Here is a 72,089-nt window from a genome sequence, read left to right on the forward strand (position 1 = left end):
AGATGTATTAGTTGCTGTGTGATAAAATGAAATAATGAGAGGCCTCGTTATAGATGTTATTGATGATCCAGTCATCTAGCGGAGTATAGATGACGACCACAGACTATTCTAGACAGTCCAGTGGAACACTAGCAGGCTCGCAACCTGTAGGTGTTTATTTGAACTGTGTGTTTATTTGAATTGTGTGCTCACCAGATGTACTCCATCCCCTACATGGTTGCCTTAAGGACATTTATTTGTTGAGGAATCCCCTTAGCAGTAGTGTCCATCCCGATGATAGTCCTTAGACTAGGTCCCTTGTGTTAGTTGTTTCAGAGACGTAAAGTGAGGATAACGGGAACGGGTAATCGGGTTTGTTTGGTTTGATAAAGTTAATAAACTTATTTATTGTGGGTTGAAAACCCTATGTGATCACCAGGTTTCCCAACCTGACCCACTCAGTTTCTTGTATTACAGGTAGTGGCGCATGAGCATAGATGTGATGTCTTGGGATGAGAGATTAATGGATTTTAGGCCTGTAAATACGGAATAATGTAGTAAGGCCTATGCTGTATTGTTTATGCTTATGATCTGTATCGAACATGACATCCCGAGTCTTTTTAAATGAAATACATTTCTACGGAAATGCTTTTGATAAATCTTTATCATATTTTGTTTTGGGACAAATTCCGCAACACTTTTATTTAAAATATTACTCTGATTTTTAAACAAAGCATAAACAAAGTCGGTCTTTTCTGGCCGTGATTTTTGGGGATGTCACAATTGGTATCAGAGCATTAGTTTAAGCGAACTAGGAATTTGTAGGATTTCTAGACTTAAACTTAGAACGCTAAGCGATGATTGTGAGGTGTGAGCACTAGCTTATTTTAGGAATTATGCCTAAAATGCTTTTATGTGCTAAATGCTTTGTGCCTGACATGCTATTATTTGTTCGGATCTATGGTCTGTTGCCGACCGGATCTGGAAACCTTATGTGTTTAGGATTCTAAGCGTTTAACTACGATATTAGAACTAGCATATAAACGTTTCGGATTGATAAGGATGATTTAAACGTCAATCCTAAATAAAGATCTAGATTCACCTTATTCGGTGTATAGATCAAGATGGCAAGGACCCGTAGCGGAAACATGAATGCAAATGGGAACCGAGATCAGCCCCCAGTGATACAACAAATACCAGTCGTAGTAGAAGTTGCACCCGAGCCAATCACGATAGCCGGAGTGCAAGCATTGATCCAGATGATGTTGGATCGTCAAATGGAGGAAACAAGGCGTTTACTTCAACAAGCTCGAGAGGAAATTACGATGCCTATTGAACAGCCCGAGCTGAATGATGGGCAGTCTGAGGAAGGGAACGACAGTAGGACTGTTGGTCAAGCTGATCCCCTGGTCATTAGGAGGAACAATCATGATGAAGGAGTCGAGAGGAATGGATGCAAGTACAAAGATTTTCTAACTTGCAAGCCATCGACTTTCACTGGGAAGGAAGATCCGATCGGGGTCATGGATTGGATCTCAGAGATGGAATTGGCCTTCATGACAAGTGGTTGCAAAGGCAAGCTACAAACCACGTTTGCAGTACGTCAATTCAGAGGAGGCACTGTTCGCTGGTGGAATACCCTAGGGAAGACTTTGAGCCCCTGCAACTGGCATGGGCAGAGTTTCTGGTGCAATTTAAACGAAAGTACTGCTCAGCTCAAAACTTACTCGAGCTAGAGAACCAGTTCCTGACCTTGAAGAAAGGAAGCATGTCAATTGATGAATACACCAACAACTTCACAGAGAAGATGGAGTTCGCCTTGCGCCTTGTTCCGGATGAGCTGACGAAAATCGACAAGTACGCAAAGGGACGTCCATGGGAGTACGCAGTGCCAGTGCGTCAGGCACCTACTCTGGAGGCAGCTATTTGGGCTGCCAAGTATGTGGAAGATATGATTAAGGGAAGAGCTACCAACAAGATTGAGGTTGGCGAAAAGAGGAAGTTTGAGGGGTCTACGAGGCCCAATAAGAAGATCAAGTCTGGTTCAAAGGAGTTTAGCGGAGGAGGAAACAAAGTGAAATGGTGCGAGAAGTGCAAGAAGAATCACTTTAGGAAATGTAGCGAAGAAGTGACTTGCTACAAGTGTGGGAAGACCGGACATTACGCCAACGAGTACACCGCCAGCAAAAGGGTGTGTTATGAATGCCGTGAAGAAGGGCATGTTGCTAAGGATTGCCCGAAAAAGAAAGAGGCGGCAAGACCAAACATTCCGCCAAAACCAAAGGCAAGAGCATTCCATATGATCCTAGACGAAGCATCTGACAATGCAAGGAATCAGGAGTGAGGATGGATACATGGAGATCAAGTTATGAAGAAGCCATGTAGATAGTGTCATATGGTGTAGCCTATTAGAGGAATAATCTAAGGTGAACTTGAACACCCATGTAATCGTTTCAAGGAATAATATAAAACCTTCGTTTTGATATTTTATGTGTTAAGTTTCTATGTGATTTTCTTGTATGGTGACTTGGAAAAGTATAGGACTCACACTTGGATCAGGGAAAGTCACAAGGTTACCAAGAAACTAGTAATTGATTTTTTTTTATTCAAGTATGTCGTTACCATTGTTTCGGTAATGACTAAGAAGATTGTTGTTATCCCGACCCTAGTGGTCATATCACATTGAGTCCGACTACGATGAGTAGGTTACGTGGTTCAGAGAACCAAGTTTGATGTAGCGTCCGACTTAAACCAAACGATTAAAATCAAAGAAATCAATAGAAGTATCATGTTCGTTGTTAAAGAAGTTGGTAGCTAGAAATTCTACATGTTAAAATGTGATTATATCACATTAGACGATGAAGGAAGACATATTCCATTCCGGAATTTGACTCTAAGAGACCTGAGTCTAAGCATTGCTACATACGATGATAGGTCATTAGAATATGACACATCGGTCAATTGTAGTAATCAAATTAACTTATCCTAAGTTTGTTAAGAAGAAGAAGGAGTCTCTGATAAAGAATGAGGTTGTGACACGAAGGTCATGATTGAAAGTCTAACGAGCAGGTGCAAGACCGAGCACCGCCTGCAGTCAAGGAGTCTAAGAGTTAGATACTCGTCGAAGCAACATAGAAGTTACAGTTATTACCTAGGATGAAGAGATAATGTATGGAGTCATTATACAATCCTATTTCGTTGATGATTCCGGGACGTAATCATCCTAAGGGGGAGATAATTGTAACGCCCGTAGATCCGGGCTAGTCAATTTAGAGGCAATAGGGGTCGAAAACGACTTTTCGACAAAATATTATTCAGAATAAATAATCTCAACCAAGTTTTAGTATATGTTACAAGGTTTCCGTACATATAAAGAGCGTCAAAATCCGAGTTATAATGAAGAAGTTATGACCCGTCGAAGTTTTACGGCAAAACCGACACGGCACCGGGAGACGTAAATAGTGAATTTACGATGGAGGATGTTTTAGCCTTAGTGATCTAAACTAAAGTTGCCGTATATGTTAAATCGAGAACATCCATAAAAAAACGCCCAAATCCGACTTCGTATGAGGAAGTTATGATTTTTCTAAGATTCGGCTTAGCAGTGTACGACCCAAAACTCGAATTTTAGCTCGAGCGGTTTTTGACTTACGCGACCTAAATGAGAGTTGAATATCTCATTAATAGGAACTAAACGATAAAAAGACAGAAGAAAACAGAGTCCGTATGTAGAAGTTATGAATTTTACGCGGGCGTTTAACAGTATAATCTCCTTGTACTGTTAAATTGAAGATCGGTCGAGAATTAGCCGACGGAGTAAAAATCAAAGTTGTAGATATTATTTTTACCTACGTGTGCATATAAATAACGTCAAAAACGGAGGTCGTATGTGAAAGTTATGGATTTTAGAAGTCGGAAGTGTGCTGTGCGAAAATGGGTGATGTGGCACAATCTTGGTCATTGCTTTCTCCCCAAGTCTTGCCACTAGATGGTGACATGTGGCACCAAGTTCAGCCAATTTTCACCTTATAAATAGAACCTCTCCCATCCTCATTTTCTTCACACCTTTCTTATTCTTTCTTCTCTTTACTCTCTCTCTAGAACCTCTCTCTAGCCCCGAAACCCCCCCCCCCCCCCCGGAAAAGCCTAGGGAACCTCCCTAGCACGAGGCGGAAGCCCTGGGTGCTCGAAGGCTCCGAGAAGAAGAGCTTTTCGGCTCGGGAACGCTGCTCCAAGAAAAGCCCGGTTTTCTATAAAACCCGCTGTAAGTGAGCTACGCCTACACTATTTTTAATATATCGTTTATTTAATTATAGTAACGTTATTAGGAACTTATAATAAGTACTTGGGCTATTATTATGGGCTATATAAGTATTGTTTGACGCTTATGTAATAGTAATAATAGCTAGACTATTAATTAGTCTCGGCGAATAATAGACTAAACTCTAGTGGTAATAATACTAGGTTTCGTCGAAGGAAATTATTTTTAAGAAGCGAAGCGCTGTCCGAGTTCGGATTCACCACCTTTTCAAGTGAGTGCGTAGTTACTTTCAACTTACACATAGTGTAACACTCGTGTTTCTATCCTAGGCATTTATATTGAGTTGATAGTCTAGGTTAACCTTTGTAACTCATTTTGAAGAAATGAAAAGGGATTATGTGAATATTTATGTGAATTATGTGTTTTATGCTTAATTATTAGGGCTTAATTAATTAAGAATAAAAAATAAGCGTCAAAATTAAAGTGTGAGATAAGCCCGATATCTTTACATAAAGTTGTAGTGGTCGAAACAAGGATTTCTAGGATATAAAGAATACCAAAATCCGAGTTATAACGAAGAAGTTATGACCTGTCGAAGTTTCGCGACAAAACCGGCACGGTGCCGAATGTCGTAAAAAGTGAGTTTTCGATAAACTACTTTTTAGCCTTAGTAATCTAAACAAAATTCGTAGTATTCGTTAAACCGAGAAGTTCGATAAAAAGAACGCCCAAATCTGACTTCGTATGAGGAAGTTATGATTTTTCGAAGTTTCAGCTTAGCAGTAGACAACTAAAAACTCAAATTTTAGATCGAGCGATTTTTAGCCGACACAACCTAAACGAGAATTGAAGGTCTCGTCATTAGGAGCACAACGGTAAAAAGTCTGACGAAAACGGACGTCGGATGAAGAAGTTATGAATTTTTAATAGATTTCCTGTCCCGGTCTGTTAAAAATAATAATATAAAATTTATAGTCAAAATTAGCCGACGAAGTCGAAACGGAAGTTGTAGAGCGTAATTTTAGCTACGCGTGCACATAAAGAACGTAAAAAACGGAGCTCGTATGCGAAAGTTGTGGATTTTAGAAGTTTTGGCGCGAAAACCGAGAAATTTCACATAGTCACACTTTGCCACGTCACCCTCGCTTAGAATGTGACACGTGTCCTGCTGAGTCACCAGGCTGCTGAGTCACTGAAGCTGCTGAGTCATCCGAGCACATGGCCTTATCCGAAGCGGTCCAATAGCGGTGCGACGCGTACCCTTTTAGCACATGTCCGAACCCTCGCAGCATGCCACGAAGCCCCCTACTTCGGACCCTAGACCTCGGTCCAATCACAAGCCGCCAGCGAGCCCCTCACATGTGTAGACCATGTGCGAGCCATGCGCAGCCACGTGCGAGCCTTCCCTACGAGCCCTTGGATCTGCGAGGCGTGGCTTCTTCCTGACCGTCCGATCAGAAGCTTCCCTCTATAAATAGAAGGGTGCGAACCCTCCCGGCTAGAATTTAGAAATTGGCAATTTTGGCCCCTTTTTCACTATTTTGGCTATTTTCACATCCCCCAAAGCCCCGGTATCGATTGTAAAGCCCGGAATACCCTACGAAGCGCCCGAGAAGCCCGGAAAATTTATCTTTTCGGTTTCGAAGCCCGACTTTTGCAAAGCCCGGTTTCTCAATAAAACTCTCGGTTTTATTAGAAACGATCGTTTTAGGAAACGAATTACTGCCCGATTATCATCAAATCATGTGAGTGTATAGTCACTTTCATTTTACACATAGATATGAAGTATTTACCTTATAATACGTGCTATGTGTAAATATATTAATTGTTTATTTGAGGTAACTGTTAAGTTGATGTTTTATACAAGTTTTAAACTGTATAAGTATTTTTATCTACAAATATGTTGGGTAGAACATGGGTAGATACTGATGTGTGATAAAATAAAATTGATGAGAGGCCTCGATGTGTTTTGAGATCCAGTCATCTAGCGGAGTTTGGATGACGACCACGGACTTTCTTGATAGTCCAGTGGGAAACATTAGCAGGTCCGCAACCTGTAGGTGTTAATGAACTGAGAGTGTTCATTCTCTGTACTCCATCCCCCTCATGGTTTCCTTTAGGACATGTATGGCTGAGGAAACCCCTTAGCAGTAGTGTCCATCCTGATGATATTCTTTAAGCTAGGTCCCTTGTGACAAGTGTTTAGGGACGTAAAGTGAGGATAACGGGAACGGGTAATCAGGGTTATTGTTAATTGATGAACTTAGTAAGTTTATTATTATTGTGGGTTGAAAACCCTATATGCTCACCAGGCTCCCAAGCCTGACCCACTCAGCTTTTTATGTTACAGGTAGTGGACCCCGAGCATAGTCGGAGGACAACGAGAGATTTTTGGATTATAGGCCAGTAGTTGTAAATAACTGTTGAAAGGCTTATAATGTCTTGTTTATGCTTTTGATCTGTATCGGAACATGACATCCCGAGGTTTTGATATATATATGGAAAACATATACCTTCTTAATGAAGGGTTTTGATAAACTTTTATCATATTTTGTTTGGGGACCAATTCCGCAACATCTTTTAAAAAGATTTCTCTGATTTTATTTTAAAAAGCATAAATTAAATCGGTCTTTTCTGGCTGAGAAATTAGGGGATGTCACACATAGATATGAAGTATTTTATATAAATTACGTGCTATGTGTGCATATTACCTGAATACTTGCTATCTATGCTGGATGAACATTTTTATACATGTTTTCAATTATTTAAACTGTATATTTATTTTATATCTACGAAAATGTTGGGGTAAAACGTGGGTAGATGTATTAGTTGCTGTGTGATAAAATGAAATAATGAGAGGCCTCGTTATAGATGTTATTGATGATCCAGTCATCTAGCGGAGTATAGATGACGACCACGGACTATTCTAGACAGTCCAGTGGAACACTAGCAGGCTCGCAACCTGTAGGTGTTTATTTGAACTGTGTGTTTATTTGAACTGTGTGCTCACCAGATGTACTCCATCCCCCACATGGTTGCCTTAAGGACATTTATTTGCTGAGGAATCCCCTTAGCATTAGTGTACATCCCGATGATAGTCCTTAGACTAGGTCCCTTGTGTTAGTTGTTTCAGAGACGTAAAGTGAGGATAACGGGAACGGGTAATCGGGTTTGTTTGGTTTGATAAAGTTAATAAACTTATTTATTGTGGGTTGAAAACCCTATGTGCTCACCAGGTTTCCCAACCTGACCCACTCAGTTTCTTGTATTACAGGTAGTGGCGCATGAGCATAGATGTGATGTCTTGGGATGAGAGATTAATGGATTTTAGGCCTGTAAATACGGAATAATGTAGTAAGGCCTATGCTGTATTGTTTATGCTTATGATCTGTATCGAACATGACATCCCGAGTCTTTTTAAATGAAATACATTTCTACGGAAATGCTTTTGATAAATCTTTATCATATTTTGTTTTGGGACAAATTCCGCAACACTTTTATTTAAAATATTACTCTGATTTTTAAACAAAGCATAAACAAAGTCGGTCTTTTCTGGCCGTGATTTTTGAGGATGTCACAATTGGTATCAGAGCATTAGTTTAAGCGAACTAGGAATTTGTAGGATTTCTAGACTTAAACTTAGAACGCTAAGCGATGATTGTGAGGTGTGAGCACTAGCTTATTTTAGGAATTATGCCTAAAATGCTTTTATGTGCTAAATGCTTTGTGCCTGACATGCTATTATTTGTTCGGATCTATGGTCTGTTGCCGACCGGATCTGGAAACCTTATGTGTTTAGGATTCTAAGCGTTTAACTACGATATTAGAACTAGCATATAAACGTTTCGGATTGATAAGGATGATTTAAACGTCAATCCTAAATAAAGATCTAGATTCACCTTATTCGGTGTATAGATCAAGATGGCAAGGACCCGTAGCGGAAACATGAATGCAAATGGGAACCGAGATCAGCCCCCAGTGATACAACAAATACCAGTCGTAGTAGAAGTTGCACCCGAGCCAATCACGATGGCCGGAGTGCAAGCATTGATCCAGATGATGTTGGATCGTCAAATGGAGGAAACAAGGCGTTTACTTCAACAAGCTCGAGAGGAAATTACAGTTACAAAGCTTTAATCCAAAATTACACACACACACACTAACTAACACACACACACACATTCGCACCGCGCCGGCCAGCGGTGGCTTGTGGCGGTAGCCACCATGGCTGGCGGCCATGGTGGGCATCTATTCCGTTTTCCGGCCATTAGCATGTCACACCCCAAAACCAAGAACGGCGGAAACGTTTCGGGGTGGGGGACGTCATGTACAGTATCACAACAGTGTAAAGTAGTAAACAAGCAACAACATCATCCATTGCATTAAAAGTAAAGTTTTAATACATGTGTGTTCTTTCAATGTAATAAGACACCAAAATATACAATCAAAATAAAAGATGAGTCTTGTATGTGCTCCGTCTTCTCAAAACCTGGTCATCGTACCTGTCTACTGGTGATCTGAGAATACAAGTTATTTTGAAAACGAGTATCAGCCTAAAGCTGGTGAATTCATAAGTATGTAAGTGTCATTGTCTTGTTTTGGAAAGTTGTTATGAATTCCATGTAACTCTTTGAATGAAACAGTTGATATAAGTATGAAAACCCTAGAAAATCCCTTATTTCCTACTAGTATGAAATGTAGTCTTCTACCAAGACCTGAATGATTTGCTATAAAAATGATAGTTTTTCCTTTCTTTTGACTATTACTAACAGTACTTAGTCTAACTCATCGTTTATGTGAATGTATCACAAAATAAAGTAATAGGAAAATGTACTCATGTAAGTGTTATCCTTTTGTATTAGGATTAACACGACATCGCGATTAGCGAAATGTATAACCTTTGAACATCCGTAGATTGTTCAATTTTCCTCTATAGCGACAGCAGGTTTAAGGAAGGGTTAGTCCCGTAAAGGTACACCTAGTATAAGTATTAACCGTAGGCATTCGTAGATGGTCATTTACCTCTGTAGCGAACAGTAGGCTAAAGGAATGGTTAGTTCCGTAAAGGTACCCCTAGTATAAGTAATAACCGTAGGCATCCGTAGATGTTCATCTACCACTGTTGCTAACAGGTGGGTTTCGGAATGGTTAGTCCCGTCTAGATATCCCGTTGAACTGGGATAGGCAGGACAATTTACACAGAAGGTACTAATAAATCATCCTCGTGAATCTAGATACAAGTATTCATGTAAGTGTATACAGGTAAATGTATCTACGTAAAGGTATTCATGTAAGGTATTCAAGTAAGCGTATTCATGTAAGCGTATTCATGTAACATGTAATGTATAGTATAGACTCATGAATGAACTGACTCTAATGTAATTCCTTGTAATAGGAATAATGTTTTGTATCTTCTAACTATCCCTATAATAGTTAACTGGAAGGTAATTGGTTGTCCAAGCAGGTTTATACACCCTTGCTACACAAGAGTGTGGGAAACTGAATGAAGGATGAAAACTATAACATCAATACATATATAAGAACATAAGTGTATAGATATAGTTTTGTTCAAGAAGGTAAAAATGGTTTTGTAAGACATCTAAGAGTTTTGAGCAATAATAAACAATGACTTAATGTCATTTTAATAAACATTTCAAAACTAATACTTTTGTTACCAAGATATTTTAAGATAGGAAACCATTTCATGCATCACATTTTGAAGTATGTGAAATCTGCTGGATGAAAAGACAGTTATAAAATACATATGAGTGATTTAATAACATACTGTTTTCTACTTGTATCCCCCCCCCCCCCCCCATTAAAGCATTTAAAATCATTTAAAACATTGATTAAGGGGTATGAACTCACATGTAGATGGTGGTTTGGATGAACTGAATGATGTAGGATAACTAGGTGACAAGTGAAGACTTGTTCACACTCAATGATCCTAGTTAACATATAATCACAAATACATGTATCCAATTAGACTTTAAACCACTAATTGACAAAGTTAAGACATCCTAAGGCATGTAAAACACCTTATATAAGTGCTACAAGTCATAAGGATTGCACCTAGGTGCTAAAGGACCTTGCTATTGTGTTTGGGGTTCAAGGGTAAGCTCCCTTGGAGTTTACGGTTTTCATGACCTTGACCTAATGAGTTTACGGTCGTAAACTCCTCACTTTTTGACCATAAGTTGTTTTGAGGTTTTGCAAGTCCTTTGAAGCATTTTTATTTGATGGTTAGGCCTTTGGAAGAGATTAGGGCATCATTACACTCCTTTGAGGAGTTTACGGCTTCATGGTCATTTCCCTTTGGGTTTACTACCTTAAACTCAGGAGTTTACTACCTTAAACTCATGAGTTTACTACTTTAAACCCATAAGTTTGGTATTTGGGGGTTTTCAAGTCCTTAGCTCAATCATGGCAATAGTCTAGGTTAGATTTAGACATAAGGAATAACCATTGGACTTTTATGGGACTTTTATGCACTTTTTGGGGTTTTTACGGTTTTGGGAGATCCCCAAACCGTAAACACATAAAAATGTAAGTATTTCGTGCTTTTTGTGTGATAAACTCATCAAGGATGAAGCTAGACAAGTCCCTAAGGCATGGTGAAGCATCTAGGCACCTTAAGGCACCACTTTGCACCATATTTGGTGTTTACGGTTTTGGGAGCCTCCCAAAACCGTGAACACCTTGATCTTGGTGTTCTTGGGACTTTTCTTTGATGTTAATATGTAATACAAGCTTAATAAGACTCAAGGATGGAAGTACTTACTATAAGGAAGCTTGGATTTAGCTAAAAGTCCAAGAACACTTAGTGTGTGTTCTTGGTGTTCTTGGTGTTTTTGGAAATCTAATCAAAACACAAAAATGAATGGATGAATAGATGCACAAACACTAGATTAAGTGTTATATCAACTTGGAATGGCTAGAACACTTACAAGTTTGAAGATCTTGATTTAATTCTAGGATGATACTTGAGAGGTTTTTGAGTTTACTCTTTTGGTGTTTAGGGAGTAAACATAAAATGACTAGATTTTGGGGAGTAAACTCATGCATATGCATGAGTTCACGGTTTTTGAGTGATTTTTCAACCCAAACTTAAAAGTTTGGCCATGAACTTCTAAGACACGAGGTGTTTGCGGTTTAGAAATTTCGAGTCACGAGACGGCCCATCCGTTCACCCGTTCGTTTAAAGATTAATTATTAAAATAATCAAATGAACTTATTTTTCCCAAAAACAAGTAAAAGTGAACTTGACTTATAATATGAAGTGATTGACTTTTAGGGTTTGACCGAATGAAAATTTCGGGTTGTCAGATAGAACCTTCTACAACAAAACACATATACACCTACAAGATTTCTATTTGCACAAAGGTCCAGCCACCCTCCCTTGGTGGCTCATGGTGACGGCAGTAGCACTAAAAGGCAGAAGCAGCGGCGGTTGCGATGCTAGCCACCACCCAATGGTGGTGGTGGTGGTCTTTCTTGTCCCTCAGCCGAGCAAACGAACAGCAACCACAGCCCACCCCCCATGCTTGCAACCCACGAGCTGAAACACACCAAAACTGTCTCTTCGGATTAGCAAAGGACGACGAGAACGGGGCAGGGAAAAAGAACTAAGCAACAGCGGCGCTTTGATGGTCACGAAAATGGACGCAGCAGCGGCAACAACGTAAAAGGTGGGATGGTCGCGGTCGACTCGGACTCGCCAAATCGAAAAACGCACGAAGAAAGGGAGTGGCGGCAATGTAACAGTGGGACAGTGGTGCTCAGATCCCGACTTCTCTTCTCATCGGAATGATAGCAGCGACAACAGCAAAGCGGTACGGTTGTGGTGGCGGATGATGGCGTTTGTCGGCGAGGCAGTAGGCGGGACCGGGTTGTCGGGCTTGGTAACGCAAATGGTGGCTGAGGAGGCTCCAATAGTAGCAGCGGCTACCAGAATGAAAGAGGAGATGGCGTCTGTAGTTTCTTGCGCTAGGTTTAGGGTTTGAACCCTTAAATACCCGCCTCCATACATAAGTTTGCCATAATGGCAAGATAGGCCCCTCCGCCCTCCTTTTCTTTCAACACAAACCCCTAATTTACCTTTTTAACCCTCAGCCTTAAAATCCTTTACAAATCGAGTATAATACTTACCATTTAGCCCCTGCCTTCTTAAATACTTACAAAACTAATCTGGAACTTACACTTTTAACCCCCAATCTCTTAAAGTGTGACAATTAGCTCCTCAAGATCAACCTTTGAAATATAATTATTTATTTTAGGGCTACTATTCATTCATTAATTTATTTATTTATCTAATAAATAAACGGGGTGTTACATGCAAAATAAGAGAAAATCACCATGAGAGAGCTCCTTAGCTTCGTCTCCACGTTTTTGATGAATGAGGGGAAATAGATGCATATTATTTCCCCAATATATTCACATTTAATCCCTCAAGTTTACTAGTTTTGGCCAAAACTCACAAAACTTCAATATTTGTGATTTTAACCTTAGGTTTTGACATAATAAGTCATTCTCCATCCATTATATAACTTTTGTAGCCCCTTCTATTAATTCAGTCAATCCTTTGGTCAACTTACTTTTCTAACTTGATACTTTTGGCCCTTTAACTTTAAATGTTGTTATTTTCACTTCTAATGTTCTAAACTTCATATCAACTAATGATATGCTTATCCTTTGATGATTTATTTATACAAATCATTTTTTTAGTTTATTTACTTTATTAATTTAAGAACCCAATCTTAAATTTTTAGGATGTTATAGTTTTGATATGATAATTTGTTTAAACTAGGCAATATGATATTGTTTTTATGTAAAGCATGTCATTGTATGTGATTAGTCATGAAAAGAAATGTGGTTATCATGCATCAATTAAGTAAAGTATATAGTAATGGAAAGAGTAATGTATAAGCCCGCAAGCCTAGGGGTTTGCAAAGGGACTAATGAGACTCTATTAGGAGGAGGGTACCTCCCATCGTGAAGTAAGAATCCTAAATAATGGGGTCATACCATGTTCTCCTGTGGTGGTCATACCTGAGATCATGTAAACTTAGGTCCATATCAGACTATAAAAGCAAATATAATGAAAAGGGAATATGGAAACAGAACGGAGCCCATAAATTCTATTGCGTGGGGACATACATTGCATAGTTATGAAATTGTATTAAAGTTCATGAAAATGATATTTTATCAAATATTTTAAAATGATTTTGTGTCTAACCATGTAGCTCACTAGACAATTTATACTATGTATGAATATTCGCCGACTTACTATGGTTTAGTTTGTATCAATTGTAATACTCGGTGTTGATTGTAATTGAAACAAACATAAATTTTTTTTTTTTTGGACCACATATTTTTATAAACATGACTTTATGCCATGAATGCTTTGAAAACCATAGTAATTAAATGTTTTAAAAGGTTGGGTTTTACAAGATAAGTCTCATGATCAGGTTAAACATCATTTTGTAATTACTTTTCTCATTAAAATAACCTTAAAATATTTCTTTTCAGAAAAATATCTATCATTGACCAAAACTTAAATTTTAAAATACGCTTTTAACTTGAATTATTTGATAATTAAAAACTCAATCAAACTTACTTGATTGCCACACGCATTCCAAATGATCATCGACATTCTATCTCATACAGTATAATAAATGATGAGACTTCTGGATTCAATCTTATGAACTCAACATGTTGATACTGCACAACATCAACTAGCCAGTGCATCAACTTTCTTAGAAATAAATTTGAATTTTCAAGAAAGAAAAACAATAAGTAGAATAAAAACAACTATTGCTTCATGGTTCAAGAGAGCCACAGAAATCACACTCAGCTGTTCTTGAGAAACTTCCAAGCTATGATTTATCTTTCTTAAAATCACAAGTGAATACAACGTAAAGGTCCATTTGAACACTAAACATGACAACATGAGATGAACGAGCAGATTGTTTTGTATTTGGTGTGCATTAAACTCGGACTCATGTCAACATGACCAAATTCCTATTTTTTCTTTATCCTACCAAAAAAGATGGGACCGTAACGTCATCTATAATAATAGTCATTTTACCAGAAAAAAAATTGTCATATAAGCATCATCTTAACAAACCAAAAACCTCAAATTATCTCCACTATATTAATGCTTTAAAAAAAAAAAGCTTGTTTATAGGTTCTACCAAGATGAAAAAAGCTATGTAACTGAATAAAATATTGTTATAATTATGAAAAACTCCATGTATAGAACTTGTAACCAAACAATTATAAAAAATTTGAAAAAGATATGTTGTGAAAAAACATACACAATAGTTTGTTTGACTTTTTAGTTAGAAATGTCTTATAAAAATAACAAATTTCCTTTGTTTAAAATCTAGATATTAGCAATCTGACACCTAATTGTAAATTAAGTATTGGTCCTTGTCATCCGTTTATTTTTTTCAATTGTAGAGGACAAGTAAAATATTTAAAAATAGTCAAACAATCATAATACAATTCTTTATATGTATTAGCGTAAGAGCATATGGCTGATTTAGTCAGACCCTTGGTACATGTTGACTTCCAAAATGACAGAAGTAGAGATAAGATGGCTTTTAAACTAATTAACAACCTTGCAAGAGTTTGAATGGGTAATAATGTCATTGCATTTTAAACCATTGGCCATAGCTCTTCAGATCAAGACACTTCTATTCATCGTAAAACAGTTATACAAGTATAACAATTAACATTCACAAAACGAGAAAATAAGTCTGATATTACATATGTAAGTATGACTTAAGATATTATTTTATACAACAGCACATGGGTCGACATCAATGAAAGCTTACAAGAAATTTCTTTAGTGGGAACGTTCTAACAAACCGTGTGATGGACTTTTGTGTACAAAAAGATGTATTATGTGTTGAAATGATCATATGATTTGGGGAATATGCACCAAATTTTGAGATATATATTAATATCTGTAAAGAATTATAAAGAAGAATCTAAATGATGTATAGTTCTGCAAGTTGCCTCATCAGTTTGGTTGCTTTCTCAATGTTGTGGTTTCTTCTGCAAGCATCAGTGATGAGTGCAAATTTCAGCATTGGTGTGATTCTTGATCAAGCTTCTAGGCCTGGAAAAGAGGCCAAAGTAGCCATTGAGATAGCAATTCAAGATTTCAACATCAAAACCAATCAGACTTCTGTTTTATATCTTCAAAACTCTCGAAACAAACCCCTTCATGCAGCTATTGCAGGTAAATTATTCTGTTTTTCTTGTTCAAAAGTTGTCAAATTTATGTGAAAGAAGTTTAATTTGGTGGTTTTGAATCGTACCCATATGCTAACATACTGAGAGATGATGTGGGAATGCAGCAAAACATCTTATTGATGAAGACAATGTGAAAGCCATTTTGGGAGGTCATACATGGGAAGAAGCTTCTGCCATAGCTGAAGTTATCAGTGAAGCTGATCAAAATGTTCCAGTCTTTCTCTCACTATCGACTACACCACAGGTCACTCATCAATGGCCATTTTTCTTTCAAGCAGTTCCCACACAATCAACACAGATGAATGCAGTGGCTGCCATTTTACAATCATGGGGTATACGTCAAGTTACTCTCATATATGAAGCCTCACAGCTATCCTCAACATCATCAATCATCTCTCATCTCTCGCAGGCATTTCGACAAACAGGTTCTGAGCTAAACCATATCTTACCACTCACATCTGCGTCGTGTTTGTTGGAAGAAGAGCTTGAGGTGCTCAAGAAGCAACAAGTTAAAGTCTTTGTAATTCATACATCCCTGGAACTCGGTATTCGTCTCTTTCAGGCAGCCAAGAAATTGGAAATGACTGGAGACGGGTATCTATGGATTGCAACTAATGGAATCACAGATAGTTTTCATTCCATTAATTCCTCCATGATTTCTTCAATGAAAGGCATGATCGGAGTCAAAAGCTACTTCCCGGAAAACATTCCGGAGTTTAGAGATTTCAGCAAAAGATTCCGTCGGAAGTTCAGTTCCGATTACCCAGAAGAAGAGGAGGACGAACCTGGAATTTTTGCAGTGCAAGGATACAATGCCGTGAAATTGTTAGAAGAAATATCACCTGAAAACTTTGATCACAAAATACTTCCCCCGCAGAGTATCGTCGAGATCGTGAAAGTGGTAGGAAAGGGATATCACAGTGTGTACTGGACCGAAGGATCAGGGTTTTCAGAGACAATGGACGATGACATCAACGGAGCAACCACGTACACCAATTCAATGGACAGCGTCGGACAAGCTTTGTGGCCGGTGCAACCGTGGTATGCCAATAAACGGCGCCGGAAACTCGCCGGAAATCCAGAGATTCGGATGAGGGTCGGCGTGCCTGGTCGATCGCTGTTTAAGCAATTCGTGAACGTGGAATATAATCCCAAGAAGAATGAAACTGTGATCAGTGGATTCGTAATCGCTGTGTTTGATGAAATTATGAGAGAAATGAAACTGCCATACGATTATTTTCCATTCAATGGTTCTTACGACGAACTGATGAGACAAATACCAGCAGAGGTCTCCGATCGTAATTTCCCATTCTATCTTTAACAAAAACGAACCCTAATTTATGATATATCGCTGATTTATTGTCTTCTTCTTTTCTTGATTCTAAACAGAAATTCGACGCCATAGCAGGCGACGTAACAATTGTAGCTAGAAGGCACGAGTACGTCGATTTCACGCAACCATACACTGAATCAGGTCTGGAGATGATCGTCCCCATCCGCTCCAAATTATCAAACCAGCCATGGTTGTTCATGAAGCCTTTTACTGCACAAATGTGGTGGCTAATAGCAGCAATCACCCTTTACAACGGCTTCATCATTTGGTTGATCGAGAAACCCCATTGCAAGCATCTTCAAGGCTCCATAATAACTCAAATCGGAATAGTAATTTGGCTTGCATTCACCACACTCTTCACTTTGCGAGGTACCATTTACAAACTTACAAACTTTCTCTAATCTTAGATCTCGTCGTTTCACACATACTCATTTTCAGGGGACAGGTTGCATAGCAATTTGTCAAGAATGGCAGGTGTCGTTTGGCTGTTTGTGGCGCTAATCATCACACAGAGCTACACGGCTAGCTTTGCGAGCATGCTCACGGCTCAACGACTCGAACCCACCATAACCAGTGTTGAGATGCTCAGAAACATGAACGCAACCGTGGGGTACTGCAACGGGTCCTTTATCAACTACTACTTGAAAGATGTTCTCGGTTTCAAGAGCTTCAAGGTCAACAGCTATAACTCAACTCATCGATACGCAGAAGCCCTAAACAGTGGCGAAATCGCCGCCATCTTTCTTGAAGCTCCTGTAGCCAAAGTCTTCCTAGCTCAGTACTGCAAGAGCTTCGTTAGAACCGGAGAGACATTCAAAGTTGGTGGTTTTGGATTCGTAAGTGGGTCTTTTGAGGTTGATTTTCATGAATTTCAAACCTGAAAAGTCAAATTAAATGTTGTTGTTGTACGTGCAGGCATTTCCGAAGGAATTTTCATGGCTTTCGGATGCTAATAAAGCCCTAATGAATGTATCGGAAAGTGGGAAACTGAAAGAACTAGAAGACACGTTCCTTACATCTGAGAAGTGTGTGGACGACGAATCTTTTCCTAACGAAGATGAGAGTCTTAGCCCTCTGAGCTTCTCGATACTATTTGTGTTAACGGGAGGGACATCAACGGTTGCTCTTGTCGTGTACGTTGTCATGAGCATCAAACAATTTAAAGAATCTAATCCCGGAGTCATAAGTATCTTCGAATTGATACATGTATTTATGAAAGACCAATGGTATCAATGGAGACACTCATCTAGAGTAGTTGCCGATGCAGAAAGCCCCACAGGCCTACAGATGGGACCGGTGAACACGAGTTGACGTGGATCTTGTAACAAATACGTTTGATTGTCTATTCTTAACAAGAGAATTGTAAATACTTCTTGAATTTCTATGATGGACATTTTGTCATTTCACTTGTTAGATAACAACATTCTGACTTGAGTATCTAACTCGGCATTGGGTGTGGGCAACAAGGTATAACGTCAAGTTGTGCCATGCAGCTAATGATGTTATGATACCAAGTGGAGAAATGGGCAACAAGATGCAACTAGATGCAACACCAACTTTTTGAAAATAAATATTTTTATTTTTTTATTTTTTTTACTAGTTCGTTTTTTTTTTACTTTTTTTTTTGTTTTCGTTTTTTTTTCTTTTTGTTTTTTTAATAACTAATATATTTTTATAAAACATATAATTTTAAAAACAAACAAAAAAATACATAATATTTAAAATCTAAAATTTCGATTACAATTAAAAAAACATAATTTTAAACGTAAATTAATAACTAAAATATCATTCAAATTACTACTAAAACCACACCAATCCTAATTAACTCAAATATTTTTTCCTAATTTGTTCCTTCATCGTTTGTAGCATCGCTAGATCAGCAGGCGCTAAACCCTCCTCGCTTGTCCGAAGAATTGACAACTGATGTGTCATTAGTTCCCTCTCTTTTTGTTCCTGCTTCTCTCGTGCTTGCCTTTCCAGGAACTCCAAATGACGACGTTTCAACTCATTTTTTTCTTTTATTAATAAATTGTGTTCGTCGAATTTGGCTCTCATTTCCGCCGCATCTTTTGCTCTTGTCTCCACCTCCTCCGCATGCCTTGCAGCGCGTCTCGCTTTGTCGCGTCCTAGCGGTCGTCGTGGTGGGGATATCTCTTGGATGTCATTCGGGATCTCATCGTCATCGGCGTTTAGGTCGATGTTAGTCCGTGCGTCCGACACGTCGACCGAGCTAGAATTGCGAGACCTTTTGGATTGAACCTCCGACGATGTAGGCGTTTTATTCCACTTTGGATCCGCTTGCAACAATTCCCATGATTTTTCAAAGTCGAAAACATGACCCATTTCGACCCGATATTATTCCTTAGCCGATTTGAACAAATCGAAGTCGTTGGTTCCGCTTTGTTGTTGCGCCTCAAGTCGGTTGTAAATACCGTTAAATTTGCTGCACCGCTTAGTTATCATACCCCATTTGCTGCTCAACATGTCGTTGTTGCGATACGGATTTTTCTTTAAAATAGCGTAAAACTTGTCGAGCACCGCCCCCCAATAAGCTCATTTTTTCATTCCATTTCCGCGAAGTTCGTTTTTTGAAGAAGCACACCAAGCCGCCGTCAAAGCGTATTCCTCCTCCGGTGTCCACCATTGTGGAACGTCTGCATTTTCAGATTCCACCGCTATTGATTTCCCTTTTGATTTTCCTTTCCCTTTCCCTTTCTTACTACTTCCCGCTTCCACTTGAACTGATGGTTGTGTTGTAGGCGACGGTTGATTGGTTGTTTGTTGCATCGAACCAAAAGTAGAGAAAAAATTTTGTTATAAATTTGGGTTTTGACCAAATTGATTTTGTTGAATGTAAGGTGAGTTGGGAAATTGCAGTGGCGGTGAAGCGGGATTGAAAGCGACACCTTGGTATGGTATTTGTGGTGAACCTTGAGACGACAAAAGGTTGAAATAATTTTCATACCCCGCAAATTCGAAAGGCGAGGTTGTGTTTAGGTTTGATGATGGGGGGGGGGGGGGGGGGGGGGTGTTTGGGTTTTGCTCCATTTTTTGATTAACAAAGTGTAGAAAATATAGAGAGGATTTTAAAAAGATATGTAAAGTTTAAATTAAAAAGATTATATATATATATATATATATATATATATATATATATATATATATATATATATATATATATATATATATATATAGGTAAAAAGATAAAAAAGTTTTTTTAATGAATTTCGACCGTTTTCAAACGGTAAAAAAAACAGTAAAATAATGCCCGTTTCAATTTGTCATGACGCCCACGAGAACTGCTCGACGAGATGCAACGAGTTGGGTGGGGGGGGGGGGGTGTTCCCTCATCACGGCGTTGTCGGCTGCCTCGTCACCGCGTTGAATCTCGTTTCTGGCCCATACCGACTACTCTAACAGATTAGAAAAAGGAACTCTCAATAATATACAAAACAACCCGCTCACTCCTGAACTCTCAAAATGTATGATACATTCCAAATTGAAAAAGAATTTGATTTCATTAGGAACTAAGGATTCAAAGGGGTTTAAGTACATTAGTGGTGGTGAAAGGTTTTATGCAATCCACTTTGTATGTTCTTCAAACGGTTGTGAGTTTGGTTGCAACTTGTCAATAAGCAAATTTAAAATTAACCTGATTACTATTACGTGGTTTGGTCACATTGGTGAAAAAGGAATGACCATTTTGAGCAATCAATGCTTACATGGAAATCACAAGGTGGTAAAATTGGATTTTATGAACATTTTGTAAAACAACATAGTATTAGTTTTCAAAAGCTAAACACCAAACTAGTGGGCATTGGATTAGCTACACTCGGATTGTTGGGGTTCATCTTGAATCCCCTCACTTGGAGGTGCTCAATATCTTCTTTCAATAATCGATGATTATTTGAGAATGTCATTGGTCTTTATCATAAAGCACAAAAGTAAGGCTTTATGCAAATTCAAGTATTGGAAGATTTTTATTGAGAATCAAATGTCTAGAATAGTTAAAAGGCTTCAAATGGATAATGACATGCAATTTTATTCAAGAGAAGATAGTTTTTGCAACAAAATATGTACTAAGAAAAAGGTAAGCTCTAAACATCCTACTACTCGGTAATTAGATACTCCACCAACTCCAACATTTCATAAAACTATCTCTATTTAAATAGCCCCGTATGGTTTCATCTCAACATATTTCAACCAATCATATTACAGCAACATTATGTGATCAAATAGTTAACACACATAATTACCCACATTGAGATATTGTAATTAGGTAAATTCCAACTTTTTTTTGACATTCTTCATCCTTTTAGCATGCGCCTTAACATTAACAAAAATTATTGTCGATCATAGAGTCTTGGTCACCGTAGTCAACTTCCTAATTTACCAACTTTATATCATATACTTCATTCTTTATACTAAGTTAGATCAAAACACATCGAGCTTGATTGAACACATACTCTCCGAGAAAGTGTTAAAGGTTAATGCTAGGCTGTGAACTCCAATATGTTCCTATAAAACTTCACACATCCTCACTTAAGCTCTACTTTTTGAGCATTTTAGATGGTCTAAATTCTAAACTTGATTTGTATAACATTCACACCTAAGCTCAAGTAAGTAATTCTCAGAATATCCATGCATGAATTTTTACACATGCCATTAACCAGTTCATCAACATCTCTTGTATCTCAGCAAATCCGATTGTCAAATATTTGTGTCACATGTGGCGCACATCACGAGCGTACGAATATTTTTTTTTAAATGTGCATCACAAGCACACGAATATTGTTTTTATTAAATTTGTATCTTCTTCATACGAACTCTATTTTTGTCGTTCTTTATACTTACGCGTAGCTATCATCGAGTACTACGACGTTCCTTTAGGTTTCATTGGAAAATTCGAACTTTATTTTTAGTCTCTATTTTTATAATCCTAAATGATTTTGCAAAAATCATATCTTTCTCGTATGGACCCTGTTTTTGGCATTCTTTGTCTTATCGATTTTATAATGAGGATTACTTCGATTCTCCTTTACATAGCTTTTGCTAAAACTCGACCTATTTTCCTTTTACTTTCTACCATACACATCCTTTGTGCGCGGTTGATTTTATGGTTTAGGAAAATCCATAACTTCTCTACATGAAGTCAGATCTTTATGCAATCTATATTTTTGGGATCGTGTCGACGTATACTTTTGGAATATATTACTTTCTATACAAATTAATACAACTTTTTGTGCACTTAATTTTAAGGTCTTCGTACAATTTAACTGGTTTTTCCTATATGTCGGAGCTCGAAAACTTGCATTTTGCTAACTATCGCCTTTTAAATATTTTATACTTGTTGCAATTAACGATTGGTGTCAATATTTGCAATTTTCATATTCCCCCCCTATTTAAAGAATTTTGTCCTGAAATTCTGATCTTAGTGCTTATCACTAGGATATTGGCTAATGGAGGGTGGTTCCTTAACCCGTTCTTGATTCTTTCATACTGTTTTTTCTAGCTATGTTTGTAACAAATTATGTTTCACTTGTCGCATTCCTTTTTGATGTTCGGTTTTGTTGCTTCTATTTCTAATTCTTCAACTTTATTAGAAAGTGGTATGAGTTTTTGATATTCCCTTGACTTATAGCGGTTAATTCGAACTACCAAAGTTTTCCTTTTTAGTTTATATTTTACAACAATAGGAAAACTATGCATTATTTTTTATTCTAATTTCATTTGGTGCTATTTTTCTGGAGAGATTCATATGATATTATCTCTAAATGTAAGCATAATTGTTCCAATTTTTTGGATTTTATTCATGGAAAAATTACTTGTAGTCATATTATGATAGATGAGTACAACATGCATCGTATCACATGTGTCGATACGAAGCTACATTGTACCGACAGATTAACGGAGATGTAAATCATTAGTGTAAATGAATGTAATATCAGTTTATATTTATGTTTCTGTATTGACGATGACACCCCAATGTTTTAATATAAAATACATTTATTCGAAAATGCTTTGATAATATCTTTATCATGTTTTCTTGGAACAAATTCCGCAATATTATTCTTTAAAATGGATACTCTGATTTTTAAATAAACATAAATAAAAATTTTAAAATGACTGTGAATTTAGGGATTTCATAATCGACACTACCTTCCTCAACAACTGTAGTAACTACCATATCCTCAACACATACATCTATCCCAAAACCTACCCAAGAATCTACCCCATCACCAACACGATCAACCATGAATGGATATGTTGGGGTAAATATAGAAGGTGAAAACATTTCCTCTGAAGATTGTGGACCAGAAGGACGTTTAACTGTTCATGTTTGGAAAAAAAATGTGAGTTACCAATCATGTCTTACAACTTTTTTCTATGTATAACCTTTTGGTGTACACGTACATATTAATTCAAAACTAAAACGATCTCATGATTATTTACGGGCTCATGCCACCAGGACCTTGTGCACACATTATTAGCCGGTCATTTTTACAATGAGTAGATCCAGAGGGCTACACTTGGGGAAACGTAAGCAAATAAATGTGCGAATTATATTGGGAGGAGTTCCAGGTAGTTAACTATATGTGATAAATTGTTGTTTGGTAAACATTTACATTTAAACTTATGTATATATTGTTAATGTGTAGAAAAAATGTTGTTGGGGTGAAACAATAGACTCGTTGGTGAGGCAATCTTGGGCAAGTAAAGTGACACAAAGTTATGGCCAATGTCTCTACTGCGGCGCCCACAAAGAAACCCACATGCCTTTAAACCAGCTCGTATTTCACAAGAAGTCTAGAACTCATGGAAAGCAAAATGTAATACGGATGAATACAAGATGAAATTCGACCAGAACAAGAAAAATAAGCGTAAGGGTGTGGCTGATGGAATAGCACAACTTACCCATAGTGATGGATCCACAAATCATTTGAAGATAGCTTATGATTTGGTAATTTTTTTAATGGTACATCAATGTTTATGTTTATGTGTATGTTGTAACAACGTAAATTTCCAATTAAATTTTTAATTTTTAAAACCACCAAATGTATATCATATCATAATTTCAAATCCGAAACAACAGTGTTTTCAAAACAAATTCCCAAGATCTCTCAAATGTGAACTCCATCGGTGTGAGTGTGTACGGGTCAAGCCGCCGTCTTCCCACGGTCATCGCTGGTACCTGAGACATCAAACACAACAACTGTAAGCATAATGCTTAGTAAGTTCCCCAAAATACCACATACCACAAATACGCCACTCGAGGCTAAACCCGACCCTCTAGTCAAGATGTCTTAGCGGGACCCTCTAGTCCCGCAGCTCGTCGGACCCTCTGGTCCATTCATAGCTCATTGGGCCCTCTGGCCCGTTCTGAATCGTTGGACCCTCCGGTCCGGTCCATATAGTCATACAGCATACAAATAACACATATCATACAATCTCATAAATAGCACATAAGACCCTCTGGCCAAGCCAAAATACCACTCAAGGTAACGTATAGTAAGAAGACTCACCTCGCGTGTCCTCCTACAACACAAGTGTATTTCTACTTAATACTACTTGACTTTGGCTGACTAATACCACGAAGTCAAACCAGTCAACACTGGTCAATGGTCAACGGTCAACCCAACTCGCCGAGTCTGGCGTGGACTCGCCGAGTTCCTACGGGAACCTGATCCCTCTGAATCTCTTCCGACTCACCGAGTCACTCACCCGACTCGGTTACTCAACCCCTGGTTCGAAATCGTTGAACAACCCGCACCAACTCGTCGAGTCTGGGGAATGGACACGGCGAGTGCATTCCATGCACAACCCCAAACGACCTTCTGAGGTCAAATCCGCTTCACTAACTCATAGATCCAGTCTCCTTAAGCTTATTGACCACGTAAAGTCCAAGTCTTGATGCTCATCAAGCATTGAATAGCTCATGAATGGTGTTTTAGCCTCAAATACATTGATCCCAAGCCAATACCTCCATGGATGCATATAAAGCTTTGGTAAGGAGGTGCTCTGGACCTCTATGGGTCCAGATCCAGGACCTTAACTCGCTAACGGACCATGAGGACACTAGATCTAGCCACAAATGGGTTCAAAAGCCCTAAATCTACATGAACATCACAATAACAGAGAATGATTCGAGATTGTACCTCAGTTGTGATGTTCTGGATCTCAAATCTTCAAGAATCCACCCCTCTCTTGCTTCCTCTTGGCTAGATCTCCTCTTTCCTTGCTAGACAACAACTCCAAGATCAATAATGGCTCCTTCCCTCACTTGAATCACTCAATCGCTCTAGGGTTTCACTCTGGGGACTGATGAGTGCAAATGACAGCCATAAGGCCCTTTAAATATGCCTCAAACCCGAGAAATTAGGGTTTCATTAAACAGCATGGACTCGCCGAGTCCGGACGCGAACCCGCGTCCAAATCCGCGATCATACTCGGCGAGTCTAGGCTCCAACTCGCCGAGTCTCCTCACAAATTACCAAAATAAATAAATGAATAATACCTGGGAATCCGGGCTGTTACAATTCTCCCCCACTAGAACTAGACTTCGCCCTCGAAGTCTCGCTCTGCAAATAACTCCGGATGCTGCTCACACATCTCACGCTCCGGCTCCCAAGTCATCTCAGACCCCCTCCGATGTTGCCACTGAACCACAACCAAGGGTACCTCCTTGTTCCGCAGAACCTTGATCTTTCGATCCATAATCACAACTGGTCACTCCGCGTAGTTCAGGCTCGCATCCACCTGAATGTCCTCTAACGGCACTACCGCCGACTCGTCGGCTATACACTTCCTCAACTGAGACACATGGAAGGTATTATGAATCCGCTCCAATTCTGCGGGTAGCTCCAAGCGATATGCTACCCTGCCCACCCTCGCGATCACCCGAAACGGTCCAATATACCGGGGTCCTAGCTTGCCCCTCTTCCTGAATCAGATCACTCCTTTCCAAGGAGATACCTTCAGGAGAACATAATCACCGACCTGGAACTCGATCTCGGTTCGACGTCTATCTGCATAACTCTTCTGGCGAATCTGAGCGGTCAACAACCTCTGCCTGACTTGTTGGATCTGCTCTGTCGTCTGAAGCACTATCTCCGTACTACCCATCACGCGTTGCCCTACCTCACCCCAGCAAATAGGGGTACGACATCTCCTCCCATACAACAGCTCAAAATGTGGCATACCGATGCTCGAATGATGGTTGTTGTTGTACGAAAACTCTGCCAAGGGTAGATAGGTGTCCCAACTCCCTCCAAAATCCAAAACACAAGCTCGGAGCATATCCTCAAGCGTCTGAATCGTCCGCTCGCTCTGTCCGTCCGTCTGCGGGTGGTATGCGGTACTGAAATGCAGCCTCGTACCTAACTCCTCGTGGAACTTCTTCCAAAATCTGGAAGTAAATCGCACGTCTCGATCTGAAACGATCGACAACGGAACCCCATGCCGTGATACCACCTCCCTCACATACAACTCGGTCAACCTCTCAGCAGAAGAGCTCTCACTGATAGCAAGAAAATGAGCGCTCTTCGTCAACCTGTCCACAATCACCCAAATTGCATCGACTCCTCTCGCAGTCCTTGGCAATTTGGTGATAAAATCCATGGTAATCTGTTCCCACTTCCACTCGGGAATCTCCAACGGCTGCAGCTTACCATGCGGACGCTGGTGCTCGGCCTTAACTTGGCGACAAGTTAGGCACCTCTCGACGAACCAAACAACATCCCTCTTCATACAGGGCCACCAATACTCCTTCTTTAGGTCCAAATACATCTTGGTAGCCCCGGGATGGATCGAGAACTTCGATCGATGCGCCTCCTCCATCAAAATGGTATGCGTCCCGCCCACAAACGGTACCCAAATCCGACCCTGAAACGTCATAAGCCCCCGACTATCGGTAACGAACTCCGACACCTGCCCAACGACCCGCTCCCGCTTTCGGTTCTCTGGTCTCGCAGCCTCAGCCTGGGCCCCTCGGATGGTGTCCAATACCGGAGTCATCACCGTCAACCTCATACAAATGTCTCGTATCGGGGCGCTCTCCGACCTACGGCTCAGAGCGTCGGCTACGACATTAGCCTTGCCCGGGTGGTACAGGATCTCACAATCATAATCCTTCACCACATCCAACCATCTCCTCTGGCGCATATTCAGGTTTGGCTGATCCATCAAGTACTTTAAACTCTTGTGGTCAGTGTATATCGTACACCGAACCCCATACAGATAGTGACGCCAGATCTTGAGGGCAAACACTACAGCCCCCAACTCCAAATCGTGGGTGGGATATCTCGTCTCATGAGGCTTCAACTGCCTTGATGCATACGCGATCACATGCCCTCTCTGCATCAACACCGCTCCCGTCCCCAATATCGAAGCATCACAATACACCACGAAATCCTCCATCCCTTCCGGTAGTGCGAGTACAGGAGCTTCGCACAATCTCTGGCGAAGGGTCTCAAACGAGGTTTGCTGCTTCGGACCCCATGAGAAAGTAACACTCTTCCGGGTCAACTTGGTAAGTGGCACGACGATCTTGGAGAAATCTCTGATAAATCTCCTATAGTAGTCTGCCAGCCCCAAGAAGCTCCTGATCTCCGTAGGTGACCTCGGCACCTCCCAACTCATCACAACCTCAATCTTGGCTGGGTCAACCAATATCCCTTTCTGGTTAACGAGATGCCCTAAAAACTGGACTTCCCGCAATCAGAAATCGCACTTGGAGAATTTGGCAAAGAGCCTCTCCGATCTCAAAATTCCAAGGAGCTCCCTCAAATGTTCCGCATGCTGCTCTCTGGTCCTCGAATACACCAGGATGTCATCAATGAAAACAATCACCGAACGATCCAACATCGGCCTACACACCCAGTTCATGAGATCCATGAACGCCGTTGGTGCATTGGTAAGCCCGAATGGCATCACCACGAACTCGTAATGCCCGTAACGAGTCCTAAACACCGTCTTCTAGATATCCTCATCCCGAACTCTCATCTGGTGATATCCCGATCTCAAGTCAATCTTGGAGAACCAAGACGCCCCCTGCAACTGATCGAATAGATCGTCAATCCTCGATAACGGATAACGGTTCTTGACCATCAACTTGTTCAACTCTCGGTAATCAATGCACATCCGGTGTGAACCATCCTTTTTCTTGACAAAAAGGATCGGCGCTCCCCAAGGAGAGCTACTGGGACGGATGAACCCTTTCCCCAACAGCTCTTGCAGCTGTGAGGATAACTCCTGCATCTCTGGCGGTGCTAGCCGATACGGCACCTTGGCGATAGGCGCAGCCCCGGGAACCAAATCGATACGAAACTCCACCTGCCTCTCGGGAGGCACACCCGACAACTCCTCGGGAAACACGTCCGGGAACTCACGCACTATCGGCACCTCATCCACTGAACTTGGCCTCCCAGCGGCCTCTCACACATCTGTCACATAGGCTACGAACCCCTTGCAGCCCTGCTGCAAACTCCGCCTCGCTCTAGCGGCCGAACAGAAAACCGAACCACCACGAGTCTCCTCGCCGTAAACCGTCAGCGCTCCCCCACTAGGATCTCGGATCGTCACCAATTGACGCTCGCAATCTATGACAGCCCCAAAACGGCTCAACCAATCCATTCCTACTATGACACAAACATCCCCCATAGCCATCGGAATCAAATCAATCGGGAATTCCACCCCGAAGATCTCCAGCATGCATCCACGTATCACCTCGGTAGCACATACCTCACGCTCATCTGCTATGGAAACCCGCAGAGGTCGACTCAACGCCTCCCTCGGGATACTAATGTGCCGACTAAAATCCAAAGATATGAAAGACCGACTCGCACCCGAGTCGAATAAAACCAATGCAGGTACAGAACTCACAAGAAAAGTACCTACGCATAACATATATCAATTACAATAGCATAAACTCAACATAAAATAGATAAAGATTACATACCCGCCATGACGTTAGGTGTTGCGCGGACCTCCTCCGCAGTCAGCTGGAAGGCTCTCCCCCTAGCCTTCGGTGCTTCGGCCTTCACTGGCCGGGTCTCAGCAGCTCGAACCGCAGGTGCAGATCCCTACGCTGACCTCTGAAGCTGGGGGCACTCGGCCTTCCGATGGCCGGTCTGGTTGCAATGGAAGCAAACCGAGAACCCCTTCGGACAGTCCCTCGCAAAATGTCCTTCCTTCCCGCATTTGTAGCATACCCCAGTCTTGCACGGCCCATCATGGCTCTTGCCGCACTTCCCACAAGTGCGGCCCCTCGAACTTCCCGTCCTCGAATCAGCGGGCTTTGCCCGCTTGGCGGCCGGCTACGACTGCGCCGGTCGCTGATCACCCCTCTGCAACTCAGTCTCCTCCCTCGCCTGTGTCTCGAGCTCAATCTCCCTCTTCCGAGCATTTGCCTGGAGCTCGGCAAATGTCTGGTAAGTCGAGTTCGCCACGAACTCACGGATGTCCCTCCTCAGTATACTCAGATAACGGCTCATGCGAGCCTGCTCAGTGGACACCAACTTCGGGCAAAACAGCGCCCGCTCATGAAACATCCTCGTAATCACTGTCACCGACTTTGTCCCCTGCTTGAGGGTCAGAAACTCCTGAGCTAAACGTTCCCTCTCCACCTGGGGAACATACTCGTCACGAAACATCGCAGTAAACCTCTCCCAGGTCACTGCAATCAGCTCAGCTGTAGAATAGCTCGCGGTCACGAATTTCCACCAGTCCTTCGCCCCCAAGCGAAGTTGGTTGAGTGCGAATCACACCCTCAAGTGCTCCGGACACGAGCACGTATAGAAACACCCCTCTATGTCTGAGATCCACCTCATAGCGGCGATCGGATCCTGTGTACCATCGAACTCTGGTGGTTTCGTGTTGCTGAACTCTCGGTACAGCAACGAATCACCACCTTGGGGTCTTGTAGCAGCAACAGCTGCGGTGGCTGCAGCAACAGCAACATCAGTCAAAGCAGCGTAACGCTCGTCAAACATCTCGATCAGTGTGGTCTTAATAGAACCAAACATCTCTGGAATCTCGGCTCTGATGGCAGCAGCCACCGCCTCATGGATGATCCGACAAATCTCCTCATCGCTCACCCCACTGCTCTCGGGGTTATGGCGTGTCCCGACCATGATCAACCTCTGAAATACAACATAAGAAATATCAGGTATACTCTCGAGTATACTCACACTCGATAACTCAAACATCCTCTCTCCTGGTACCCCCAAGGATTCTTACTTGGACTGCGCACCAATCCGGTGTCTTCAATAGTACGGGCCCAATACTATCGTCCACACCGAATCGATATACAACCCAAGTCCTCCTCCTAGGATCCCAAATCGCAAATACTCTACTCTCGCTATGCACTGGCTACCCTCAATAGCCCTCTCCTGAGCTCCTCACTGCTACCTACTCACTCTCAAAGTATCTCATAGCAGCAGCGATCTCCTAAGCTAAGGCATCACAAATCAGACCCACTCTAGTCCTAATAGGAATACCTAGCCTCTCTAACATGCACAACATAATATCTCATAACTCATAACATATAATGTAAGGGTATTTTGGGGATTCACCGTTCGGGCGCTGGCTGACCGTACACACCTTCCACTCTGCTCATTTCCGAAACCTCTTTTTCTTTTTTGAAAATTTTAGTTTTATTTGAAAATTTCTCAAATCCTCGGTTTGAGTTTAAATACGCCCGAAGGTGCATCCAAATCCCTCAAACCTGGCTCTGATACCAACTTGTAACAACGTAAAATTCCAATTAAATTTTTAATTTTTAAAACCACCAAATGTATATCATATCATAATTTCAAATCCGAAACAACAGTGTTTTCAAAACAAATTCCCAAGATCTCTCAAATGTGAACTCCATCGGTGTGAGTGTGTACGGGTCAAGCCGCCGCCTTCCCACGGTCCTCAGACATCAAACACAACAACTGTAAGCATAATGCTTAGTGAGTTCCCCAAAATACCACATACCACAAATACGCCACTCGAGGCTAAACCCGACCCTCTGGTCAGGATGTCTTAGCGGGACCCTCCAGTCCCACAGCTCGTCGGACCCTCAGGTCCGGTCATAGCTCATTGGGCCCTCTGGCCCGTTCTGAATCGTTGGACCCTCCGGTCCGGTCCATATAGTCATACAGCATACAAATAAAACATAGCATACAATCTCATAAATAGCACATAAGACCCTCTGGCCAAGCCAGAATACCACTCAAGGTAACGTATAGTAAGAAGACTCACCTCGCGTGTCTCGGTAACTCATAAATCTCTTAACCACTAGTGCTCGATCTCCCGAGCTATCGTCCTCCTACAGCACAAGTGTATTTCTACTTAATACTACTTGACTCTGGCTGACTAATACCAGGAATTCAAACTAGTCAACGGTCAACCCGACTCGCCGAGTCTGGCGTGGACTCGTCGAGTTCCTACGGGAACCCGATCCCTCTGAATCTCTTCCGACTCACCGAGTCACTCACCCGACTCGGTTACTCAACCCCTGGTTCGAAATCGTTGAACAACCCGCACCAACTCGTCGAGTCTGGGGAATGGACTCGGCAAGTGCATTCCATGCACAACCCCAAACGACCTTCTGAGGTCAAATCCGCTTCACTAACTCATAGATCCAGTCTCCTTAAGCTTATTGACCACGTAAAGTCCAAGTCTTGATGCTCATCAAGCATTGAATAGCTCATGAATGGTGTTTTAGCCTCAAATACATTGATCCCAAGCCAATACCTCCATGGATGCATATAAAGCTTTGGTAAGGAGGTGCTCTGGACCTCTATGGGTCCAGATCCAGGACCTTAACTCGCTAACGGACCATGAGGACACTAGATCTAGCCACAAATAGGTTCAAAAGCCCTAAATCTACATGAACATCACAATAACAGAGAATGATTCGAGATTGTACCTCAGTTGTGATGTTCTGGACCTCAAATCTTCAAGAATCCACCCCTCTCTTGCTTCCTCTTGGCTAGATCTCCTCTTTCCTTGCTAGACAACAACTCCAAGATCAATAATGGCTCCTTCCCTCACTTGAATCACTTAATCGCTCTAGGGTTTCACTCTGGGGACTGATGAGTGCAAATGACGGCCATAAGGCCCTTTAAATATGCCTCAAACCCGAGAAACTAGGGTTTCATTAAACAGCATGGACTCGCCGAGTCCGGACGCGAACCCACGTCCAAATCCGCGATCATACTCGGCGAGTCTAGGCTCCAACTTGCCGAGTCTCCTCACAAATTACCAAAATAAATAAATGAATAATACCTGGGAATCCGGGCTGTTACATATGTTTTACATTTTATGGTTTTTTATGCAGAAGCGGAAATTAGGACGTAGTCCACCCCATAGTGAATTGTTCCTATATACACTCGAAGAATCACGATGGAGTCACATTTACAAATGAAAAAGATAGGCAAATTCATGTAACATTCATTTCAGTGCCATTAAACTTTTATAATGTAGCTAGTCTTTAATATCATTCATAACTTTGATATCTTTTAATTTAAATTATTATTATTTTGTAAGCGGCCTATACTGAAAAACGGGAAGAGCTGGAAGCTGAAGGTGCTGGATTTGAGGATGACAAAATATTTTATGATGTTGGTGGGCATGACAAAAAAAGAAGACTTTATGGATTAGGATCTTTTGCAAAGGCGGTTCCCAAGATTAATGGTAAAACAAATGTATCTTACATTCCGGAAAAAAATGATGAAATGAAAGAATTGATGGAGCTTGTTGCTAAACAAAAAGAGCAAAACGAAGAGCTTAAAGAAATAATGAAGGCCCAAAAAGACCAATACAACGCAAGAGTTGAGCAACTTGATAAACAACTTAAATCAGCAATGGATCTTATTAATGTTATTAGAGAATAACAAAAACAGTAGGGTTTTTCCATGTACGTAATAAATAATGATTGTATTATTTTATTATATAATGTTATTTGGTTTTTTTGTTATTTTTGTGTTTCATATATTACTACAAAATAATTTAGATTTAATTTATAAATCGATTATCCATCCATCCCTATGGAATCTGGTATATAATATACACCACGAAATTACTAAGGATTGATGACCACGAAATTTGCTAGGGACTTATCACCATGGAAGTTGTTAGGGATTCACCACCACGGAATTTGCTAGGGATTCATCACCACAGAATTTGCTAAGGATTCACCACCACGGAATTTGTTAGGGGTTCACCTAGGGAGTCACCACCACGGAATTTGCTAGGGATTCACTACAATGGAATTTGTGATGGAATCCTACTACGGAATACACGGTAGAATACCATCTACAACGGATTTCATTTTGTTGTCACATTTGCGACAAAATGATTGTTTCCCTAGCAAACCCTCGCTACGGGATTTTGGGGACGGAAATCGGTAGTCGCAAATTTCGTCGCTATTCATCTTTTGCAACGAAATTTCAGCTTTTCACAACGGATTCCTTACCTAGTAAAATCGCGTTTTTCTTGTAGTGATATAAGTAAAAGTATTATATGGCTTTTTAATTTTAAAAATTGGAAAAACCCATAAATTGACATGTGGATATTATTTATTTAAAAAATATCACAAAATGACAAATATCAATACTCATAAGAGATTGACATTCGGCAAAATTGATCTGCATTTATTATATTAGATGTGTAGATGTAGTAAGTATTCAAATAAAAGAAGAATTTTTTTTCTAGAGTTTTTAATTGTCTTCATACATCTAGTTTAGTTCTTTGTGCACCCAATTCTTTAGAATTTTCAAGGAATGGATTCTTAAGGAAAATGGTACTCTTAGTTTTTAATGGAAGGAAAGTGTAGCATTTACTCTCTTACTTAATTTACATGAGTTTGGAGGGAAAGTTGAAAATTTTAAAATTCTACCTCGGATTTCTTCTTCAACTTCATATTCCTTCTTATAAAAGCTCTTCAAACCCAAAATTGAAAATCCGATTAATCTAAAGATATTGGTTTCTTCAAACCTAATCGTGCTCCCAAAAGATGAAGTGGGGACGGGTTGCGATAAAGATTTCACGACAAAATGGTATTGGTGATGTTTGTGGTGGAGAACAAGGAGGTGCGAGTTAGTGAGCAATGCTCTAACCATGGGTAAAAATGCTATCATTTAACCATGAACACATCATCCCCTTCCCCTCCAACTCAAGAACACTTCTGAATAAAAAAATTTCTCCTTCCATTTTTGTTCATCCCTTCCCTTAAATTTTAAAATTTCGGAATAATGTGTTGATGTTTTAGAGGATGCTTTGAAATATCTTAACTAAATATCTATTGTGTGCAAGGAAATGACTGATGATGTATCTAATATAAAAACAAAACATCAAGGTATACAAGAAAAACTGCTTATATGGTTTTTAGGTGTCATATTCTTAGTTTAGTTTTGTGTGATGTGACAAATTCTTATCATAAAGAAAATTTTTATTTTGGTACATTTCAAACATTGGATAGTGTGAATACTAATTCCGTAAAAAGATGAGAAGCTTTACTTGAATATATAGATAAATTAACACTTTAATATTTATACATTACTCGTTGGGAAAATCATATTGCGGTAAAAAATTTAAAGGGATTGGTTACTGATTTTGAGAAATAGAGGGAAATTGTGTTTCGCTCTATTATTAATTAAGCTAAAGAAATTATAGATAATATTTGAAATAAACCAAAATTTTCTATAAGCATATTTTTTGTAGGAATAGACACTTTTTCATTTATAAAATAGATTTGAGCATTTGAACTATTTATGAATCTATTTTTGTTTGATGGCTCAAAGTTAGTTTCTTTAGCTTACTATTAATTAAAAAACAAGTTTAAATCTTAAATCATTTTGAAAAATGGAGGAATATTTATAATGATGGAATATATTTATTTATGCAAACAAAATTTTGTAGGAAATGTTACAAAAAGCATGTGAATGAAATATCTTTGGACATCTATTGAAATATAGAGTTTGAAAAGGATATATATATATATATATATATATATATATATATATATATATATATATATATATATATATATATATATATATATATATATATATATGTGTGTGTGTGTGTGTATGTGTGTGTGTGTGTTCCCAAATGTGTTGCGTACATATAAGATCATGTTGACTGTACTGTTACAATATCTTCCACAAAAAGAAGTTTTTTAAATATCAAGTTATATCTAACCATGACCGAAGAAAGACTGAATGAGTTAACAATTCTTGGTATTGAAAATCAATGACTACATAGTCTTTATTTTCATAAAATTGATGTTTTGCTTCACAGAATGGACGAAGACATCAATTTAGGTGATTTTTGCAAGTTTTTGATTTTAATATGGATTTTAGTTAATTACAAAATTTATTGCACTTTTGTTTTATAAATTTTTGTTATGTAAATGTTTTGTGCATCATACAGTACAAATTACAAACATATGGGCATTCTTTTTTATGTTGTCTAACTTACATAAATTTTTGTTATTTAAGTGGATTGTGCACTGTGCATTTTACATGATTTTTGTTATGTAAGTGGTTCAAGCATCAATATAAACAAAACAAATGGATTATTACAAGCATTAGAGGTGTTATGTAAGTGTTTTGTGCATTGTATGTAATAAATATTGGACTTTGCTTCCTAATGAATTAATTACAACCAAATGGGAATTATGCCCAGTTTGTTTTGTTATGAACCAGTTTACAAAATATAACAGTAGTTGCGACATTGTTATGAGAAGTAGTATGTTTTGCATTGCACACCCGGAACAATGGTCACATTGGTTATCATGGGTCATGTATTGGCTTAATACCATGTATCATACTTTGGCTACTATAACTCCTTTCAAGATCCTTTAAGGTCGGGACCCACTACACGTGGTATATTACAAAATAGTTATTTCGGGTTATTTAAGGTGGTATGTCATTTAGGGGAGCGCGATTATGTTTTGAATGAACTCAAAGTATATTCGTTAAAGGCTCAACATCATATGAAAATACATGTTTCGGCACATAGGCGGGAGGTCAAGTTTGAGGTTAGGATAAATTTACATCAAACTTTGACTTTTATTGGCAAAAATTAATGGCATGATAGCGAAACGAGAAATTTGGATCAAGATATTTTGGGTCTTATATGATACTCAAACGCATTGGGTTGGTGTCACTCAAGTTGCATTTGCTAGGTACAGTTACAATCTATCTTGTGTTTCATGTCTCCATCTTGGAAAATATGCACAAGTTGAAGAAACCATTATAGATTGTGTGTGTTTCAACTGAGTGGTCAAATTGAGTTGGGCCAAGAAGCCGGATGGAAATATTGTCAAGAAGATTGTCATGGATGACGTTCATTTTTGGCCTAGTGTGGTGTATTCAGTTAAAACCACAAAGGGGCCCCGGTTTTACAGGTGCATGGATAGAGTTTTGAATCGAGAGACTAGTGAAAAAGTTGATTCACAACTCGATGATTTTAAGTCTCTTAGTACAAAAGAAAGTTGTTTGGATATAATGCTTCTTTGACATCATACCTTAAACGATCACATGGTATACTAAAATTATAATTATATATACCTTTTTTTCAATAATATAGTAATTTGATTTTTTGTTTATTTATATAGTTCAATGGTGGCATAACTTTGGGGAGGGTGTGCTCGGACTCATGATGATTGCAACAAAAATATTAAGTCTAATTTGTTCCGCTCCAACTTGCAAACAAAATTAAAGTGCATTTAATCAAGTACATACAAAGTGAAGGAATCGCTTGACTATATGAGTAAAATGAATATTTTGGTGTACATTATGTACTTCAAGAATTTGAAGCAAAAGTTTGTCTAAAAGAAGAAGCTAAAAGAGGGTGATGACCCCTTACTTGTTGAGGAATTATCTTGTGATAATGAATGGATAGCCGACCTAAGTGACAAAGAATATGAGAATGGTGGAGAAATTGCAATAGGTGGCTAAGTTCAAGTTCAAAAAGGAGGAAATTTGAATTAAATCTGGTTAATGAAGATGATGAGTTGGATGGTTACATGGAAGATGATGATGCCTTTCTTTTCTAGTGATTTAGCTTCATTTGAAGACTAATATGCCTTTGTTTTTATTGATTTGGCTTTGATTTGAAAACTACTATGCTTTTGTTTTTAATTACTAATTTGGCTTGATTCGAAGACTAGTATGAATTTTAATATCTTTTTTATGTTTGATTTTAACTTTAGTATGTTTTTAATGAATAATACAATATATTATTATTATTATTATTATTATTATTATTATTATTATTATTATTTTATTCCACCATGAAGCTTATGCTTCGGTTCGCCTCAAGGCTTATGCTTCGTAAAGAGGAGAGTAAATGCCTCAAGGACCGATTATGTATTTTAAAACCCTCATGTACATGGCAAAGTAACGTTGGGATGGGGGTGAGTAAGGGGAATAGAGCACTCACCCCCCGCCACTCTTTGGTTTTTAGCCTAATAGGATCATACCCAATACCTGTGTCTGGCAATACGATTTCAGCTTGCCCCTATACTCTATGAGATAGAAACTTTTGCCATTGAAGGGTCTGGTTTTACGGGGAATACCAAGCCCCGAAAGGTAAATTTCCATCTCTAACTATAGGATCCTAATGCACCTATTAGAACCCTTAAACCCTAATTCAACCCCCAAGATAAAAGCTTCAATTTTTCAACAGTATACTTATACGTGATTTCACTTTTTATACTAAAACTCGTAAAGTCGTGTGGATGATCGTACTGCCTCCTCCTCCTACATTCCCATAACAGAGACATCAAATCCACGATTTCTACTGTAAATTTTCACACCAGACGGTGGGCAACCCGGGCGACTGCCTAGGACCCACGACTTCAGGGGGCCCAAAATTTATGGGTTATATATATATATATATATATATATATATATATATATATATATATATATATATATATATATATAATTATTACCTAAATGATTTTTAGGACCTAAAGTTGGTTGAAACTCAATTTAGCTCAAAATATAAACAATTTAGTTTGCTTTTTATTTCTAATTGAAAACGTCTATATAGAAGAGTAATGATATTTTTCTGAATCTTTATTATATTTGTATTTAAGGGATCTTTTTTTTTTTCTTTTCGCTCTGGACCTTGTATATGTTTGGACCAGCCCTGAATTTTCATCAAAACATCTATAAACATGTTTTTAAAGCATAAAATTGATCCGTAATGATTCACCAACAACATGTAACATAACTATAGCATTACAAGGTCATAAACATCCTTAAATCTACCAAAAAAAATGTCTAGGAAACCTAACTTGTCTAAAACCATTAATTTCTTGATTTAACATGGTTGTAAAGGGTTAAACCCATCAAAAATGAATTTAAGAACATGATAACATTGCTCTAACCACATTAGACGGTTTACAACATAAGCGTTCCATAATTTCATCATGAATCGCTAATTGCATCATCAAAAACACAAAAACTAAAGTTGACAATAATTTAGCCATAAGAGTTGATCCAATTTGCACCAACTTCTACTATGTTGATAACATGTAAAAGCCCGACCCAAGGTGAGTCTATTCCATAAGCCCTGACAGCCCAATCCGTTTGCATACCTCTAATATAGAAGTATAAGAGAATGAATAGCAAGATGACATGCCCCCAGGGTATGATCTATTTTCATAATATGCTTACTTGCAAAAAGGTTGGTGTACTTACTCAAGTCATTTCCAAGTTGGGACTTTTAGGACTTTCTACGTTGCTGAGTTTCCTGGAGAATCGTCTCCTTCGATTCATAAAGTATTTCTTAACATCTGAAAAAATTGAACTTATACTTTTCTGTTGGATCCGGCAATAATCCCTCAAGCTAATAACAACATAAATTACAAGAGCAACAGTTGAAGTCCCACTGGTCAAAACAAGAAGTGACGAAAAACTACCAAGACCCAAACTTTCATACTCATCATCATCTGAATCCATCTCTACACATTTCTCAGAACCAATCATTTTTTTCTCTATCTCTTGTAGGGTTCCACTTTCAGACACATTCAACAATGCTTTAGTAAAATCAGCCACCATTGGAGAACCTTTCGGAAGCACCTACAAACAAATCAACAGATATTCAAATGATAAATTAAGAAAAAGTTTATATAATATAATAATCTTACAAACGCAAATCCTCCATCCCCGAATGTAGGTCCAGCAGCAATGAAGCTATTGCAGTACTTAGCAAGAAAAAGTTTAGTGAAAGGAGCCTCAAGAAAAACCGCTGATATTTCTTTGTTTTTAAGGGCACGTGCGTATCCTTCTGGAGAAGTGAAAGGCCTTATGTTTCGATTCTTGAAACCAAGAACATCCACCAAATAACTGGCAACGTGGGCCCCTTGGCCATACCCCACAACTGCATTACCATTCTTTAGGGTTTCAAAGTCTGTTACTTTAGGTATCAGCCTTTTAACAGTGAGCTGGCTGGTGAGACTAGCGGTGTAACACTGCCCGATGATTATTGCCGCCAACAACCACGCCACTGTTGTCATTCTGGTCAAATTACTATGAAGCGCATCACCTGAGTGATGATGATAACAGATTAACACTGTAACAAGAGGTTTGAAATGTGTGTGAATTGTTTAAAACTTACCATTTGTGAAGAACATTCTAGTAAACGCTAAAGAGAGAAGAGTTCCTGTGCGATTCAAAGCAGACCCTCCAAGTTCAGGGGTGTTTTTGTGCTCAATCAGCCATATCACAAAGGCGTTATATATATTGATTAAGATTGTTAGGGCCCACATGCTTAATGTAAAGGGCTTCACAAATAACCATTGTCCATGGTACGATGTGACAGGTACTCCCTACAACAATAAGCCTCTATAGAGACGAGGTCTACAGGGACGTCATATGTCGTCTCTATAGATACCCTATAGGGACGACATGTCGTCTCCATATAGTTGACAATTTTTTTTTGACTTTCGGAGCTACAGCGGTCTCACCATGTTAAAGCGGGAAGGAAACTGGATTAGGCGCGTTTTGGGGAAGGCTATAGGGACGACTTGTCATCCCCATATCTTTCTACGAATTAAATTAGAAGAACAACCTCCTTTGTTTCGATCACGCACACTCAATCATTAGTCTCTATCTGTCTCTCTTACTCTTGATCGGAGATTCTCCCTTCCCAAATTTCGACCATTATCTTCTCCACCGGCGACTTCCTCACCTCCCTCTCCCCGTGCATCTTCTTCCTCTCTCCATGGATTCTCATGCTAGTTACCACCATTAGGCTAATCAATGTCGATTAGTTTCAATGCCGCCGATTCTGAATATCGGCTTCCTTTTCACATCCAGTTACGATTAGTATTGAATACAATCCCTACACCAGCTACCAGGTTAGTAATTCTGTGTTTGAACCTATAATTGAGGTATATGTTAGCAATTATGTATTTGAAACTGGAATTGGGATAAAAGTTAACGATGATGACGAAGACAAACTCAAATTCGATAGAGATTTGGTTTTTGTGCAATTCCTATATGCATACTTGTTTATTATGCTTTTGAATTGCACAATTGTGGTGTTTGTAGGATTGGAGATGCAATGGCAAAGGCTATGTGGCTTATCGTATGAAGTTGCAGCCACCTAGCTACCTTAGTAGTCCTTGAACCAGGTGATTGCCATTTTTACTTGATGTTCACTAAATGGTTATTACTTGCTGGCTTACCTTTGTGTTCCCAAACATGATCCAGAAAAAGATGGTTGTATCATTATGGGGAGGATTGACTGCACTGAAGAAGTTGACATGTGTAGAAGGTAAGAAACCCTAAACCTTGAGCCCTAATTGTGATGAATACAATGCTTTAAAGATATATCATACAAGGTTATCAGGAACCACATACAAGGTTATCCATCTATTCAGATATTCCGAAAGGGCAGTGATGTTAAGTATGTGTAATTTCTTATATTCTACTCTCTGTTTTGAATCTAAAAAATAAATCAGGGATGAAAATGGGCACCATGAGCATGAATCATAAAACATTAAAATTGTATTTTAATGTTTTAAACAATTTTTTTTTCACTACAGTTGAAGATTCAAGGTGAAAAGGCTGGACGCAAGGGTCATTTATCTGTTTCAACAGAGGGATACTTTTGTTTTTTATTTTATTTAACTGGAACTTTTTCCTATTTTTTTTTTTGGTTATAAAAATAAGGAAGTTATATATATTAATATAAAAATGATGTATTAAAATATTGCTATTTTCAGATTTTTTTGAAGTGGCACCTTCATTGCAAATGGTTGAGGTTCGAAAAGCAAGTGGAGATACATTAGAATTTCACAAGGTATACAAATATAAATGTCATGAATTCTTTGCGTTTATTTTATAAATCTTTTTTTGGGATAAAATGTTGTTAATATGTATATATTTGTTTGTGGAGTATGCAGTTTTACAAGAATTTTTTATGCAGACAATGGAAGAATTGGTTGCACCCTATTGCAATGGATTCACATCTGGCCTTGGAGGGTAAATCTGGAAAAACTAAAGAAAATGCTATAATGCTACTTGTTTTATTACCAAATATCATAACATAATGATTATTGTTGATAATTATGATCATGTTGATTTCAGATTTTGACTTCACATTGCATCATCCTCACTGGATAAAACTATGAGAGTGTGGGATATACCAAAAGGCATTTGCATTCAAGTAATTTATGGAGTTGCCTCTCAGTTATGTATCCGATTTCATCCTGTAAGTGCACTTACACACTGACATCTATTAATAATTTTGTTTATAATATTGCATATATTATAATATTACATATATTAATAATTTTTCTTCTGTAAATGCTTATATAAATTTGTAACTTTGACTTGTCTTTTTATATAAAACTTATTATCATTTTTTTTCCAATTGCAGGTGAATAATAACTTCCTTTCGGTTAGAAATGCAAACAGAGAAATTTTGGTAATAAAAACTTCACTTGCTAATGTGGCTTTTCTAATTTTATTTTTTCTTTGTTATTAATATTTCTAAGAAAAAAATCACACAAATAAGCTAAAAGCCTAAGTGAGGGACTATATACAGTTACTGTATATGGTTACTGTTGTACATTCTAAAAATCACAAAAATAAAAGTTGTCTCATCATCAATTCTTTTCTTTTTGTCAAATTCTGTTTTATTTTGTACATTTTAAAGTTTCATTTTTTTATATAATTATTGTCTCAGGTATTCAATTTTAGCATAGGAAGATTAACAGATGAAATAGTTGTGGACAGCAAGGTCAATTTATTTTTTGTATTTGAGAAAACTGGAAAAGTAAACCAAAAATAGAAGCTGTATGGAAATTCTATACAATATCTATAGAGACGACATTTCGTTGCTACAGGTCTAGCTATGGGGACGACATGTCGTCTCTATAGGTCTAGCTATGGGGGCGACGTGTCGTCTCTATAGATCCAACAATGGGATGACAACCCCGAACCAACGAAAACGATATGTCGTCTCTAAAAGGTATCTATGGCGACGATATCTATTGCGACGGCCCAAACTATCTATTGCGACGGGGCTATAGCGACAAAGGCTATAGGGACGACTTGTCGTCACAACCACCTATTGAGACGACTTTCTATAACCTATAGAGACGACATTTGTCGTCCCTATAGGTCTCGTTTCTTGTAGTGACTATCATCACCAGTCCTGTTTCTGTGTACGGATGTGTGAACTCAGCATATTTATATCGCCTTGAAACGATTGATACATCACCAACTATCAAATCAAATTTCTGCCAGAATAAATAAAGAATTTAATAACAATAAGAAGAACAATGTAACATTGATTGAATTGATTACCTTCAAATAAACTTGCTCCACTAGAGAATCGTATGTCCCATTAAAGGGATGAAATTCATATGGCAAGTAATAAGGCAAGAGTTTGATGGTTTCTTTGAAAAGCTCAACTGAGTAGCCTCTGTAAGTGAGATTATGATTTTTATGATCATATTTCACTTCCACAAACTTTTTAAACATGGCCATTGTTGGGACACCTACTCGTAATGGATTGGCATTTGTAGGAATAGCCCATCCTATTGGAGTATGCAACGGTTTCCCAGGCCAAAAAATGTAGCCTAAACTTTTCAAAGAGGTGTCATAAGTGGTTTTATCATTTATAACCTCAGAAAAACCGAGTCCTTCTGACCAAAACCCTAGTTCTCTATAGTATTTTCCTATAACATTTATGATTGGAAATTTATGTGATGCAGGTGGTTTCTGGTCAACAGACTGCCAACTCGTGTTGTTGTTGGTCAATGCCAATGCCACAATCAATGTAGCATCATATGCCTGAACTGCAAAAACCCCAGGGATGTTGTTTTCTTCTTCAGGTTGTTCGAGTTTAAACTTTTTCTGAAACTTTGTGCTAAAATCATCAAACTGTGAGAAGAAACTCCCAATTCCCAAAACGCCCTCCAATATTGTGGAAAAAGTAGAGGAATTTACAGTATGGAGAAGATCTGTGATTAAACTTGTTGTGATCCACACATAACCCTTTTCCATCATCCCCATGTTCTTTGCATTTTGAAAAAGGCGAACACCTGTTTCCAAAGAGGAATGAAGAAGAAACACTCTGCATTGTTCTTTACTGATACTTTCGAGTTGTTTTGGCAATGAAAAGGAAGAGGATAAAGGTGAGAGCTTTACAATGCTGCTTATTTCCACACTGGAGTCTTTAATGGCTTCCATGAGATGTGGAATGACTTGAGTGGATGCTGAATTGATATCTTCGTATATGAAAGTAAAACGACTCCATCCGTAAGACTCAAGAATAGCAACAAAAGCTTTCGTTTGAGGAAACTGAGAAGGTGAAGCTTGAAATAGGTAGGGCCATCTATCTAGTGCCCGTTGAGGAACTGAATCAAAAAGAGAGAAAGTTGGAACTTGAGCTTCACTACATACCTCTGAAACTGAAAGCACTTCTTCCAAGGTCTGTAACCCTAAAATCGCCTCCACTTTATGTGTTTCAATCAGGTAGGTGGCTGCATTTCAACCAAGTCCAGAAATTGTTATCTGTCTGAAGGTAGGATAGAGGAAAAAAAAAAAAAAAAGGTAGATAACAATGCACATTAAAGGGATCTTCATAAACTAGATAAATTTTTTAATTTAGCCAACAATCCTAATTACTTTGCAGATAATAACCAAAAATTAACAAATTACACCAATTAGCCACTGAAATCGTAGGTCATTGGCCATCTATGATTTCTTTAGTTCATCAGAACATACAACCTTTAATACACACATATGCATGTCGGCTTGTACATTTAAAAACCATTTGTGAAATGGTCTAGCCCATGCTCTTTTTTCTTTTTGAAGTATAAATACCCTTTTTTTCTAGCCCTTCATTTTTGTAGTTACAAAATTAGAAAAACTCTCACATACTACAAGAAATGCGCTTAATACCGGCGACGGTATTAGCGGAAACAAAGGCATTACCGACGATATATTTGAAATGAAATGTCGCCAGTAATGCCTTTGTTGCCGCAAATACCATCGCCGATATTGATAAAAAGCATCGATCCGTGTCAAATGTTCTGGCTTCACCACAACCGTCGATCTTAATTCCAATTGAATGGTTCAATGATGCGCATCGTACAAGATTATTACCGACGATAGAAATAGCGGCGAACCCGTCGCTGCTAATACCCTAAAAATTGTTGACCGCGAAAACTTCCCTCCATTTAGCATCGAGTGTCGCCTCTATTGATCCCAGTCGACGCTATTACCGTCGCGGGTAGTAGCTTAAGTCAATTTCATCCACCTATCGACATTTTGCTTTCTCACTATCACTCCCACTTTTCTTCTCCGACAATTCCAACTCTACTCCAACCCTTTCGAAAGCTTAAGACCGTTCACCAGCCGATTACCACCTCTAACTGATAGGAACACCACCGGGGTTTTATACTGGCGATTTTGGGGCGTTTACCGGCGATTTGGTGTGTTTTCGGCGACCCTTCGACCACAAAACCGCCGACTGTAAGTAATTTCTCGTCCCTCCTGTCGGTTTTTTTCTCCTCTGAAGTATGTCCACTCTAAAATAATTTTTTGTGATCAAGAAATCCACAAATAGCCATTGTTGTTGCTGCTCCGGCGAGCGCACCGCCATTGCAAATTTTTTTTGGCGAAAATACCACCACAGGGGCTTCTGATTTCAATTTCAGGTTAGTAACTCTCTTTAGTATGCAAATAGATGGTATTTGGTACGCAAATAAATGGTATTTCAGCTAAAACAAATGGTATGCAAACTATTATGAGCTAAAATAATTATAGAATTATTTTTTTCATATTTAAGGTTATGGTAAGAAATCTAACAATTATTACATAAATTTGATGGTATACAAACATATGGTATTTGGTATGCAAATTTGTTTAATCCAACAGTTTATATGTTTATAAGTGTATTGTTTATTTTTATGTGTAGTTGGTATGCAAATCATGTATGTGTGTATAAATGTATGCATTTGTGTATATGTATGATGGATGTATGTATATTGTGTATATGTGTATTTGTATGCAATAAAAAAATTATGTGTGTATAATGTATGCATATGTGTATTTGTATATATTGTATATATTTGTGTATGTATGATAGATATATGTGTATTTGTGTGCAATAAGAATGTATGTATGTAGGATGTTTTAATTTTTTATGACTTAATTAGGCAAGCCTCAAAACTACAATGCTATAATTAAAAAAAAGTAGGATGCTATAAATTGTAATGTCATTTAATGCTATAATTAAAAAATAAAAAGTATGATGCTATAATTCATTTCGTCATGTAAAGTATAATGTATAATTGAAACTTTATTTGGATTCCTAGTTTGTGTGTTTTTTCTAATAGAAATTGTATCTATATATCTTATAAGTTTACAGGAAATGATGTCGATATGACTTTGGTTTTTGTACACCATGGTTGATGTTATGGGCCATGGACATGACGGGGATGTAGTGGAGGACCCACCTTTCCTAAGTGGTAGAGGTGCTGGTCATCATGAGCAGGATGATAAGTTTTATTATGAATTTTTTTTAATATTTTTGTTCAATTAATATAAAATACCGTTTCTAATAATTTTTAATTATATTTGTAGTTGTGCTACACAGAAGAGTATGAGGAAAAGCAAAAAAACCTTAAGCTCGAAAGAGCGCTCTTACAAAATAAGGGCAAACGGATTGACATGGAGTATGATAGGGATATGAGATATGATCTTGTAGGAGAGCTGAATGACATGTTTGCACGTGAAGTTGGGAAAATAATGTGGCGGATGGTCCCTTTTGATAAATGGACATGGAAAAAAAATTCCTCCGCGACAAAGGATAGAGTAGAACAACATTTAGGGGTAAATTATTTATATAAGAATATTTTATATGGTTAATTATGATTGGTTTTTACTTGGCTATCTTTTTTTGTTTTTGTAGACAAAGTTTGATTTGGATGGGATGTCCCGGGATCCAAACGTTGCTATGTTGTTAGAGAGTTTTAAAGCGGCTTTGTTAAAAGGTTATCGAGAGCGTCAAACTAATTCAAAAGAATATTTTTTGCAAGCCGGAGGGTATGAGGATATCCTGAGAGCATTAGCCAACCCCCCACATGATATGGAGGTTGAAAATAGGAGGAAAACAGTTGAGTATTTTCAAACGGTTGAACACATAGTTGCTTCAGAAAAGAACAAAAAAGTCTGTCAAATGCAAACGACCGTGAACCATGGGGGGTCGAGCTCGTATAGTAGTACATGTATAAGAAGGTAATGTACGATATTTGTAATTAATTTTTTTAAATATAATCTAATTTTTAATGTTAAACAGAACCTAAAGATAGTGGAAACGTTTTGCAAGGCTCATGTCGATAAGAATTGTGTATTTGTTAGTGTCGAGGCAGAACACCAATACGTAAGTATTTAATTATAATTTTATCATATAATTAAGTGTTTATATATACTTAATTCTTAATCACTTTTGGTAAACACAGAATCGGTTAGTGGATAGCTCTTACAACAAACGCAAGGGCCAGAAGGTGAAAAAGAGTTAACACTCGCTCAACAAAGAGCTACTTTCAAGAGTGTATTAGGTGAATGACATGGCCATATCAGAGGCACCGGGCGAAAACCTTCTGCTATCCCGCCGATTACACAACCACCGCAACCATCACTATAACACTTAGTTTCTAATCGCTTCATCATTCGGGATCGTTACCCGATAATCAGTTATCTTAAAGTTTCGGGCCTTGGGGGAATATATGATTATCCCTTTTTAGATGTGGTTATTATAGATTAAGTGATCCGAGTGTTCGATTGTGTTTCGGAGCCTAACGGTATAATCATAGTTTGGCAGTTCGGGCCTTTATGAAATTATGGTTTTTTTTGTTAGGAAGGTCTTTAGGCGAAGGTGAGTTGATAGAAGTGTAGGGCTTCTTTTCACCTTTCTGTGGGTATAAAGTTCCTCGAAAACGGACTTAGAACGAAGGAGTTACGGCCAAATGAAGTTCAAGTGTTTAGCAGATTGGTCGAGTACGTGGTGCGTACTCACCAAGTATGTGGGGCGTAGTGGGTAAATGGATCGCGATCTTCTTTTGATTATGCCTAGCGTACTAAGGATACGCGGGGCGTACTCCTTTCAACAAGAAACCCTAATTTCTAGGGTTTTACCTCTATTTAAGCCTCATTTATTCTTGCGCCTTGTTCTTATCAGCCTCCATGCCTCCTAAACCCTAATATTTGACCCCTAGTCACCATCTTGGAGTTCTTAAGATTTTGTGAGGAATCTTGAAGTGTTTTTGTGCATCTCAAAGAGATTGGAGCTTGTTGAAGTATCATCACTTGGAGTGGGGCTTGTAGATCCAGAAGTTTCCCATCTTTTGGAACCAATTGAAGGTAAAAAAAAACTTTAATCTTGTTATCTCTTTTAGGTGGATCTAGTTTGGGGTGGTTGTGGCACATTTTGGTCTCATTGGGTTTCCTTATGTGAATGAGTTTGCTCCAAGAGTTTGGTCCCTAGATATGGACGTTTTAGGCATCCTAAATGCATAAAAATGCAATATTGATGGATAATATCAACCCATGCATGTGTATTAGCCTCTTTGATGAAGTTGCAAAGTAATAACTTGGATTTGGGACCAATTGAGCCATGCAAAAGCTCAAATTTAACAACTTTATGGATTAAGACATGTTTTGGAACTAGATATGAGCATTAGACGTTTTGGCTTAAGGGATTAAGACATTTTCTAAGTTAGTTGTGGGCAGGGTGAGTACGCGGGGCGTACCTCCTAGTACGTGAAACGTACTTAGTCTAATGGGCGTACGCTAAGCGTACCAACTGAGTACGTGGGGCGTACTCAGTATTTTGGGTTTTCTTGATTCGTTGACTTTTTTTACCTTGGACCATTGACTACAAGTTTGACCAGAGTTGACCATGGGACATTTTGAGCCTTTTAGGATATTGTCCCTTCTCGAATTAGGCCCATGATGGGTTTAGGCCCAATTTAGATATTTGGGTCTTGTGGTGCCAATTTGGATATTTTAGGATTTGGATTTTGGCAAAATAAGGAAAAGGGTAAAGTTGTCTTTTACCCTGAAAGGTTTGGTCATTGGACTAGAATTCTTGTTTGGGTCGAGAATCAATTATTGATGGAATATTATTTAATGAAGTTGGTGTGAGGCTTCTGGTAACAGCGTTTCAAGTGTTCGGTTATCTTGGTTTGAGGTGAGTCTTCTCACCATATCCATGGGTCGACGGCACCAATGTCGGCCCATTACTTGTTATATGGAATGCTAGTTGTCTTTGTGATACTTGATTGGAAGACCCCGGGGGTATCCCGTGGCATTTGTATGGAAGACCATGGGGTAGTCCATGGCACTTGGATGTCAGACCATGGGGGCAACCCACAACATTTTAAGGAAAGACCATGGGGATAGCCCGTGGCACTTGGATGTCAAACCATGGGGGTAGCCCATGGCATTTCAGGGAAAAGACCACGGGGTAGCCCATGGAAAATGTATGTATGATATGTGGTATGTTGGAGAACTCACTAAGCTTTCTGCTTACAGTTTGCTATTCATGGTTTCAGGTACTCCCGATTCGAAAGGGTGGGCCCGGCTTGGTCGCAGCACATACACCCATGTTTTTCCGCAACTTGTGATTTTGGGATGTACTCTGTTAAATGTTTTATTATGAAATACTTCTAAATGGTTGAAAAAAAAAAAGATAAATGGGTGTTTTGATTATATTAAAAATGAAATTTTTACCTTGTGGTTTTCGGGACGTTACAACCACCACAGTGATCACAACCATCATAGGTAAAACAAGATTATTTAATTTCAATAAATGCATGTTGATTTGGTAATTTTGGTTTGTGGTGATTATTTGCTAAAAGCTTTGGTAATTGGTTTTTTGTCCCAAGTGCAAGAAATAGCAATGTACTTTCGTTTTTTGTCTTAGTTTGAAAATAGCAATGTACTTTGGCATCAATAAATGCATGTTGATTTGGTAATTGTGTTTTTGTCCCAAGTGCAAGAAATATCAGTATACTTTTGGTATTTCTTGTATTTAAGTGCAAGAAATAGCAATGTACTTTGGTATTTCTCGTATGTATGGTTCCTTAACACATAAAGAGTAGATTATTTAATTTCAAAGTCTCATGTATCTATATCATGATCAATAAATGCATGCTGATTTGGTAATTATGTGTGTAATTGTGTTTATGTTTTAAATGCAAGAAATAGCAATGTACTTTTTGTCATAGTTTAAAAATAACAATGTACTTTGGTATTTTTTTGTTTATGTTTGATAATTTAACTTATAAGTTTATATATATTATTTATTATGTAGTTGGAAAATCTCCGGGAAATGTTCAACGACCCGGCATGTAGGATGAGCTTTATATATTTTTTCAATTGGGGAAAGATCAAAGACGAAACGACGAGAACGGAAGTGATGGTTCATCAGATAATTAGTTTGTGTTTTGTATGTTAGACTTGTCGTGACACTTTGGTATTAGCTTGTTGTAATTATAAAACTTTGGTTGTTTATTTTAGTATGAAATTAATTATATATGATATCATTACACTATTTCGTAGTAATCCGATATTATGTAAAAAAATTATGTATTTAATGTCGTTATATATCGGGTTTTTTGCGCCAAAATCGTTGATTAAAAAAATTATTAAAAAATAAAAAAAAAATGAAAAATATTATTACTGGCGACACTATTAGCGGCGACGATTACTAGCGACAACAACATTAGCGGCAACAATTGTCTTACCGGCGACATTTTGATCAATAGTGACAGAGCAGTAGCGCGCGGCGAATTTTTACCTGCGACATTTCTACTCTTTAACGGCAACCTTTTTCGCCACTAATTTCCGTTTTTCTTGTAGTGACATTCTATTGATCAAGAACATGGACGAGGAAAACTTATTTGTATAGTTACAAAATTACAAAATTGAAATCTCTGCGTGTAATGAGTTTTGTTTGTTAAATAATAAATATCCTAAGAACAAAGAAACCCCAAAAATATAAACAGTTAAGATTAATGCAATTTAAATACAAAATGTGAGATTTTCATAAGAAAATGATGTGTGCAGAGAAGATAAATGGTAAACTTGTGTATAATTTTCTATTTATTTTTATTTTTATTTTTAGCATTTAAATAATGGGTTAATGATTTTTTTGGAAAATATTTCTATTTTTATTTTTCTTTCTTTGTAAGTACATACTAATACCATCTAATCCAAAACTAGAACATTCTTATTGTTTTACAATAATATAACATGAAAAAATTTTGGATTTATTGATTCTTGACATCATCCCCAAAAAAGAGTTATATGTAACTTCCGATGTCTTTAACGGTGTCTTGATATAATCAGAGAGAGCTCTTCGTCCATGTTCTTGATTAGAGGTGTCAATTTATGACACGACACAACAAAAATAGACGAAACGAAACGAAATTAGGACGAAATCAAAATTTGAATTCGCGTTCTTATCGTTTTCGTGTCAAAGATTAAAAAACACAATGTCGTGTCGTGTCGTGTCGTGTTCGTGACCATAAATCGACACGAAATTGACATGATTAAGTATGTGGCTGTCGAGTTTTTCGTGTTTGTCGTTTTTGTGGTGTTATATATCTTTAAGTATGAACGAAATACACTAATAGTTATGTAATATTATATTTGGCGTGTCATGTCGTGTTGTCGTATTTTAATTGGTTCGTTTTCGTGTTAATAAAAAAAACACGACATCGTGTCATGTCGTATCCGTGTTATATAAAACTTTGTCGTGTCGTGTTAGACAAAAACACGACACAACTGCCCGATTTGACAGCTATATTCTTGATTTATAGAATGTGACAGTTTCCCAATTTTGTAACTACAAAAATGAGGGGTTTAGAAAAAAAAATTATACTTCATAAAGCAGAAATAGTAGATTCGCTATACCATTTCACATATGGTTTATCCATTCTGTTAACGTATAAGTCGACAATGCATATCTATGCATTAAAGGGTTGTACGTTCTTAGATGAATTAAAGAAATCATAGATAGGTCCGGCAATAGAGCGGGTTTTGACATTTATCCGATCCAAACCCTTAACAGTTATACGGGTTTGGAGCATAGTTTTTTATCCATTCACCCGTTAACGACCCGTACCCGCTAACCTCTTTATTAAAATGGGTCGGGTATGGATCATCACCGATCCGCTCCATTTATAACCCGACCCATATAAATTTTAGAATTATACATTTATATTTTATATTTCCTAAGTTTTACTTTAAATTCCAATCGAAAGTCCAAAGACTAAACTGTTTTTACATAGGACTCGAGGACTCAACTTTTAGACTTTCAATCTTCTCACAAGAATCATGATGTCATTTCATTTATATTTCATCATATAATCACCAATTTCATTTATAAATCAATAAATTCATTTATCAATCGGAAGAAAGTTTGTAATTGCTATTCTCTATCAATGCAATCCAGGGTCAAAAACCGATCGGAAGTAACTACAATAATGATTTTAATTCCAATCAAAACTCTTCGAGTACATAATGTGTTTTCTAACTCAACATTTGTTCTATTTAACAAATGTGATTTTATGATTTAAGTATAATGAGTTTGATTATTCAAAAAACCTATGGGTTATGGGGCGGGTTTGGATATCTGCTGATTTGGTGGATAAAGGTATGGGTTTGATTATTTAAAACCCTACGGGTTACGGAGCAGGTTTGGATCGGGTTTTGGAATTTGTTAAAAGGGTTTGGATTAAGGTCGATTCGCTCCAAACCCGCCCCATTGCCAGGTTTAATCATAGATGGTCCTTACTTGCCTGCAATTTTAATGGCTAGTTGGTGTAATTTGTTATTTTTTAGCTATTTTTTCTACACAGTAATTAGGCTTTTTTTGGGCTAAATTAGCAAATTTCTCATAAAACTATATAAATAGGATTAATTTAACGCACCAACTAAGCATCTTAATTTGAAACACACAATGAATCCTCATAGCCCTATATAAGCCGGCTTAATTAACACACCATCTAGGCATCTTACCGACGAATAGTACGTGGATAAATAGGTTTTCTAGGGTTTTTGAAAACAGAATAAACCTGTTAAATTGTTAATACGTAGAAATCATATCGTTAAGCTTTGCTAAGACACTATTATCTCATACTCCTACTATCAGATTGTGCTAACAAATAACAATAGTAGAAAAGGTGCTTCAGAAATTTGAAAAGCTCATGAAATCGAGAAACCTCAAGAAGTAGATCAATGTGACGCTCGGAATTGGTACTTTCATAGATTAAACTAGTCGCTAGAAACCGGTATTTAAAAATCCCCATGAATAAGGCAGGAAGCTTTCTCGAAGGGGAGTCTAGTAGTCAATATTCATTTGTCTCAAAATCTCTTTTTTCAATAAAATAAAAATATAAACTTGAAAATAATTAATTTGGCATTTCAAAGTTCAAATTAGTCATATCTCAAACTTTTTATCCAATTTATTACATGAAACATATCGATTTTAGTTTTTTACCAAAAAAAAAACATATCGAACAAAAGTAAATGGCATTAGATGAGTTAAGTTACCTGCATGGATTGCTTGAACAATATTTCTTTTTGAATTTGTTGTGTAAAGCGTTAAGTTCTGATTCGTTTTTGCAGTGAAATCATCTATGGCAACTTCCATGGCAATTCTAGCCTCTTTGCCTACTCGAGATGACATATCCACAATTGCACCAATAACAAATGCATCACTAGAGTTACTTCGTATAGATTTGGCATCAGTTTTAACAATAAATGGTATCTTTAACAAACAAATGGTGAAAATAACGCTAATAGACATAAGCTTGTTTTTCATTATAGGAAAAGAAAGAATATGCCTAAAGACAATCTCACCCAACTTTCTATTGGTGCTCATTCACCATACATATAGATTAGAGTGAGATATAGGAAAAGCAGTGATCTAACTTAGTTATTACTGAAAGTATATGAGTATTATACTATAAGAAAAGTCAACAAAGACTATACAAATGATTTCAAGGTTTTAGCCATAACATAAAAAATATATCTTCAGTGTATTGAAGTCAACTAACTACATTTTCATCGATATTTTCACTAATGTTTTAATTCATCCATTTAAAAACAATGTGCTTTCACTTTTGTACCTCTTTTTTTAAATGATGGGAAAGAATGATAATGAGGGTATAAAAATCAAAATAACTTGTTTTTAAGTTATCAAAGACGCAAGTGAAAATATTGCAAACGCATAAAAAAAGCGGAAATGTTTAACATTTTATGTACAGAACATACGAGAAAGAAAATAATATATATCTATGCTTCTGGATGCTAAGACCCGGTTATTTTGGATGGTTTAGTGAAACTTTATGTAATTGTATTAATAAGTAAGATGTCAACCAGTAATAGTATAAAAGAAAAATCAAATTATAAGACTTATCTGGTATGATGGAGATATATATTGTTTGATTTTTCTTTTATAATTTATGTGTAGCAACTTCATTGCACCTTCCTCGAATCACTCTTATGTAATCTATGATTTATGGAATGCAAGTTTTTGTATACCGAAAATGAAGGTGGTTTGTTTAAAACTACGTACAAAAATAACAACTGAATGGTTTAGTTGACTTTATGATAAAAAAAAATATATTTTATGAGCTAAAAAAAAGCAAGCTATAATAAATTTCATCCGGATGAAAATATTATTTCACTACAAGAATCTTATCCTATACCGGCGACATCTGTTGTTGTCAGTGTAGCTCAACTTTTACAGACGACATGTCGTCGGAATAGAGTTGACCAAATGTCATGTTGACCATTTTTTGAGTAGACAGCATGTCATCTACGTACATAGGGCGCAGTGGCGAATCTAGAACCAAAAACCATGTGGTTCCTTATATAAGTAAAAATGAAAAACGAAGAGTAAATAATACTAGTGGTGGGCTAGCGTTTGGCGGAGGGGCGGTGTTGGGAGGGTAGTGATGGTCGGACAGTGAATGACATAGGATGGAACTGGCGGAGGGGCGGCATTGGGCCGATAGCGATGGTCAGACGGCAAACAACAAGGAGCGGAACCGGTGGCCGGGTGGGAGCAATCATTAGGGCGACATTGTATGATGCTTCAGAGATGTTGATCACGCCTCAGCCCAAGCGGCGTTTCATATTTCAAGCCTATTTTGCTATTTTTTTTTCCTTTTTTGTTTAATTTTAAATGGATGGACTATTGCCTAATTATTACATTTTAAATGGATTGAGGCATTGAACTATTTTGTAACGTCTGTGTTTCTGGGCTTGTCATTAATGTTGATGTAATAGTCTAGGTTAACCTTTGTAACCCGTTTTGAAATAATAAAAGTGTATTATTTGAATATTATGTGTTTTGCGCATAACTGTGTGACTTAATTGAATTAAGTATGAAAATAAGCGTCAAAATTAAATATTAGATAAAGCCGATATCTATGAATAATGTTGTAGTAGTTGAAACGAGGTTTCTGAATATATAAAGAATGCCGAAATCCGAGTTATAACGAAGAAGTTATGATCTGTCGAAGTTTCGCGACAGAACTGGCACGACGCTGAATGACGTAAAAAGTGAATTTACGATGGAGCGATATTTAGCCTTGGTAATCTAAACGAAGGTCGTATAGTTCGTTAAACCGAAAGCGTGCATAAAAAGAATGCCCAGATCTGACTTCGTATGAGGAAGTTATGATTTTTCTAAGTTTCAACTTAGCAGTATGCAGCCCGAAGTTCGATTACGAGATCGAGTGATTGCTAGCCAAAGCAATCTAAACGAGAATCGAAGATCTCGTTATTAGTAGTGCAACGATAAAAAGACAGACGAAAACGGACGTCAGATGAAGAAGTTATGAATTTCTAACGGAGTTTTCCTGTTCTGACCTACTAAAAATAATGTAATAAAAATAAATTTGAAATCATCCAACGGAGTCTAAACGAAAGTTGTAGAGCTTAGTCTCACCTACGCGTGGATATAAAGAACGTCGAAAACGGAGTTCGTATGAGGAAGATATGAATTTCTGAAGTTTTTAAATAATTAATATTTATTTATTGAATCTTTAACTCGGATAGATATCTGAAGGAGTCATTGATAAGATCCGAACTATGCCCAGCGTAGTTGAGTATGCCCAGTGGACCCTGGTACATGAACCGCCTTGGACTCGAGTGCTCCGATGACGTAAGCAGTGACAAATTCATGCTACGCCCCGCGTAGCTGAGCATTACGCCCAGCATAATGTGAGGGTTCAGGCCCTATATAAAGGGTGCGAGGGCAGCCGACCTTCTTGCTCATTTTCTCTTCTCTCTCTCCCGTTTTGCATCGTTTTTCGTGCAAGAAATATCCCGAAGCCCCAGTATCATCCCCGAGAAGTCCCGAAGCCCCGAGGATCCCGAGAAGTAAGATTCCCGAGCCGAAGCTCTGCCCGCGTGAAGCCCGGTTTTGGAGGAAAACATCCCGGTTTCGTCGCAAAAGATTATTTCAAGAGCCGTAGCGTTGTCTGATCATCTTCTAATCAAGTAAGTGTGTAGTTACTTTCTTCTAACACATAATTTGAAGTATTTGATACGAAATACGTGTTATGTGTATATATTGTTGTTTATATGTGGGAATATATATTCACTTTCTTCTAACTCATGGATATGATTTATTCTCCTAGTGAATACATGTTATGTGTATGTGTCTCATCTGTTATCTAGAATATGTATTGAATAAGCATGCTATACAGGTTTTAAACTATATATAAAAATATATATTTTATCTACTAATATGTTGGGTAGAACATGGGTAGATAATTGATGTGTGTTAAACAGATGAGAGGCCTCGATGTTGTTGTTGATTTAGTCATCTAGCGGAGTATGGATGATGACCACGGACTCTTTCTAGACAGTCCAGTGGAATGCTGGCAGGTTCATAACCTGTAGGTGTTGTGAACAATGTGTTCACCGGTGTACTTTATCCCCCTCATGGTTGCCTTAGGACTTTTATTGCTGAGGAAACCCCTCGCGGTAAAGTCCATCCCGATGAAATTCCTAGATTAGGTCCCTTGAGATAGATGTTGTTTTAGGGACGTAAAGTGAGGATAACGGGAATGGGTAATCGGGTTATTGTTGGTTGGTGAAATTAAATATTATTATTTATTATGGGTTGAAAACCATATATGCTCACCAGGCTCCCAAGTCTGACCCACTCAGTTTTGTTGTATTATAGGTAGTGGCGCGAGAGCATAAGTTGGATGACTTATCAAGATCTTTTGATATTAGACCAGTTGTTATATGTAACTGTTGTATGATCTATCTTTTGTTGTTTATGCTTTTTGGTCTGTATCGGAACATGACATCTCGAGTTTTGATATCTAATGAAAATGCATTCCTTTATGAAATGTTTTGGTAAATATTATTTTATCATATTTTGTTTTTGGGAACAAATTTCGCAACTCTTTTAAATCAATGGATTTACTCTAAACTATTTTAAAAGCATAAATGAAACCGGTCTTTTCTGGCCGTGATTTTGGGGATGTCACATATTTTAAGTGGATTGAAATATAAACCATAGACTTCATACATTCTGATCTATTTTCTTTTTGACAAAGTTTATAAGGTAGGTCATTGAAAAATTATAAGGTAGTTCCTATTTTTTGCATGCATAATTTATACTATTTTTTTAGAAAATAGGTGGGTCCTAGGACCCACCTTCACAATACATAAATACTCCCTTGGTAGGGCGTGAAAATAAAAGTAATTCCCGCTTTTCTGAAAATCTATTCCGGCGACACATCGTCAGTATAGATTTTATAAAATAATTTCTATATTTGAATTGTAATGTCACAGTTAAACGATAACGATGTCGTTTCTTTGACCTCTATACCGACGAGGTATAGAGGTAGGTCAATCCGTGTGACATGTGTGCCGACGACAAGTCATCAGAATAAGTATATTATTTTTATTTTTTTTAAATGAAGCAGAAAAAAGCGAAACGTCGTTGTTTTCATATGTCCTATACCGACGACATGTCGTTGGTATAGGGTTTCATCTTCATTGGTGCCCTAGTCACTCCCATTCATAGTTGCCACTTTCCCCCAAAATTCTCCCTTGACAATAAGGCGACTCCGATGTATTCCACTGGTTCGGTAATTTCTTCATTCCTTCGTGTTTATGTTGATATCTAATGCTTTATGGAGGTTTTGTGGGTTGAATTTTGTAGGGAAGTTTGGGGTTTTTTTGGACCGGCCATCACCACCATTGTTGGCAACCTCCCTCTATACAGTCCCATTTTTTTCTTTTATTTTTTTATTCTTTTTTTTCAAAATACATGCAATATTGTTGTATGAAAGTGATTTTGGTTGTATGAAACTGATTTTGGTTGTATGAAATTGATTCTAGGTATAATTTGTTTGTATGGAACTGATTTTGCTCATGTTTTATGATTAAGGTTCATAATTTTGTGGATAATTTGTTTGATTTTGTGTTTATATGTATTGTATGATTGTATAAAAATGGTATTAAAACGATTGAAGGAAAGTGGAATTGGATGCCTAAAATGTCTAATATGTAGGATTGTGTTAGTTCTTTAGATTTGTTACATCATAGTATGAAATAACAATTTAATTCTTAACCCTAAAATTAAAACAAAACATTTTCGACTAATATAGTTCAATACATATCGATTGAAGGCAAACGGGCAACAAGTTGCGCCGCTAGCCCTTTCTGGATGGAAAATTCAATTCTTTTGAAAACAACATTTGTGGATCTAGGAGATATGACATTAGAATGCATGACCTGTTGGACTCTGTTGATGAGCTCAACCGCCTCTGGTGCGAGAAAACCACATATATCGAAGGCAAAAGGTACAAACACATGTTGATTTTCTATACATGCATTCTCGTGCTTTACCACTTTGCAAGCAGCGGCTTTCAAAGCGGCATGCCCTGCTGTGAAACCCCCGCTCCACAAACCAACGAGAGGAGAGACCCCAGTAAAATCCACGCACACATGCTTCCCTCCTATCCACCCAAAGACCAAAATGTCAGCCGGTCTAAGTGTGGACCTTCCATCCCGCAGGTCCGTCAAAAACTTCATTGGCGCTTCTTTCTTCGCAGAAATACCGGCACACCGACAAGCATCAAAGAAAACATCATGAACCACATGATGTCTTTACGAAATTGAAATTGGAATTAAATGTATTGTATACATGTATGATTGTGTTAGACGTTTAGGTTTACTAGTTTGAGTGTATAAGATGAAGTGACAAAGTTGTTAATTGATAAGGTAAATTGTTTGTATGTAAATGATATTGTTTGTATTGTAAAGTGCTTAATTGATAAGTTAAAGTGTTTGTATTTACATGTATAATATTTGTTAAACAGATGACAACACATGTTGCGAGGGGGCATGGAGGAGACGGCAGGGAAAGACCTCCACACAGTGGTGCACGCAAGATAGCAGCGGGTTGTGAATCTTGTAAGTTACATGAAATTCTTAAGTATATTGGATATATTTTTAAAGTTATAAATTTATAAATTTTCAATTCTATGTGTCACTGTAGCAAACCTGAAGAAAGTGCAGGTTAAAGGAAGAAGTTTGAATATGCATAAAAAGTATGTGACCATTGGTGAAAATCCTTAACCCTATCGGTTCGTAGAGAAAAATGGCAAAATCTTAACAAGCTTTATCTCAAGTTTTGTGGCAGAACATATACCACTCCATTATAGGTCTTGGCAGCATGTTCCTCTCGAGCACAAAGAAGATATGTATCATGAGATAGAAGTAAGTACACAATATTTTTTATATGTTAAATTTTTTATAATTTTTAAATATTTTTTTACTAATTAATTTTTCTTTTTTATTGCATACATATTTTGATCTTGATATGTATCGGGGTACAAATTTATGAAAAGGCGTTCGAGCGACTGTAAATGCCAACTGTCAAAGAGCTTATAAAGAACACAAACATGTTTTGAAAATCTATTTTGATGAAGTTGGCGGATATGGTGATGTGGAAGGTACAAGAATGAATCCACCCAAAGTTATGGACGACGAAACTTGGATTGACATGACTGATCTTCTTTTTTTGAACGAGGGCTATAGGAATGGGTTGGAAAAAGGGAAAGAATGTAGAACTAAACTTCCACGTATAAGTGCTCATGGTAGTAGATCATATACAGACAGATGTTGTAAAGAGGTAATTAAATTTATTTGTATTATATAAAAAGTTTATTAACACTTATATAAATATATTAGTTGTTATTGGCTTATTATATGTTGCACACGAACTAAGCCCACAATATATTGCGGGTTGGAGACAGATGCGCTTTAAATAAGGTCATGGTTGGTGTACATCACAAGCAAAACAAAGACTGGGTAAGTAATAAACAAAGTTATATGCTCTTTGATAAATATGTTTGTTGTTATTGTTGTTGTTGTTGTTGTTATTGTTATTATTATTGTTTTTAAGGTATATTATTATTATTTAAGTTTTTAAATTTAGTTATTTGTAATTAATGTATGTTTATTGATTTCTTTATTTTAGGAAAAGATTCGAGCGGAATATAGGAAGATGCAAGAAGAGCTCAGGCCCAACAAATGCAACAAGTGTATGATAACTCATTGGCGTCTGTAATTCATAACTTCCAACCACCACCAATGCCACAATTTATGTTTCCACAAAATACCCTCCGAACCAACCAATGGGACCGAGGAGACCGGGGAGAACGAGGGAATCGATGAAGACTGTGATTAATCTCTTATGTTATTTTGAACAATGTTTGTTAAAGACTTTTTTTTTGTATGTAGATCTTGAATTTGAACATTGATGGATTTTTCTGACATTATTTTGGTATCTAGTAGATCTCTTAGTGTTTGACATTATTATGCATATATAATGTCTAGATTTGTTTTAAAAAACAAGTTTGGTATATATAATAAAAACCATGGTTGCAGAAATCGGCGATTAATCGTGGATTAATCGTTTGGCGTTCTCCAACCGTCGAGGATTAGGACATTAATCGGAAATTTATGATTAATGGGGTTTGGCGGGATTAATCGGCCTTGGCGGGATTAATCAGTCAACAAAAGTCAAAAAGGTCGAAAAAGGACAAAAAAATTTGAAAAAAATTCAAAAAACCAACTTTTTTTTACTCCAAAATTTTCAAATTTTCAAATTTTCAAATATTATACCAAAATGTTCATATTTTCGTATTTCCAGATTACAATTTTTCTTATTTTCTAATTTTGAAGTACTTGTTTTTCTTAAGATATATTAATATTTAATTAATTTTAATATTTTATTAATAATCTACGGTCTCCGATTAATCCTCGATTAATCCCTGCCAATACCGATTAATCCCTTAACACCAGTCGACCATCGAGCTATCGTCAAACGATTTTTATAACCTTGATAAAAACTATGAAACATATTAAAAAAAAGTTATATTGGCGGCATGTTTTCGATATAACTCTTAACTAAAAAGACGGTAACCAGTTTTTCCCAGCGACATGTCGTCTGAATTCCCTACACCTTTCCCGACGACAACTCATCGATATAGATGACCTCTATACCGATGATTTGTCGTAGGGAAAAGATATAATAAAGCATTTTTTCCTTGAAAAACACTTCCAACGACTATTTTCTGACAAGGCGTCGGTATTGGTTGACCTCTACCGACGACATCTATCCCAACAACATTTTTTATTTTTAACGACAGGCTATGTCGACGACCTTTTACAGACGACAAGTCGTCTGTATAGCCTATACCGACGAGTTGTCGTCGGCGTAGGAAAATGTCGTCGGTATAAGGTGCTATTGTTATAGTATTTTAATAATAATAATGATACTTAGGGTATACTCTTGTTGTTGACTCATTCCACCATGTTTACGAATTTGTGTTTACCGAATTGCAAGAAAATAGGTTGTTAGATTAAACAACTACTTAAAAAAGTTGGTTATTTAGTGTAAATATTAGAATTTATGGGCATAAAAAAAGACTCAAATTGTGATCTACTACAAGTTTGTTGGTGCCGAATGCATACTTTTATAAAATGAATTTGATCCGGAACACAGGCAAATATGAGGGTCAAGTTCCAAACACAACGAACCAGGCAGCTCGAGCTATGAGACGGTTATTTTCCAGAAACTGTTGTTAAATGTCGAAAATTGTTATTTAGTTAATTTTTTCCATTTTTCAGATAGTATGAGTATATATAGTCACAATTCGCCATTTTTTGGTTCTCCTAAGATCTTGAACATTCCTACACAACTCTACTACATTGCTTTCTAGTTTGTGTGTGAATCATAAAGTGTCCTCGGGGATTATCTCATATAAGATTTTGTGATATATTTATGAACGTATATGGGCAGTAAATTATACACCATCCTCAAGATTTCCAACAATTCTTTTGATTATCGAAGATCTTTTTGCAGTTTGACCGAACTGCCCTTGATCCTGTTGTAACATTTGGAGGGTAGGCCTTGGTAATAGTTTGATTCGGGTTCATGTTGATAGATGTATTTTTTTTCCATTTGTGAGGTGGCCCTTTCCTCACTTTCTACTCTTTCTTGCTTCTGTTCAAACAAAGCACACACACACAAAGCCACAATTTCACGTTAGCTACTTTTATCTGTATTTTTTCACCCATACAGATTCATCTTATTCAGTATTTTTTTTTTTTTTGTAAACTATTCAATTAATATCTGCATTACGGAACTTGAAAGAAATAGAGGAAAGGACAACATATCACAGTAAAATAAAGAATTAAATTCAAGAAATAACAACGTGCTTCCATTAATTTGTTTATTATAGCATGCAACTTATATTTCTTTTTACAACACTATACTTTGATATTGGTCCCCAGAATCTCTTTATATTTTACATATTTTAGAGGACAAGTAAAGTATTTAATATAGTCAAACAATCAATTTACAATTCTTTATGGGTATCATTTAAAATAGTCAAACCATCAAATTACAATTCTTTATGGGTATTAATGTAAGAGAATATGCATGATTTAGTCAGAGCCAGGTACATCTTGACTTCTGAAAATGACACAATTAAGTTGACATAAGACGCCTTGTAATCTAAGAATAACAAAATTTAATTGCATTTTAAAGTTTAAACCATTGGTAGTTCTTCGGATTAACACATTATTATTCATAGTTACTATAACAACATTCGCAAAACGAGAATAAAAGTATGATATAATGTTTGTGAGTATGATTTACAACGTTATTTTATACATACGATGTAAGTTTTTGGTCATGGATCCACGTCTTTGAAAGATGCAAGAAATTTCTTTATTGGGAAAAATATAACAAAGAGGGTGATGGAATTTTAAGCACAAAAAGATTTATTTTAGATTAAAATGACCATATGATTTGGAGAATAGGCAACAACTTTTGATATATATATATATATATATATATATATATATATATATATATATATATATATATATATATATATATATATATATATATATATATATATATATATATATATATATATATGGGCGAAGCCAGGATTTTATGATAATGGGGCTTACATCGGAATAAAATATTAAAATAATTTTTATATCCAAATAACATAATAAAGTCTATAAGATTCAAAAAGAAATTGATAAAGTAAAAATGTCCAAATATGAGCTACATTAAGCTCAATTGATAAAGTAAAAATGAATCAATCTTCAAATCTTTTCAAACGATCATAAGCATCGATTCTCATCCATTAAGCTTCTAGAGTTAAAATAATTGGTTAGAATTCAAATATAAGAAGTAGTCACTCGTTCACTTTAAGTTGGACTCGTTTTTGTTTCATAGAATAAAACTCATCTATAATTTTATCTGTGTAAAATGTATCGCCAATCTCTCTCTATGAATGTTAACTAACAAATAACCTTTAAGAAAATCATCACATATTGTATTTCGAAGCCATGTTTTCACAATTTTCATTATTGAGAATGCTCTTTCACGTTGTGAGTATGTATTGTGAACATCTTACCTAATATTATCACTAATGGATGTGATATGGGTCATTCACATCTTCTTATCATTTAAAAAAAACGATTGTTATTTTCTTATTCATGATTTACCCTAAACTTATAAAAACCCAAATTTCCAACTACAATAATATCATTAATTTAAATTACAAATTACAAAAATTAACAAAACAAAAAGAACTAAATATCTGATAAGGATTAAAAATTACTTGTTATTGAATTTAGAGGTCAACTTTCAAATTTGGAGATCCTAGCCCTAATTTGGAGATCGTACCATTGTAGTAACCAAACCAAAATTAACTGTTTGCCGTGGATGAGTATTGCAAATATTATTTAACTAAAAATATCTATTTTAAATTATTAGAGGAAAGGTTTTTAGTAATCATCCAATTTAAATAGATAGGCTAATTAAATAGATAGATGGGGACTATGCATTTGATGTGGGTTTATTTAATTGGGTCATTATATAGCATTTAAACAAATGGTATTAGGGGGGCAAAGCACCGGCCAGCCCCTCTGTTGCCTCCGCCAATATATATATATATATATATATATATATATATATATATATATATATATATATATATATATATATATATATATATATATATATGAAAGACGGATTAATTTTGTGAGACCGTGAAACGCATTTTTTTATTTTTTTTTTATTTTTTTAGTTATTTCAAGTTTCGAAAATAATATTTAAAAAAAGAATTTTTGGATTTTTCCATTTATTTTGCATTTTAAAATTATTTTTTAGAATATGTACAGTGTAATATTCTATTACAATATTTCACGTATTTTTCAAAAAAAAATGGAATTTTTTTTATTTTTTTTTATTTTTTTAGTTAATTCAAGTTCCGAAAATAATATTTAAAAAAAGAATTTTTAGATTTTTCCATTTATTTTGCATTTTAAAATTATTTTTAAATTTTGTCTCACGGTCTCACAAAATTAGAATGGTCTCAAAGGAACCTGAACCTATATATATATATATATATATATATATATATATATATATATATAAAGAGAGAGAGAGAGAGAGAGAGAGAGAGACCTTCAATCGAAAACACTTATTATTTCGAAAACAAATTTGAACCATACAATTTTTTTAATTAAAATCAAAAAATAATATTTATATAAATTCAAAATAATTAAAAACAATTAAAAAATTCACTAATCAATACCACTCACCATCCAACCAACACCACCTACCACCCACCCATCAACACCACCTATAACCCACCACCACCTCCCCTACAACCCACCACCCCCACACACTAACCCCACAACCCAGCACCAAAAACCAACAACCACCACCTACTACCCAACATCCACCATTACTGCCACCACACATTCCCACCCCAACCCACCACCCACCAACCATCATTATCTCTCATCACTACCACCACTACCCACCACCATTACCGCCACCACACATTCTTACCCCCACCCACCACCCACCATTATTACCCACCACAACTACTACCCACTATCCTAAACCACCACCCACCACCACCACCTATAACAACCACTCACTCCCACCCCCACCCGGCCACCAGTTTTCACCACTCACCACCACTACTAACCACCATTACCATCCACAACCACCATCTACTACTACCACCCACCACCCCCACTACCACCAACCATCACACCTCACCACCACACATCCACCCACCACAATCACCCATCACTACCAACCGCCACCACCACCACCCCCACTACTACCACCATCACCCGCCTCCACCATCCATCACCACCACCACCACCCTCTACCCACTACTATTAGCACCTCGACCCACTACCTGCAATCTAAGAGCAGCCATCTCCACCACCACCCACCATCCACGATCACCGATCTTCACAACCACCCAACACCAACCAATCCTACATCCATCACCACCAAATGTGATTAAATACATATAATCACATACATCATATATTATTATATGTATTTAATCGCATAAATCATATATGATTAAATACATATAATCACGTGTGATTATATGTATCTAATCACATATTATTTATAGAGATAAGATTCATTTTCAACATTTTCACTCAATAATTTATCTCATGTATTTAATCACTTGTGATTATATGTATCTAAAATGGGACAAAGTAAGTTTGAGAGTAGAGTGCCCTTACCCAGCCTTGGTTTTTAGCCTAACGAGGAACCCCCCCTCCCCTCGCGCGCCCAAATTTTACGAGGAATAATCAACCTCGTACAGGGCAGATAAACCAGGTTCCCCAATGGATTGATTTAAATTTACATCTCTAATTATTAGGACCCTAATGCACTTATAAGAACTCTTGAACCCTAATTCATCTTTTAGATAAAAACTTCAAATTTTCAGTAGTATGCATATACGGGATATCACCTTTTACACTAAAATTCGTAAATTCGCATGGATGGTTGTGTCAGCCTCCTCACACAATCCCATAATGTCGAACCAAGCCACTGAATCCACGATTTCTACTGCGAATTTCTACGAAAATACCCACAAACATGTTTTAAAGCATAAAATTGATCCAAAATTGTAACACTCAGATCCAGGTATTTTTCCTTTTAGTCCTTGAAATAAATATATAGTTGCGAATGAGGTCCTTCGTATGTTGGGCGTACGTCTATGTACGCTTAGCGTACATGGGCATGCTGAATCGGGTCTATGAGCCACGTACGTGTGGCGTACGTAGCCAGAAGTTAAAACCCTAGTTTTAGGGCATGCGCCCTATTTAAGCACACTTATGACCTTTGGACACTCACTCTTATCAGCCTCCACTGCTATTATCATCCTTAAAACCCTAGTTTGCCATTGAGAGTGATTTTTGAGCTTGGAAGTAACTTTGGTGGTGTTTTTAGTGTGTTTACAAGAAAAAGAACTTGGTCTTCAAGCTTTGCATGTGGTTAAGCTTCAAGATCTTGAATCTACATCATCTTAGGAAGCTTTTAAAGGTAAAAAGCTTGTACCTTGTTGATCCTCTTGATAGCTAGAGTTAGGGTTTGTTTATAAGCTGATTTTTGGTCCATGGGTTCTCTTTTGGAAGTTTGGGCAACTCCAGAAACTAGAAATGCTAGATCTTAGTCTCTTTGGCGTGTTAGAAGCATAAATATGTTATCTTGGTTGTTGATATGAAGTCATGCATGAATATAGGTCCTTTATGTGTGCTTTGATGAACAAAAATGTATCTTGGACTCCCATGATACATGTTAAGGCATAAAGATGCCAACTTTATACCCTAGGACCCCCTTAATGATCGAGATCTGGAAGTTAGATTAAGTGGCTACATGGATTAAGCACTAAATAGATAAAGGTGCTGAGCAACTCAGTACACTGAGTGTACCAAGGTGTACACATCGCATAATGCATAGCGGTCAAGTACACCGAGTATATTGAGATTACGTCGTGCATATGCTACCAGTGGGTTTTTGGACTTTTGTTGGGCTTTTGGGTCATTGGGCCTTAGTTGGTTTTGGGCCTTGACCTATTTAAAGCACGTGGGCCTATGACTTCTGCTAATAGACCTTAAGTGGTGTAGTTAGGCCTTTGTAGGCCTTGGAGCCTGTTATTTCATTTGGGTGAAGAATGGTTAGGCCCATTATGGGAAAGGCAATTAGGCCCTTATCTTAGGACTTCACACTTAGGGTTTAGGCCCATGATTTAGGATCATGACCTAATGTTAATTAGGGCTATTTGTTTGTGATAGTGTGGAACTTTTCTGTTCAACAGACGAGCGTATTGTGTTTCCAACAGACTGAGGTGACTTTTCTCAATATACCAATGGGTCGAAGGCACCAAGGTCATCCCATTATTTGTATTATAGGATACGGATTACTTGTGTGATATATGTATGAAAGACCAGGGTTTGGCTCCTAACACCCATATGAAAGACCATGATCTGGCCCCTATCAATTGCATGAAAGATCAGGATTTGGCTATAACGCCCGTAGATCAGGGCTAGTAAATTTAGAGACGTTAAGCGTCAAAAAAATGACTTTTTGATGGAAGATTATTTTGAAGGAATAATCTTAACTAAGTTTTAGTATATGTTACAAGGATTCTATACATATAAAGAACGCCAAAATCCGAGTTATAACGAAGAAGTTATGACATGTCGAAGTTTCGCGACAGAACCGGCACGACGTTGAATGACGTAAAATACGAAATTAAGATAGAGTGATATTTAGCCCTAGTATTCTAAACGAAAGTCGTAGACTTCATTAAATCGATAGCGTGCATAAAAATAACGCCCAAATTTGACTTCGTATGAGGAAGTTATGATTTTTCGAAATTCCGGCTTAGCAGTAGACAACCTGAATACTTGATTTGAGATCGAGCGGTTTTAGCCAAAACAATATAAATGAGAATCGAAGATCTCGTCAATGGTAGTGCAACGATAAAAAGATAGACGAAAACGGAGTTCATATGAAGGAGTTATGAATTTCGAACGGAGTTTTCCTGTCCCGGCCTACTAAAAATAATATATTTATAATATAATAAAAATAAAGTCAAAATTAGCCAACGGAGTCTAAACGAGAGTTGTATAGCATAATCTCACCTACGCGTGGATATAAAGAACGTCAAAAACGGAGCTCGTATGCAAAAGATATGAATTTCTGAAGTTCGGGGCACAATCCACCCCTGTCAGAGCTCACGAGGTGAGCAGATGATGGACGTCTTCCAGGGCAAGTGGCCATGACGAACGCAATGACGTATCAAGCTCACGAGGTGAATATTAGAAACTCACGAGGTGAGAATTAAAAACTCACGAGGTGAGTTTAGCATTTTTTTTCCCTATAAATAGAATTTAAGGGTCAGACGATTTAGGTTGCTCATCTCTTACTCTCCCACTCCCGATACTCTCTCTAAGCCTTATTTTAACCCACCGAAGCCCCTGTATCATTCCGAGACCCAAAGAGAGTCTCAAAGATCCCGAGAAGTGAAATTCCCAAGCCGAAGCTCTGCCTGCGAGAAGCCAATTTTTGTGAAGATCTTCCAGATCTACCGAAGAATACTACTTCTACAAGCCGTAGTGCTATCCGATCATCTTTTGATCAGGTGAGTGTGTGGTCACTTTCTTCTAACACATAAATATGAAGTATTTGCTTTGAAATATGTGTTATGTGTATATATATTGTTGTTTATTTGGAGTGAGTGTATAGTCCCTTTCATAAACACAATAATAATACAAGTATTGTTTGAATGTATTAATTATATTGTTGTTTATATGTGTGAGTATGTAGTTACTTTCTTCTACCGCATAGATATGAAGTATTTGCTATGAAATACGTGCTATGTGTTTATACATTGTTTGCTTATTTGAGATGAGTGTGGAATGGACGTTTTATATAGTTTTTAAATGAGTTAAAATGTATATGTATTTTATATCTACAAATATGTTGGGTAGAACATGGGTAGATGAGATAGTTGGTATGTGATAAAATGAGGAGGTATGAAAGTGTTGGATAAGGTGTCTAAGTCCATAACTATTTCTGGTAAGTACTTGACCCGACCCGGCATGGTCCATTTAGGTTGCATGGCACCATGCAATTGGATAAACTAAATGAGAGAAATAACACATATGGTTTATTAATATATTATAAGTTCTAATATATTAATAATATTATTTAGTTAGTTTTGATCAAGAATTAATTTAGAATTAATTAAGTGATCAAAAGATAACTAATTAGATATATGGGTAGATTAAGTAAATCTTCCATATCTTATATAGTGGGCTAAGAGGCTCCATGGATTATCAAGTTGGGTTCCACCCATAAGATGCTCCATGGATGCTCCATGGAGTTAACCCATGGATCAAGAAATGAAGAGTCATGGAACATTAGGGTTTACCTAATGCAACACACTATATAAGCAATGTAACTCTCCCCAAAATCGGCTACACTAAGAAACAAGAGGGCTTGGACGATTTTGCATGTGTTAGAGTATTTTCTCAAGTTTATTCTTTGCATTTGGTGTTGTGTGAAGCATTTGAGGCATCACACTTGAGGTGCTAGGCTCACAAGGTTTCAAGGAGCACTTTCAACAACAAGGTATGTAGTTCTATCTTTTATACAAAGAAAATTGTACCCCATGTATGCTAGATAGGTTCATAACCTTGGAAAACAACTTTGCATGAATATTAGACAAACATAGATCCAAGGTTATTAGGGTTGCATGTACACTTAGGAAGTGTTAGAATGCTCAAAACCCTAAAGAAAGATGATTAAGAATGATATTGGCAGATGCACCAATTAGAGAATGTCATAAAACTAGCAGATGCGCTTAAGAATAATATCGGTAGATGCACCAAGTAGTGAATGTCGTAATCCTGGCAGATGCGCTTACAGGATAATGTCGGCATATGCGCCAAATAGAGATTTTCATAATACTAGCAGATGAGCTTATAGGATAATCCTGGCAGATGCGCTTATAGGATAATGTCGGCAGATGCACCTAAAAGAGAATGTCATAAACCTAGCAGTCACGCCTCATAGTGTATGAAGGAATCCTGGCAGAGGCGCTTAAAGGAGGATGTTGGTAGATGCGCCTTATGTAGCAATAGATTTTGTGTCAATTCCTTAGGTCAATCCTTAGGAATAAATGAATGACGGGTAGTTGAATTCTTAGGGTAAAATCCTAAGAAATAAAGGAAGATAATGGGGATGGGTAATTGGTTGATTGCTTGATGGTTGAATATAATAATTATATTATTGTGGGTCGAAAACCCTATATGCTCACCAGGCTCCCAAGCCTGACTCACTCAGTTTTCTTTGCATTACAGGTAATGACACAAGAGTATAAGTCGGTGGACTTGACAAGAGATTTTGGATTAATAGATTAGTAGTTATAAATGACTGTTGTAAGGTCTATTTTTGCTGTTTATGCTTTTGGTCTGTATCGGAACTTGACATCCCGAGATTTTGTTATTTAATGGAAATACATTCTCTTTGAGAAATGTTTTGATAAGTTATTATAAAATCTTGTTTCGGGAACAAATTCCGCAACCGTTTTCTTTGAAGGATTACTCTGATTTTTAAAACAAAGAATAAACAAATCGGTCTATTTTGGCCGTGAAACTGGGGATGTCACATTGGCCCCCGGCAGTTGCATGAAAGATCAGGATTTGGCCCCTAGCAATTGCGTGGAAGACAGGGATTTGGCCATCGGCAAGAATTATACGTAAGACTATGATTTGGCACATAGCAATAAATTGTATGTTTGCATGTCTTACTTTGGGTAAAACTTACTAAGCGTTTGCTCACCAATTCTGTTTATAGTTTCAGGTACTTCTCGTACTAAGGGTAAGGGCCCGGAATGATGGCTCATCATTCTCTCCCGTTAATTTTGCATGTTGATATTGTATTCTGATGATGTGATATTTATACATTGTGATGGTTTTGGAACAATTTTATACTTGTAGTACTTGTTTTAAAAATGAAAAAAAATTATCATGTTTTGGGTGGTTACAAATGGTATCATAGCCTTGTTTGAGGGATTCAGGCACACTTTCAGGTGTTTCAGAACACAAAATGAGGAAATGATAATCTTTTTAAAAGAAAAATCACTGAAATTTTTCAGAAAAAGGGTTTTCTTAAGTAAACAAGGAGAGTGCAATGCGTACGAGCAGCCGAGCTCATGTAAGTGTTTCCCAAATTACTCATGCTCATGTATTACGATTAGTATGCTTGATATGTGAATTACATGCCAGAGTAGGTCTAAGTGTAACGTCCAAAAATATGGTACCAAAAACTTCAATTTAATAATAAATAAAATTGTACTCTTCCCATAACATCCAAACATTTGAATAAAACCAATGTATCAACTTGTCATAAATCAGAGTAAAACATCATAGCGAAATCTCAATGGTGTGTGCAATGCAGTCATCCCGAGCTCTTCCCTTTACAACTAGAAGTACCTAAAACATAAACTAAAAACTGTAAGCACAAAGCTTAGTGAGTTCTTTAAAATACCACATACCTAACATACAATAAACATATAGTGCGCCCCGCCCGGCATCTAGTTGAGCTCGGTAAAACAGGCCCCGCCCAACGTACAACAACATATATCAAATAAACAAATACACATGCAATAATCACGGAGATACATAGCATACAGATATCCATCAGGCCTGCCCGGCATCGGGCCTTAGCCCGGAAGACATAAACACAAGCACACGCAAGAGTCATAAAGACAACTAGCATACTAACAACATAATATAAACACGGGCCGGCCTTGGTGCTTTCGACCCGCTAAACCCGGTAAGGGAACTCACCTCGAATATAGAAAGGTAGTTGAACGGATCCCGACTCTGAATATCGACTCCACTCAACCCCTAAAAATAAAAGATTTCCTTAAGTACAACACAAAATGCCCAAAATCCCCTTATAGGTCAAACTTTGTCAAAGACTAAAGTCAAAGTCAAAGTCAACAATCCGAGTTGACCCAACTCACCGAGTTGTCCTTCAAATCTCCGAAGAAACCAATCTAAACTCGTCGAGTTGTCCTTCAACTCGCCGAAGAAACCAATCCGAGTTGACCCATTATTCTACAAAGTCGGGAAGAAACCAATCTAACTTGCCGATTTCATCCATAAACTCGTTGAGTTCGCCAAAAATCCAACATCTTAATCCATTAAGCCGACCTTAACGAAACTAAGAGCTTCATAACTCAAATCTTAACTGAAATGGCCTCAAGAAGGGTAAAGTTTAAAACTTTACCCCTAAGAA

General features: G+C 37.5%; 2 protein-coding genes across 2 annotated transcripts; one reads left to right on the forward strand and one right to left on the reverse strand.

Annotated features, from left to right (window-relative positions):
- The first annotated feature begins 15,133 nt into the window (after positions 1-15,133).
- On the forward strand, positions 15,134-18,422 carry LOC145054338 (glutamate receptor 2.2-like). Its single transcript, XM_079002494.1, has 5 exons — positions 15,134-15,488; positions 15,607-16,790; positions 16,892-17,204; positions 17,274-17,671; positions 17,751-18,422. The coding sequence occupies exons 1-5, from the start codon at positions 15,239-15,241 to the stop codon at positions 18,144-18,146; spliced, it is 2,541 nt and encodes an 846-aa protein (XP_078858620.1). The 5' UTR covers positions 15,134-15,238; the 3' UTR covers positions 18,147-18,422.
- Positions 18,423-38,542: 20,120 nt separating this feature from the next.
- Positions 38,543-53,223, reverse strand: LOC145051636 (glutamate receptor 2.8-like). The gene is made up of 6 exons (XM_078999506.1): positions 52,928-53,223; positions 42,662-43,842; positions 42,496-42,594; positions 39,462-39,672; positions 38,992-39,389; positions 38,543-38,923 (listed from the first exon to the last, which is right to left on the reverse strand). The coding sequence occupies exons 1-6, from the start codon at positions 53,196-53,198 to the stop codon at positions 38,543-38,545; spliced, it is 2,541 nt and encodes an 846-aa protein (XP_078855632.1). The 5' UTR covers positions 53,199-53,223.
- Positions 53,224-72,089: the final 18,866 nt, after the last annotated feature.

The sequence above is a fragment of the Lactuca serriola genome, chromosome 5 (genome assembly GCF_051521515.1).
Source record: "Lactuca serriola cultivar US96UC23 chromosome 5, Lser_US96UC23_V15, whole genome shotgun sequence".
Lineage (NCBI taxonomy): Eukaryota > Viridiplantae > Streptophyta > Magnoliopsida > Asterales > Asteraceae > Lactuca > Lactuca serriola.

Coding starts and splice junctions, on each gene's coding strand:
- LOC145054338 (XM_079002494.1), top strand. CDS start 15,239: ATGATGTATAGTTCTGCAAGTTGCCTCATCAGTTTGGTTGCTTTCTCA. Junction 15,489..15,606: donor CCTTCATGCAGCTATTGCAG/GTAAATTATTCT, acceptor GTGGGAATGCAG/CAAAACATCTTATTGATGAA. Junction 17,672..17,750: donor AAGTTGGTGGTTTTGGATTC/GTAAGTGGGTCT, acceptor TTGTACGTGCAG/GCATTTCCGAAGGAATTTTC.
- LOC145051636 (XM_078999506.1), bottom strand. CDS start 53,198: ATGAAAAACAAGCTTATGTCTATTAGCGTTATTTTCACCATTTGTTTG. Junction 39,673..42,495: donor AAACAGGACTGGTGATGATA/GTCACTACAAGA, acceptor TTATTGTTGTAG/GGAGTACCTGTCACATCGTA. Junction 39,390..39,461: donor TAGAATGTTCTTCACAAATG/GTAAGTTTTAAA, acceptor ATCATCACTCAG/GTGATGCGCTTCATAGTAAT.